Source organism: Schistocerca piceifrons, chromosome 4, assembly GCF_021461385.2.
Source record: "Schistocerca piceifrons isolate TAMUIC-IGC-003096 chromosome 4, iqSchPice1.1, whole genome shotgun sequence".
Lineage (NCBI taxonomy): Eukaryota > Metazoa > Arthropoda > Insecta > Orthoptera > Acrididae > Schistocerca > Schistocerca piceifrons.
The window spans coordinates 673,121,302-673,193,390 of record NC_060141.1 but is presented as its reverse complement, the minus strand read 5'-3'; positions in this window follow the sequence as shown (position 1 = coordinate 673,193,390).

Here is a 72,089-nt window from a genome sequence, read left to right as displayed (position 1 = left end):
TAACTTTTATCGATCGGGAAATAAAAGTTTGCATTTTCACGCAAAATAAATTAACCAAATTTTCAGACTTGAATAGCATCCTATTCCTCATTCAGGAGTTCGTTTCCTATTTTGTAGACCATTCAACTCCTTCGCCCCACTCACAGTCTTCAGTATGTTACTTGAAACAAGAAAAAGTTGATATTCACTGTGATGACAACAGACAACAAAAGTAGCGTCAATCTGTATAGGAATTTAGGTGACTGTTTTATGCCTACTGCTACACCCTGGTCGACGACATACTGAAGTTCGCATCCATGTCCTAAGGAACTTCGCTTTGTAATTAGAATAACACAGCACCGTAATATCGATTACCCTCCTAAGTCATCTCTGCAACTCGCAGTCAGGCAGGCCTGCAGGCCAGTTACTACATTCTCTGCATGTGAGTGCCGACTTGACCAAAGTCTCCGCTCTGGCACTGAAGAGGGTGCGGGTTACCTGACGACAGGCCTTGACGCCTACGGCCTACACCTCATACGTCACGCTAAGTGGCTCCTATTCATAACAAATGTAGGGAATACCGGTATAAATGTAGACCACACAGACATACGAATTCCTATTGGCGACTCGATGCCAGCCATCAAGATGATGTGAGTCACTGAGCCACAACTGCATCCTCTAGCATAGGGTCTATGGATCGTGCTCACTCTTGATGGTGCTGGGAGTTGAACTGTTTGCAGCTGGAGGTCTGCTGCCTGCTGTTTGCTGATGTCATCCGACTCCAAGGCGCCTCCAGAGGATCCTTGGTTTGCGGTCCTCATTCAGGCAAACCCCTCACCTGAATTAACGTAACGTCGAGTCGCTGCCACCCGTGCAAGCAAGCACGCACTCTGATGACTGACAGAATCTGGTTCGGGGGCACCTGTGTAGGGTCCTACACTCACGTTCTGTACTCAGTTGCCCTGCTAACACCTGCTCTGCTTGGTGAATACGTCTGACCGCAGGACGCGTCCCACACGTCCATGATTCGCGATCTTACTCGGGTTCCACCCACATGTGATTTACTGTAAAGTCGCTGGCTGTCCTGTCCACATGCGCTCTGCTGGGTGTCATCTTTCGACAGAAGGACGCCCCCTAATGGACCAATATTTGCGGTCCACACTCAGGCACCACCCGCACCTGGCCTAGCGTTGAGTCACTGCCTGCTCTACATAATTACCATACTTCATCTGTGAAGCGGTCAGTTATCAGTTCGGCTGTATCTGCAGAACAAATAGTAAAACTTTTTGTAGTAGACCATGAAAGAAATCTTGAGAACATTCCAGGAAACGGATGTTGTTTGAGCAGTGAGACATTAAACCAAGTTCCATGATCAGTGGCTTTTAAATGTAACTCTTCACGGAGTCAGTGTTGTTACGTGACAAAATTACACTCCTGGAAATGGAAAAAAGAACACATTGACACCGGTGTGTCAGACCCACCATACTTGCTCCGGACACTGCGAGAGGGCTGTACAAGCACTGATCACATGCACGGCACAGCGGACACACCAGGAACCGCGTTGTTGGCCGTCGAATGGCGCTAGCTGCGCAGCATTTGTGCGCCGCCGCCGTCAGTGTCGGCCAGTTTGCCGTGGCATACGGAGCTCCACCGCAGTCTTTAACACTGGTAGCATGCCGCGACAGCGTGGACATGAACCGTATGTGCAGTTGACGGACTTTGAGCGAGGGCGTATAGTGGGCATGCGGGAGGCTGGGTGGATGTACCGCCGAATTGCTCAACACGTGGGGCGTGAGGTCTCCACAGTACATCGATGTTGTCGCCAGTGGTCGGCGGAAGGTGCACGTGCCCGTCGACCTGGGACCGGACCGCAGCGACGCACGGATGCACGCCAAGACCGTAGGATCCTACGCAGTGCCGTAGGGGACCGCACCGCCACTTCCCAGCAAATTAGGGACACTGTTGCTCCTGGGGTATCGGCGAGGACCATTCGCAACCGTCTCCATGAAGCTGGCCTACGGTCCCGCACACCGTTAGGCCGTCTTCCGCTCACGCCCCAACATCGTGCAGCCCGCCTCCAGTGGTGTCGCGACAGGCGTGAATGGAGGGACGAATGGAGACGTGTCGTCTTCAGCAATGAGAGTCGCTTCTGCCTTGGTGCCAATGATGGTCGTATGCGTGTTTGGCGCCGTGCAGGTGAGCGCCACAATCAGGACTGCATACGACCGAGGCACACAGGGCCAACACCTGGCATCATGGTGTGGAGAGCGATCTCCTACACTGGCCGTACACCACTGGTGATCGTCGAGGGGACACTGAATAGTGCACGGTACATCCAAACCGTCATCGAACCCATAGTTCTACCATTCCTAGACCGGCAAGGGAACTTGCTGTTCCAACAGGACAATGCACGTCCGCATGTATCTCGTGTCACCCAACGTGCTCTAGAAGGTGTAAGTCAACTACCCTGGCCAGCAAGATCTCCGGATCTGTCCCCCATTGAGCATGTTTGAGACTGGATGAAGCGTCGTCTCACGCGGTCTGCACGTCCAGCACGAACGCTGGTCCAACTGAGGCGCCAGGTGGAAATGGCATGGCAAGCCGTTCCACAGGACTACATCCAGCATCTCTACGATCGTCTCCATGGGAGAATAGCAGCCTGCATTGCTGCGAAAGGTGGATATACACTGTACTAGTGCCGACATTGTGCATGCTCTGTTGCCTGTGTCTATGTGCCTGTGGTTCTGTCAGTGTGATCATGTGATGTATCTGACCCCAGGAATGTGTCAATAAAGTTTCCCCTTCCTGGGACAATGAATTCACCGTGTTCTTATTTCAATTTCCAGGAGCGTAGTAAAGGAACGTGCAAGTGAAAAATTTTCTAGGTTCTAACAACCGGCGTTGTTCTGTCACGCCCCTCTTACGGGAGACTGTAACTCAGCGTAATGTAGTTGGAACAGTGCTGTTCGATGTCGTTCATGTCGTTGGCACTCGATTCCCTGGTTACGTATGGTAACATCTTGCATGTGAGATTGTTCTAGTATTGCTCCTGCACTTGCTGCCCTGTGAGATCTTCTGCCATCTGAAGCCATGCTGCAGGAATCCAACATCCAGTGCTTACGTAACCACTGTAGCCAGCCCTGATGGGTATAAGACGGGTCTACCAACAAGCTGCCCTAAACTTCAGCGTCGCGCAGGTCCACAGGTCTACCACATCCATACTGGCGGGAGAGGTTCAGCACCCAGTATGCCTATACGACATCTGATATCCCGGTCCACCTGAGGACTACACGGGCAGTGGCCTGAAAGTTATCGAGAACTTCCCAAAACGGCGCATGAATCAAAATAACACACCTTCTGGTCATCACAATTTCCCAAATCAGAACTACTGAGATGGAGTGTCTATCTCGCCAATGGCCGATAAAATCGCCACGCCAGGGAGTTATCAACTAACATTACAAGCTCATGCCGTGCCTCTGCAGCCGTGAGTCCGCTAGTAGACTGAGCATAATCTTTTCCGTATTATATAGCCAGCAGTCGGTGCACTAGAAGGAGCAACGATTTGTATTTTCAGTAACAAGTCGTATAATTTTGAATATTGTCTTATTGCGTCTAATGATAAGTTAGTAGTGGTTTGCAGCCGGGCAGAGAATCTCCCTTACTTTTGAAGAAATTTACAGCTTACAGAAACCATTTGAAATGCTACGCTTGAAGCAAGAATGCATGCAGGAGTTATCCAACATTCCGTATTCGTGTAATGAAATTACGTATTTCAGCAACCACATTCGCTAGTCATAGTCCGAAATTTCTGATTCTGTTTCTTTCTTTATCACTCCCTTTACTTCGGTGCAGCTATACTTCTTTCTGGAAGGCATAAAACTTAATTCGTCTGCTGTAGTGCACTGTAACACTGCAATGTATCAATATACAGTTTCTTTTCTCTCCATCCGAGAAAAATAATACTGATTCTTGCGTCGATGTTACACTGTGAGGTCCCGACAACCTTACAATCGAACAGAACACATCCACCAGAAAGAGTTCTGAATGCACCGATAATCCATATTTCACTCTGATCATCAAGACAGAAAAAATGTCATCAAGTTAAATACTACGACTTTAATAGAAACACAAAAAAACTAATAATAATTTCTCTAATTACGTAGCAGATGAAAGGAATCAATCTACATAATGCAGTTTACACTCCGCAGCAAGGGAATAATAATAAACAATATAGCTCTGAGTTACATAGTTAAAACTTTGATACAGCCAGAAAATCATCAAAGATACACAAATTCTTTAAACCAGTTACACTTATTACATACTTTGTTCAAACATTTATTCATATCTGTTGTTAACACTACTTTCTTGGCATAGCAAGTGACAGTAATTTTCAACAGCAAATAATCTTTTTTCCATTGGCTATTTAGCTCTTCTAACAAAAAAGGATTATTTAGATATTAATCGTCCCTAAATATGTTTCATCATACATATTCATGTTGCAGAAATTATATTGATTTTGTTGTTATTGATTTGAATTTCGAGTGCCATTTCTTAGTAAGCAGTTCTACCGAGCACAGCTGGATGGCGTTGAGTTGTGCTGCTGCCGCTGAGTAAATCACTCAGTTGCAACCAGATGGTACGTCCTTCTCTTTTTCGTACATCCAAATTGGCAATGCGAAAAACGCAACGAAAAAGTACATACAACTAATTTTTCCTGTCGTGATTCTTATTTTATTTATGAAAGAAAGTTACCAAAACTGTACTCACGTTCCTTGTGTGTGCGAGGAGAGAAACAATGGGCATCACATGCGAAAAATGGTTGCCATTCTCCTAATTAAAAAAAATCGGAAAAAGTAGCAACTCACACGGACTACTTTTTAGCTTCCGGGTAATTCGATCTTAGCAGCCATACTACAGGATGCTGTGATATTATAACTCTGTACTTACCGTGCGATCCTGTCTTTCACGGATGTTGAACCTCCCGTCACCTACCGTCGGCGACGCTGTCTGTCAAATAGGCGCTCGCTGGCGGCTGTTTCACGTCCTGGCTCTTGCATTGGCCAGTATACCATCTTCCCTCTCGTGACCTGCATGAGCACGGAATTAACAATCAGGGTGAGTCCTGGCCGCCTCTAGCGACTGTAGTAATTACTTTTTCTCGTTGTATCACCGAGGCGTGAAGTCTTGTATCTACATGATATTGTGATATCATCTCGCGCTTTCGCCCTTATTGTCAGTACTGTGGAGCTGCGTACTGTTTAATACTCTTCTGAATAGCTAAAGTTCTTAAAGTATTTTGTCATGTTGTTCAATCACGGTTATTCATGTAGAAAAGAATGTCCCTGACTGCAGTGCCTTAGAGCGCTTCTTTTTATTCATTTTGTTCGATACTGTTCGTTGCGTTAGGTATGGGCTGACGTCTCAAGACATCCGTTCAAACTGATCTTTTTTTTTTTTTTTATTACAGAGAGAACGCAGCCCTCTGACCGAACACGCTGAGCTACGGTGCCGGCTGACCGCTCGGCTAATCCTTCGTGTAGAAAGACTCAGATGGAATTCTTACTTTTCTGCCAGCTGTAGCAACAGTTGTTTCTTGGAGGAACCCACAGGCCGACGCCTCCACCAACGGTGGAATGTGTTGGTTCCATACGAGTGGTTTTGCAGACGACACGTCATTAGTGATGAGATATGCGTGTCGTGTTGGACTGGTATGTGAGCCGCTTAAAACAATATACCAAATGACAAATAGCTTCCTTTTCAAGCAAGCAGAAAATTAGAATAACTTAATGACCAATAAATTACAATCTAAAGAAATTTAAAAGAGAGGCTCAGATAAAAATTTCTTTTGAGAAATAACAAAACCAGCACAATACGTTACACCTAATGTAATTCATGGTCAAGCAAATTAATTTTTTTAAAAATATATATGAGAGATGTGAAACGTCTATCATATGGGCAGTGACCCCAGGCTGCCCTGGGCAAAAGGTGACTTAACTTAAAATGTCGGAAGCAGCTGATCAGCATTCCTAAACAACACCTAAACGCCGTGGCCGAACCTGGAGTCACATCTCATTAAACGACACGTCACAGCTCCACACACCCAAACTCGCAGAAAACTGGAACATAAACAGACGACAGAAAACACGGCATATACCAAGCAAACATCAGTTAACATATGTTAATAGATTAATAAACAACATAAGTAAAAAACAATAAGTGCTTTCATAGAAATGACCTAAATTTGCAGCAATATCAATGCTGTAAAACATTTAAACTAAGACTTTTACACAAATGCAGTGCTGTAAAATAGTATCGGACTTTTACACTCTCATAGTTTGCCCAACAATATTTGCACATATGATTAAGGCCGACAATGTGTACAAAGACGAAATGGAAATAATTTCAAGATGATATCCCATTATTCAAATGCACAACTTCACAACAAAATTAGGTTCTCTGCACTTTAATTTCGTTGCATAGGTCTGCAATGTAACTGCCGATTGTGTACGCTTCCTAAGCAGAAAATTACAATCAGACTATGACTTAATATCTTCGATACCTTGCAGTTACTACATCTTTTGGGGACGCTGATTTCCTTAAAGGAAGTAGTGACTGCTGGTCTCCACCTGATCACACACCTTGCCAGCTGCTCTTACATCAACAACTTACAGATTAGGGCAACCAACCAACAAGTGACAGCCACTACAACGCAAATAGTTCTCCGAAACGAAGGCACCAATACCACTTATACCTTCGTCGGAGAGTGTTGTTCGAGATGGTCTCGAGGAATTGGTCTGTCAGAGAAAACAGGCACCAAAGCAATGCGACTAGCGGCTCCCGGAGTTGACATCAGGCAGGTACACCACCATCTCGTGACCGTCCTGTAAGGTGGACTGGTCGCGCCGCTGCTGGCCTAGCCAGCGTGTGTTGCTTCTGGTCCCCTCAAGCACGTCCTAGCGCCTCGTAGCGAGTCCGACGACCAACTCCCAACCACAAATACCCGCCGCCAGATCACAACAGGGGCAAAGATCGTAGTACAGCCCGGTAATCGATAGGTGTGGTACCAGAAAAGGTGCTCCACGGCTCATGTGTGCGTGTGTGTTGTTGGCAGTTTACGTATCACGTCTAGTGAAATCGTTTTGGGTCGTTTTACAGGGTATCAAGTGTGACGTTCTGTTCCTAATAGGAGATTTAAGTTTACCATGAATGTGAAGGTATGGAGGTTTAGCCCTAGAAAGTTTGTTCTTGGTGATTAGTGTTACCAGCTGTACATTGTGATCTGAGTTGTGGATTTCTACTGAAACCGTGTATTTAATTTTTGTAAATTGGGTTCAACCTTCGGTTCAATCATGTGGAACTAAACCTGCTGAGAGTTAAATGCTATGCAGTATGCCCCTGGAAGTGCTTTTATAAAATTGTTTCCTCCCTTGTCACATGGATTAGTTACTTCCTGTCTAAGGCGCTGCAGTCATGGACTGTGCGGCTAGGTCATCAGTCCCCTTAAACCTAACTAACCTAAGGACATCACACACATCCATGCCCGAGGCAGGATTCGAACCTGTGACCTTAGTGGTCGAGCGATTCCAGGCTTTATGGCCTAGAACAGCTCGGCCACTCCAGCCGGCGTGTGCGGCTGGTCCCGGCGGATGTTCGAGTCCTCCCTCTGCATGGGTGTGTGTGTTTGTCCTTAGGATAATTTAGGTTAAGTAGTGTGTAAGCTTAGGGGCTGATGACCTTAGCAGTTAAGTCCCATTAGATTTCTCACACATTTGAACCTTAGTTACTTCCTTCTGAAATGTGAAGTTACTGACTCCAACTCCGGTCATGTTTCATTAGGAACCAGTTACGTTGTATTTACTGCGGCAAACGCCGACAAGCTCTTGTTATTGTGTGTTTGTAATGAGTTTGGTTGTCGTGTGAGTTCCTAGTCTACCACGCATCATATGTTCGGCAACCGAGTTTAGCTCCACTGGGTGTGGTCTCGCTAAGACGTGTGGCCGCTGACAGACACACTCCTGTCGTGGTTGTTTGGCAGTCCAATTGCGTAAAAAATTAGTGCCTTCTATTTTGTGTATCCCGTGATTTGTATTAGCTTTTGTTTTGAGATCTCTGTGGAATCTGTTTGAAATCTGATGGATTTCACATTTCAGTGATATGATAAGAGCATTGAGTTTATTGATGAGGAAATAAGGTTTGCACGTCTTTTGAGAGGAACAAATAAAAAGTATCCTCTGTATTCTGTATTCTGTGTCAAACAGTGAGCAACTAAATGAAGACTAGAAGCACCACTGTGCGTTCACTGGTCACGCTGATCGACGATATGTAGTTTGCGAGAGCCATGACCAACAGAGCTTACATGTAACTCGTCACATTATATTAATTTATAGTGATCTTGTTGACAGTTTAGTTACTGGTCGAACGTGTGCGTGCTTAGTTGTGTCGCCACCTCGTGTTCCTGTGCATTTTTTTTTTTGAGTGTTCATGTAGTGATTTTGACATTGCTGATTAGCTTGGGCGTTCAGAATTTCCGTTCTGTGTTTTGGCTGGTTGTAAGACACGAGATATTCGTTGCTTGCTGGATGAACATTTCGATTACTTGCAGATTTTTAATATTTTATTGGCGTGTCAATATTTATTGAGCACTGGAATTACTAAGGAACAACAGGCGCGCTTTCGTTGCCGATGTATTCCTTCTCTCAGTAATGATCTTAACGTTTCATTTGCAAAGTCCTACTCCGAGCACTATTCTAATTACTTTAGTCATACACCGAAGTGACGAATGTCATGGGATAGCGATATGCACCTATACAGACCGCGGATGTCTCCCACGCGCAAGGTATAAAACGGGAACCGGACGGAGTGGCCGTGCGGTTCTAGGCGCTACAGTCTCGAGCCGCGTGACCGCTACGGTCGCAGGTTCGAATCCTGCCTCGGGCATGAATGTGTGTGTCGTCCTTAGGTTAGTTAGATTTAAGTAGTTTTAAGTTCTAGGGTTCTAGGGGTCTGATGACCTCAGATTGTATGCCCCATAGTGCTCAGAGCCATTTGAACCATTTTCGGTCGGTGAGACCTGGGATGAAGTCGGCGTTCCAAAATATCCCAAAGGTGTTCGAGAGGACTCAGGTTAGGACTCTGCCCAGGCCAGTCCATTACAGGTATGTTATTGTCGTTTGACCACTCCGTCATAGGCCGTGCGTTATGAACAGGTGCTCGATCGTATTGAAAGATCTAATCACCATCCCCGAATTGCTTTTCGACAGTGGGTAAAAAGAATTTGCTTAAAACATCACTGTAAGCCTGTGCTGTGATAGTGCCATGCAAAACAACAAGGGGTTCAAGCACCCTCCATGAGAAGCACGACCACACCATTAAGACCATCGCCTCCATATTTTACTGTTGGCACCACACACGTTGGCAGATGACGTTCACCGGGCATTCGCCATACTCACACTCTGCCATCGAATCACCACATTGTGTACCGTGATTCGTCACTCCACACAATATTTTTTACTGTTCAATCGTCAAATGTTTACGCTCCTTGCACGAACCGAGGCGTCGTTTGACTTTCACCAGCGTGATGTGTGGCATATGAGCACCCTCACGACCATGAAATCCAAGTTTTCTCACATCACGTCTGTCATAGTACTTGCAGTGGATCTTGATGCTGTTTGGAATTCCTGTGTGATGGTCTGAATAGACGTTTGCGAATTACACATTACAACCCTCTTCAACGATCGGCGGTCTCTGTCAGTCAACAGACGAAGCCGGCCTGTACGCTATTGTGCTGTACGTGTTCCTTCACGTTAACAGTTCATAATCACATCGGAAACAGTAGACCTAAGGATGTTTAGGAGTGTGGAAATCTCGCGTACAGGTGTATGACACAAGTGACACCCACGTTCGAAGTCAGTGAATTCCGCGGAGCGTTCATTTTCCTCTCTCACGATGTCTAGTGACTACTGAGGTCGCCGATCTCGAATACCTGGCAGTAAGTGGCAGCACAATGCACCTAGTATGAAAAACGTGTGGTTTTGGGGGCGTCCGGATACTTTTGATCACATAGTGCTTATACGAGAGATGTCTGAAAACGTATGTGTTTGCTGATCATTAATGTCACCTGTGGAGTTGTCTAAGTACAATAAACTCGAAGTACGGTGAATTCCACATTTTCCGCGTTTAAGCAGTCCTAACACTGGAGGGATGACATATTAATGCGGATAGTCAAAAATAAGTATCCATTTCATGGGTATCTCCCGTTTTACACACTTGCCCACATCCTTCCTGATGACATCCTTCTAGACACTGCATTAATTGACGGAAACTGCCCACTCATTTTCCCACATTACACTTATGGCAAACTGTGTTATGTATTACTTGCTTTCAGTTCACTTCCTGGAACTTACGCCAGGATATTTTCTTTCTATGTCCCAATCAGTATTTTTGCTGAACACTTTCTTATTTCCGGAAGGTCTGAACACAGTTATTATCGAATGATTCTGAGTATACTAATAAACAAATTAACGCAGTTTGTTGGCACGGTACGAGTTTGAAAACGGGAAAACTAATTGCGTCGTTTTCGCCCCCTCATCGCTATTTAACCAGTATAAATTTCAAATCCAAGCGAAGATATTAGTTCTAATTATAATTAAATAGTTCAAGCTTATGTTTTTGTTCCTTCAAAAATAGCCAAATTATGCATTCATATCCGTATAATCGCGAGTTTGCTCTATTTTGAGACTAAGCTGGTCTATTTCTTGGGTATCTCAAACATAATTATCGATGCACAATACGAGATAAACCTACTTATCCTAATTAAGTCATCCGTTAAATGCTGGAAATAATTTCAGTCCGCAGGGCGGCGGCCTGTTATCCCTAATTCGCAAGTCCCCTCAAGTGATTGAAGCCGACAAGTGCCCTCGGCGGACCGAGAAAATGGAGTGGGGGGGGGATGGGGGTGAGGCAGCCGAAGGTCTAATCAGCGGATCCGCCAGGCCCTCTCACCTTCCCCCGGCACCGAGTCCCGGCCCCGCTGGAGTGGATCTCCCATCGACTGTAATTACGTTAGCCGTAACGTGGTCGCCCCTACTGATGGAAATTGCAATGAGGACCAACTAGAATCGCATTATATGATTCTGAACTAATAAGGTGTTCTCCCGGCAGCGAATTTCTGCAGAAGTTCTGGTTCGGAATGTTTTCCATTACATTTAAGTAAAGTAGTTACCCTAGAGTTACTTTCGAAAGCCGTGACAGGTAAGCTGACGTAGAATACTGAAGCATAAAGCACAGCGATGAATAACATTTACGATTGGTACCGTATGGGCTCAGAAGTTAGTGTCCAGCCCAATATGGATACCGCACTGTTGGTAGGGAAACAATTTTAGCATTCATGCAAAGTGGGGTTGATATTACCGTGACCATCTTCAGACGCCTCAGTTTCCATCATCTACATCTATATGATTATTCTGCAGCTCAGAGTTAAGTGCCTGTCAGACGGTTCATGGAATCAACTTCAAGCTCCTTCACTACCGTTCCATCTCGCGGGGGAAAGATCACTTTAATCTTTCTGTGCGAGCTCTGAGTTTTCTTATTTTATCATGATGATGATTTCTTCCCATATAGGTGGGTACCAACAAAAGATTTTCGTAATCGGAGGAGAGAGTTTGTGACTGAAATTTCATGAGTAGAGCCTGCCACAACGAAAAACACCTTCATTTTAATGAAAGCGACCCCAAATCACGTATCACGTCCGTGGAAATCTCTTTCCTATTTCATCATAATGCAAAACGAGCTGCCCTTCTTTCAACTTTTTCGCTTTCCATCGTCCGTCCCATATGATAGGGATCCCATACCTCACACCATTACTCCAGAAGAGGTTGGACAAGCATGGTGTAAGCTGTCCCTTTAGCAGACCTGTTGTACTTTTTGTTTTGCCAATAAATCGCGGTTTTTTGCTTGCCTTAGCACAAAAGTATCTATTTGACATTTCCAGTTTACGTTACTCGTAATTATAATCCATAAGCACTTGGTTGAATTGTGTTGAATTGTGTGATTTGTCGTGTAATCCAGCTTTAATGGGTTTCTTTTAGTACTCATGTGGATGATTTTACACCTCCAGTCATTATTTAGAGTCGACTGCCACTTTGGGCACCATACAGTTAACTTGTCTAAATCATTTTGAAAACGGTTTTGTTATCTGATGACTTGACAATACGGTAAATTACATCATCATCTGCAAACAGTCTAAGAGGGCCGCTCAGATTGTCTCCTACGTCGTTTAAGTAGAGCAGCAACGGCAGAGGGCCTATAGCACATCCTTGAGGAATGCCAGGTATTACTTACTTCTGTTTTACTCCATGATTTCCCTTTAATTACCATGAGCTGTGACCTTTCTGACATGAACTACAAATCACCTATTATCCAAATTCCTACTGCAATTCGATGATAGTGTTATAGGTTTGTCTTTCACCGAATTACTCCTCTTTAGCTCCCGTTTCCTTTGTTGGATGTTGGTGTAACTCGTGCGACATTCCAGTCTTTATACACGGAGCTTTCGATGAGCGAGCAGTTGTATCTGCTTGTGTATCATATAAATTGTTGAAGCTGAATACCAGGATTATGTTTTTGAATAGAACGTGACCTACTTGTTGCCCAGTAACAATCTGGTCGTCAGTCGCTAATGACTTAGACGTCGAGATGATGCAGAATCGTAAACACCCTTCCAACATGGGCATCAAGTAGGTGGATTAATTCACCGCAGTTCCCGACAAATTTGAAGAGATATGTCTGGGTTATTAGTTGAGTGTTTGAGTTTCAGGCACTGTTAGTCTCCTTTGGTTCCTTACAGACAAGTTCTTCAGGTTTGTTTCTAGTTCACAGTGTCATCTATGACACTACTGCGGTCGGAATACAAGTGAAAATGCGTTATCGCGGATGTGTGTTTTATTATGGCTGAAAGATTACGTTTCACTCGTCGCACGAAGTTCCTTGTTGCCTCTTCGTTCTCGAGCTAGAACGCTGGTGAAAGTGAGACACTTTAATCTCTACAAGGGTGTATAAGAAGATCTACAAATGAAACTCTCGTGAAACATCCACTTTACCAGGTACTAAAGCACATGTAAAGTTCGTGATAACAGTTCAGTGTGTTTTCCAGAGCAGCCTGAGGCGGTAGGGAGCTGGTTCCGGAGTAGTGAGGTGCTGGTTAAGAAAACTGTATTTACTTAATCAATAATTTATTGTGAAAAAGCAATTGAACCGTTTGTAATTACTAAAATAAACAATTTAAGAATGAGAACCCTAATGAGTAGTAAATTAGGCAGTTAAACCCAAGGCTCACTACATCAATAAATACGAGGGCAGTTCAATAAGTAATGCAACACTTTTTTTTTCTCGGCCAATTTTGGTTGAAAAAACCGGAAATTTCTTGTGGAATATTTTCAAACATTCCCGCTTCGTCTCGTATAGTTTCATTGACTTCCGACAGGTGGGAGCGCTGTATGCAGCTGTTAAAATGGCGTCTGTAACGGATGTGCGTTGCAAACAACGGGCAGTGATCGAGTTTCTTTTGGCGGAAAACCAGGGCATCTCAGCTATTCATAGGCGCTTGCAGAATGTCTACGGTGATCCGGCAGTGGACAAAAGCACGGTGAGCCGTTGGGCAAAGCGTGTGTCATCATCGCCGCAAGGTCAAGCAAGACTGTCTGATCTCCCGCGTGCGGGCCGGCCGTGCACAGCTGTGACTCCTGCAATGGCAGAGCGTGCGAACACACTCGTTCGAGATGATCGACGGATCAGTGCTCAACTTGACATCTCTGTTGGTAGTGCTGTCACAATTGTTCACCAGTTGGGATATTCAAAGGTTTGTTCCCGCTGGGTCCCTCGTTGTCTAACCGAACACCATAAAGAGCAAAGGAGAACCATCTGTGCGGAATTGCTTGCTCGTCATGTGGCTGAGGGTGACAATTTCTTGTCAAAGATTGTTACAGGCGATGAAACATGGGTTCATCACTTCGAACCTGAAACAAAACGGCAATCAATGGAGTGGCGCCACACCCACTCCCCTACCAAGAAAAAGTTTAAAGCCATACCCTCAGCCGGTAAAGTCATGGTTACAGTCTTCTGGGACGCTGAAGGGGTTATTCTGTTCGATGTCCTTCCCCATGGTCAAACGATCAACTCTGAAGTGTATTGTGCTACTCTTCAGAAATTGAAGAAACGACTTCAGCGTGTTCGTAGGCACAAAAATCTGAACGAACTTCTCCTTCTTCATGACAACGCAAGACCTCACACAAGTCTTCGCACCCGAGAGGAGCTCACAAAACTTCAGTGGACTGATCTTCCTCATGCACCCTACAGCCCCTACCTCGCACCGTCGGATTTCCTTATGTTTGGCCCAATGAAGGACGCAATCCGTGGGAGGCACTACGCGGATGATGAAGAAGTTATTGATGCAGTACGACGTTGGCTCCGATATCGACCAGTGGAATGGTACCGTGCAGGCATACAGGTCCTCATTTCAAGGTGGCGTAAGGCCGTAGCATTGAATGGAGATTACGTTGAAAAATAGTGTTGTGTAGCTAAAAGATTGAGGAATAAGCTGGTGTATTTCAATGCTGAATAAAACAACCCCTGTTTTAGAAAAAAATGTGTAGCATTACTTATTGAACTGCCCTCGTACAATCCCTAAAATTATTGGGTGCTGGGTCATAATAAAGAAAACGACAGCCGCACATTGGCAGACCCTGAATAAAACATCTTTCCTTTTCTTATCAAAATAATTTAAACCACTATGCAGAATTTCTCGTTAACAAATAATTACAGGATAAAAACTCCAATTGAGTAACAAATAATTAGCCTTGTCAACTGCACAAAAGGGTTTAGGCCAAACGATAAATGCATTCCACGGAGAGCCGGCCGGAGTTGCCGAGCGATTCTAGGCGCTACAGTCTGGAACCGCGCGACCGCTACGATCGCAGGTTCGAATCCTGCCTCGGGCATTGTGTAAGTAGGCTGTTTAGGTTTTTATATTGGTAACGCCACGTAGCGCTCTGTATGAAAATCACAGGCTGTGCTGTGTGCAGTCTGTGGCTCGTTTGCATTGTTGTAATACTCGCCAATGTGGCGTTGGGCAGTTGGCTGTTAACAGCGCGTAGCGCTGCGCAGTTGGAGGTGAGCCGTCAGCAGTGGTGGATGTGGGGAAGTGACATGGCGGATTTTTGAGAGCGGATGATCTGGACGTGTGTCCATCAGAAACAGTACATTTGTAAGAATGGATGTCATGAACTGCTATAAATATTATGACTTTTGAACACTATTAAGGTAAATACATTGTTTGTTCTCTATCAAAATCTTTCATTTGCTAACTATGCCTATCAGTAGTCCGTGCCTTCAGTAGTTTGAATCTTATATATAGCTGGCAGTAGTGGCGCTCGCCGTATTGCAGTAGTTCGAGCAACGAAGATTTTTGTGAGGTAAGTGATTTGTGAAAGGTATAGGTTAATGTTAGTCAGAGCCATTCTTTTGTAGGGATTATTGAAAGTAAGATTGCGTTGCGCCAAAAATATTGTGTGTCAGTTTAGTTTTGATCAGAATAGGTAAAGAAAGAAATGTCTGAGAAAGTTCAGTTTTGCTCAGCTGTTTGTAAATTAAATAATGTAAGAGATTTATCAGCACAGTAATTCAATAATTTATCCAAGGGGACGTTTCATAGTTCGAATCCTGCCTCGGGCATGGATGTGTCTGATGTCCTTAGGTTAGTTAGATTTAAGTAGTTCTGAATTCTAGGGGACTGATGACCTCAGATGTTAAGTCCCATAGTGCTCAGAGCCATTTGAACCAATTTCGGTCTGTGAGGCCTGGCATGAAGTCGGCGTTCCAAAATATCCCGAAGGTGTTCTATAGGATTCAGGTCAGGACTCTGTGCAGGCCAGTCCATTACAGGTATGTTATTGTCGTGTGACCACTCCGTCACAGGTCGTGCATTATGAACAGATGCTCGATCGTATTGAAAGATCCAGTCGACATCCTCGAATTGCTTTTCGACAGTGGGCAAAAAAGAAAATTGCTTAAAACATCAGTGTAAGCCTCTGCTGTGATAGTGCCATGCAAAACAAGGGGTGCAAGCCCCCTCCATGAGAAGCACGGCCACACCATAACACCATCGCCTCCGAATTTTACTGTTGGCGCTACACACTCTGGCAGATGACGTTCACCGGGCATTCGTCATACTCACACTCTGCCATCGGATCGCCACATTGTGTACCGTGATTCGTCACACAACACAATGCTTTTCCACTGTTCAGTCGTCAAATTTTTACGCTCATTGCACCAAGGGAGGCGTCGTTTGACTTTTACCGGCGTGATGTGTGGCTTATGAGCAGACGCTTTTCTATGAAATCCAAGTTTTCTCACATCACGTCTAACTGTCATAGTACTTGCAGTGCATCTTGATGCAGTTTGGAATTCCTGAGTGATGGTCTGAATAGACGTCTGCCTATTACACATTACGACCCTCTTCAACAGTCGGCGGTCTCTGTCAGTCAACAGATTAAAGATAAATCCACCACAATACTGACAAATCTCGAGTGACCGCAATTTCACTACTCAGAAACGTTAATAAATTTACAACAGGAACACAGAACCAACGGCCGGCTGCCAAACAGAAAAATTTTACAACAGGCGAAGATGCTTCAGGATTTACACGAAATTCGGCTATGAACATAGGATGCCCATTAGCAACTATTTTGAGAGACCTTAAGCTTACAACCAAACATGCCTCCGAGAGCAGGAATGTTGTCAGGTTTATAATCACAGTAAATCTTACGGAGCAATGGCATACCAAAAACTCTGGGTATAAGACGTAAAGTTCGTAAGACCTTCCCCGAAAGTTGAATAGAAAGTACCGGGAACTAACACCAGTAGTATCCGAGCGAATAATCAGAAAGAATTAACAAAGCCCGGAATGCACAAACGTCAAACAGACAAGTCACAATATAATAACTACACAAGTAACTAGTTCGGCAAACAGTTAATAATAAACAGAAGCATCTGGTGAGTTGTCTTACAAAAAATAGAAACCTCGTCCACGTATGTACAAGGAATTTAGATTAGGAAAAATGATCTGATGAATGCAAAAAGACCAAGTGATGCAAACAGTGAGGCCCCCCACTGGGACCGCACTTGAATTCAAAAAAGAAGTTTTTATACAATGGCTACTCAGTCCTGTAACATACACGCACACACACGCAGAATTAAACACTACACTAACACAGTACAAGAAACCAGTAAATAACACAAGACTGGCAAGCACTGTATAGGTAATATTATCACGTAGAAGAAGGTGTAATTAGACGGATGACGAACACTAACTTCACTTAACGAAGGTCTATTCAGCACTTGCACATACAAGAGCGCGAAGCGAACTGCCTCCGGTCAGTACACATACATTATATATACAGCTACAGAACATTCCACTACAATGATTCTTTACATATGTGAACACTTCTAGAATGAACTCCAACCGTATAATGGAATTAGAGCTGTACAGCCCAGGTGAGTATTGAGCTGACAACCCTCTATTCAACAGTGCAGTGTCATAGCCACTACAATGTGCTACCAGCTTCTTCTGCAACATTGCTCCCCCCTTAAGAGAACAGCGTCTCGGTGTTAGGTCCTCCCAGTCCTGAAACGAGTCATCGGTTGTGCATACTCCGACTCCCGATGACTGATGCTCGCCCTGGCGGTGATATTCGTAGAACTTCTTTTGCCGCTACGCTCTTCGTCACCTTTCCGCTTGTTGCCTGTCGCTGGGGCTTAGAATTTACGCTGGGTGGCAGGATCCTTCTAGGGATTCATTCGAAGGACGTGGACAGTATCTCTGACCGTTCGCCATGTTGCGTCGGGGTCGAAATCTTCAACTTCATAACTAACATCAGACAACAGTCTTACAACCTTATAAGATCCAAAGTGCCACCTGAGGAGCTTCTGAGACAGACCAAACTTCCCAACCGGAGTGAAGATCCAGACGAGGTCACCAGGTTGGTAGACAACAGGGCGATGGTCCGCGTCATACCTTCGGCGATCGTTATCTTGAGCCTGCAGCGTGCGGAGTCGAGCTAACTGCATAGCTTCCTCAGCTCTTACTAACACGTGGACGATGTAGTCGTTGTCCATTCATCAGACTGTAACGGAAACACAGTGGCCGTAGTCACCTCACGCCCATACACCACGAAAAATGGTTCAAATGGCTCTGAGCTTTATGCGACTTAACTTCTGAGGTCATCAGTCGCCTAGAACTTAGAACTAATTAAACCTAACTAACCTAAGGACATCACACACATCCATTCCCGAGGCAGGATTCGAACCTGCGACCGTAGCGGTCACGCGGTTCCAGACTGAAGCGCCTTTAACCGCACGGCCACACCGGCCGGCCACCACGAAAAGTGGCGTAGATCGTGTGGTGTCTTGTTTGGTGGTGTTGTAGGCAAACGTCACGAAAGGTAGCACCTCATCCCAGTTGCTCTGCTCAACATTGACGAACATTGACAGCATGTCAGCCAAGGTCTTATTAAGGCAGTCAGTAAGCCCGTTAGCTTGCGGATGATAGGCAGTCATCATGTGATGAGTAATGTGGCACCGACGGTTTATCTCTGTCACAAGATTCGATCGAAAAACTTACCCTCGATCCGTAATTAACGACCTTGGGGCACCGTGTTTTAAATACAATGTCTTCCACGATGAATTTGGCTACCTCGAAAGCTTCTGCTGTTTTCGCGGCTTTTGTAATGGCATAGAGTGTCAGATAATCAGTGCAAACAGTAATCCATGTATAGCGACGAGCACAGGTTGGAAATCGTCCGATGAGGTCAATCCGAACACGCTGGAAAGGCGTTTCGGCTGGTGGAATTCGTATCAGTCGGCCAGGAGGTTTATGAGGAAATGCCTATCTTCTCTGGCACTCTCGACATTGCGACAAATAGTGACGGACACTCCTAAATAAACCTGGCCAGAAAAATCTCTTGCGGATTCTATCGTAGGTCTTAATAAAACACAAATGTCCGGCTTCAAGTGTGTTATGAGATTTCTGTAGAACATCTAGGCGCATGTGTGTAGGAATCACTGGTAGCCACCGCTTTCTAAATGGATCAAAGGTTTTCTTGCAAAGTAATCCATTAACTACCTTAAATTGTCCTTTCACATCCTCTGACCTATTTAATGCAAACATAACTTAAGATATCTTGACATCCTTCTTCAGCTCAGCAGAGAGATCCTGGAGTGCGGTGAGACAGTCACTATCTTCATCAAAGTTTCAGTGGTCTTGCACAGGGTTTCTTGGGGGACAGTAGGCATCTTGGTGTTTTCTTCTGTTTTTGTAACCTATGGTAATGTCATACTCTGGAAGACGTAGTGTCCACTTGGCGAATCATCCTGTTGGATCCTTGAGACCTGTCAACCAACAAAGTGAATGATGGTCTGCAACAACTGTGAATGGCCTTCCTTAGAGGTACTGTCGAAATTTGCACATGGCGCAGATCGCAGAAAGACATTCTCTTTCTGTAGTTGAGTAGTTTCTCTCGACTTTTGTAAGTGTCCTAGAAGCATAGGCTATAAACGTCTCTTTTCCATCCTAAATTTGCACCAGAACAGAACCGATCCCATACCCACTGGCATCTGTGTGTAGTTCCGTAGGTGCTCTCTCATCATACAGACAAAGTACAGGGTCTGTCTTCAGAGCTCTCCGCAGCACATCGAAAGAATTTTGTTGAGCACTACCCCAGATAAATTTAGCATCAGCTTTTTACAATTCTTGGAGTGGCCTGACTCTGATCCAAAAGTCTTTGTTAAAACGACGGTAATAAAAACATAATCTGAGGAAGCTTGTCACATATCTAATACTTTTAGAAATAGGTAATTCCGTTATAGATCTCACCTATTCTGGATATGGCCGTACACCTTCCTTTGACACAAGGTGCCCAAGTATTTTGATTTCTTTTGCTCCAAAGAGACACTTTCTTGGATTAAGTTTCAGTCCATCTTGTTGGAGACAAGAACATCGCTAATCCTTTTTATATGTTTATCAAATGTCTCTGAGAACACTATAATGTCATCTAAATAACGAAAAACATCGTCCACTTCAGGGGACGTAGAAGATTATTCATCATCCGTTCAAAAGCTGCTGGTGCGTTACACAAAATAAACGGATTACCTTAAGTTCATACAGGCCCTCATGGCTGATGAATGCTGTTTTCTCACGATCAGCCTCATCTACTTCGATTTGCCAGTATCCCGAGAACACGTCCATCGTTGTGAAAAACTTAGCCCTCTTCACACAATCTAGTGTATCGTCAATTCGTGCAAGATGGTGAACGTCCTTCTTAGTTATTTTATTAAGCTTCCTGTAATCAACAAAAAAGCGACAACTGCCATCCTTCTTTCTAACGAGGACCACTTGTCGTCAGATCATGGGCTCTGCCAAAGCTGAATGATGTCATTGTTCATCATTTTCCTACCTCGCCACGAATTATTCGACGTTCCATTGCGACACATGGTATGTTCTCTGGCTTATTCGTAGAAGGTCTCCAGTGCTAATCCGGTGCTTCACCGTCGATTTGCCAAATTTGCTCTTCACCCGTGGATTGAAGCATTCAGAGAACTGTTGTAGAATGGCAGATAGCATTTTCTGCTGTTCCTTAGTGAGATCAGGTGATAGCCGAGCTAGATCTTGTCTCGTACTGGTAGCGTTAATTTCGCCCACAGACTCGGCATGGGTATGACACTCAGCTGTTCTTCAATCAACGGCTCAGCGATTGCTACGCACATGCGTCTTGGAAGGATCTGCGGTTTTCGGCGACAGTTAACTATCCACAGTTCACCGAATCCGTTCTTAAACGAGACGACAAAGGCTGGCATGACCAAGTTATTCTTCAGTGGTATGCTTCTCTTACGTTCCACTACAAGATGCATGCGTTGGTGCATGGAATGACACGTGAGAGTTACCGTTCTAGCGCTGACTACAGGAATGATCACTTCATCCAGGTCACATAGTTTCCACGCACTCGGATCCGCAACTTCCTGTGCACAGTATCTCATCTCATCTAACATAATCGTCCAGCGATCACAATCTATAATTGCCTGAGATGCTTTCGGAAAGTTATATCCGAGAATGACGTCATGACTACACTCTTGAAAGACGATTAATTCTAAGGGCTGTGTATGGCCACTTATTACCACAAGGATGATACATCTTCCTGTAGATTTTACATAATTCCCATTAGCCACCGCCAGCAGTGATGTTTTGATGTCGACGAATACGGTTTTCTGCAACTGGCGACGGTACTTCTCCGAAATGACTGAATATGATGCTCCAGATTCAACAAGAGGTTGGGCTGCGCGGCCATCCATGAGGATATCGACGTAGTTTCCTATCATTTTTGTTGTGATCGACGGCGGAGAATTTTTCCCTTCGGCGGCATCACTTCCAAGGAAGGTGTCACCCTTTAGATTGCGGCGGCTAGGTGATCGGCTGGAGCTTCTAAGCGGCGATGGAGACCTTGTTCGGCGGTTGGGGAGCATCCTCTTCAGCGGAGATGGTGACCTACGTCGTCCTGCACCCACATCTTCTTGTTTATCTTCGTCGATCCGGAGTTGGCGTCAGGTAAGATCGGTCTGCTATCTTCTGGTGAGGGAGTCTTCAAATGTCCGCCGTCTTTCTCGACCATAGCGCACCACATGTCCCGGACGTCCACAGTGGAAACATACTGGTTGGTTATCCTGGGTCCTCCAGACGTCCATCTCCCTTGGTGCCCATACAGGTTCCTCATGTTGCACTGTAGGAACGTAACTTCGCCTGGGTCCCCACTTTTTCCCCGTTTTAAACGGAAATGAAGGACGAGAGATTGGGTTCAATGTCTGTTCCACTTCCTTCCTTATGACCTCTGGAAGCGTCTCAGTTTTTTACTCGCCGTGCAATCCAAGTGCCTTCTGAACTTCCTCTCTCATTATATGACGATGAACGCTTGTGAAATGAGTTCCTTCCTCCATCACAGACATTTATGAGACATTTGGATTTATTTCAAACTTCTTGTGTTTAATTCTTTTTCGATGAATTGTCTCAATATTCTGGCGCCTTTTTATGAAGTCGTCTGCTGTCGAAACCTCATTCAAGAGTAGGGCTTGATACAAGTCCTCAAAAACACCCTTCATGAGATGTGCAACCTTATGTTCCTCCATCATTCAAGGATCCACTATTTTACACAGCTCCAAGACGTCCTGAATGTAGGATACTGTAGTTTTTCGAGGACGCTGTGCCCTGCACAGCCTTGCACGTCTGTCGTTGTGTGTCGCCGAATACTTGCGCAGTTCCACCTGGAATACTTATCAGTTTGTGAACTTCTCCTCATTGTTCTCATACCATTGCTTGGCAGTGCTCTCCAATTAGAAAAATACATTAGCCAAACACACGGTGTCGTCCCATTTGTTAAACTAGGCTCATACACATTTAGCCACTTGTTTGGACCTTGGCCATCATCACCAGAAAACCCGGAAGAATGTCTCATGTGGTGGCACACAGTTGCTGTCATCGTAAAGTCCTCTTCTTCTTCTGTCTCCGGTACATTGCGATCTGCTGAATACGGCTCGAACCCGGGTTTTTTGCCACGTAAACGGCGGCTCTGTCGTAGCCTGATGGGACCAACTGTGTCGTCGATAATGTGCACTACCACAAGTTACAATATCCAGAGCCTCCACCGGAATAATGTCACGTAGAAGAAGGTGTAATTAGATGAATGACGAACAAGGACATTTACTATTAACCTTACTAGGAAATACAGGACCATCTATAGCAATAAACTTTATCTCACTACTAATTATTAGACAAATACTTCTATTAATTCTAGAATCGGCAGTGGCAATAATTCAAGCTTATGTTTTCTCAATTTTAAGAACATTATATTCCAGAGAAGTGTACTAAACCTATGTTAACAACTCACTCAAATCACCCATTCCACTTAGTAGACTATAGACCTTGACTTAAAGAAGGTTTATTCAGAGCTTGCACATACAAGAGCGCGGAGCGAACTGCCTCCAGCCAGAACACATACAGTATATATACAGCTACAGAACATTCCAGTACAATGATTCTTTACATTTGTGAACACTTCTAGAATTAACTCCTACCGAATAATGAAATTAGAGCTGTACAGCCCAGGTGAGTATTGAGCTCACAGCCCTCCGTGAAACACTTAAGTATCATAACCGCAACACGACGGTGCTAGTCAATTCTTCTGCGACAATATGCCAGATAAGTTTCTTAAAAAAGAGATAAGTACGGGTTTCTATATGAGGATACAGTCAACCATGTCACGCTATCCAGTAACGTAGTATGCACGAAGGGGATTTGATGAGTCGTAAATTTCCATGACAGAAAGATGACTTTTGTTGCACCCTCATGTTTTGTACATACTATTAATGCAAGGATAGTACTGAGAATTTCAGCAATGTTCACCCTACAGTTCATTGTTGACAGCTTTCTGAATTGGTCAGTGTGTCTACTGGATTGAAAATAGGGCAACCGATGTTCATGCGTTTGAAAGGCTGGACTGCCACAGAAATGAAAAATATTGTATGAAGTTCATTTGGACTCTCCACCCCTATTTTTCTCAGAATTTCGGAAATCTTGCATCATCTTACCCTTTCGCTCCAAAGACAGGAGTTAACAGTTATAAAGTTCGTATTTTTTTTTCAATATTGCAATTACATTTTCGGTAACTATGTGTTAGATGTGGTAAACATGGTCCAAGTAGTTTAGCTAGTCTCTGCCACATATCACTCAGGGCAACGTATCTCCTTAACCAAAATGTAATTTTGAAAAGGGAAAAAAACCATAACTGTAACAGATTCGGTATTCGACAACCATGTAATGTTGCAGTTTAATACCATTCCGTCTGGAGACTAGTTCGCCACGTTCAGATGTACCTGTACAGCTGTTCTCAGTTATGATATTCAGGATATGGCACACTCCCGTTTAGAAGATGCATCGTTGCCCTGAGAATCACTGTGACTTCGCCAGTCATTTAAACGCCATTGTGTTGCACGTAACCCAGTGTTTTGTTTGCAGTTTAAAATAATACGTCGGTCCGGTTCTGCAGAGACAGCCTGGACTTAATGATGGCATGCTACGTACATGTTTGATATCTCTGCGCCGTTGCAAGGACGTTGAAACGAGCTATTTAGGCTCATTCGGCATTTCCGAGGCATTCATCTAACCTATTTAGGTGATCCGAAATTTTATCCCTGCAAAACAAGGTAAAAGTCCCCTACCTTTAGTTCTGCTTTCTATATGTGGTAGATTTTTTTCATTCATTTTTGTGTGCTATTCATTTACAGTGCTCATGTTATAAGCTCGGATGCAATGTACCCTGGTGACACACCTGTTATAATATCCCTAGCTACTGTGCCATGGTGGGATGAATTTATTGCTGAACCCCAACGTTTCGTTTCCATCTGCGGAGGAAATCAGCAGACGTAGTACCAGTGAGTGTTGTGGTGATACCTTGATGTAAACCAGTGCGATAATTCTCTTCCAGTTTTCCACTTCTTCTTTAGTTGGTTCAAAGGGCTCTGAGCACTATGGGACTTAACATCTGTGGTCATCAGTCCCCTAGAACTTAGAACTACTTAAACCTAACTAACCTAACGGCATCACACACAACCGTGCCCGAGGCAGGATTCGAACCTGCGACCGTAGCGGTCACGCGGTTCCAGACTGAAGCGCCTAGAACCGCACGGCCACACCGGCCGGCTCTTCTTTAGTGATCCACCCGAAGGGCGGTTTGCGTCGTTACATCACTCCATTTGTTTGTCTAATTTCTTGTTCATTTCTGCGTATGTTGCGCAGCATACGTCAATCATAGCCTAATCTTTATTAAATGAGACATCCGTGGTCGTTCCTGGTGCCTTCTTCCCTCAGTAGCTCCTTCTGATATTGTTCCAATAGTGTCGTAAAGTGTGTCCTACGAGTTTATCTCTTCTTTTTTCGAAGTGGTTTCAGAGAGATCAGTTTTCCTGTGTTCTCAGCGCCTCTTCGTTGGTAACTCCATATAGGGTTTCTAACCTTCTTGTCTCCTGTTCTCCTATTGCAGAAGATTCACATCCGGATATGGGTGCATTGCAAATGCTCTCATGTTCTGTTTCCTTATTTTCAGAATGATATTCATGTTGGTGTGATCTTTCTCAAATTAAATGAAATTTAGTTCATAATTTGTTTTCTATGTCCACCATCTCTTATCATTCTGGTTTCCAAACACATAAATTTGTCAGTCATCTGTATCTTATGTCTCCCAATTCTCATTCTTTGAAGTTAATATTCTTTAGTATTGTATATCACCTCTTTAGTTCTTTCTCTAGTTCATTTTAATACAATACCCATCAGAGAAAATGATGCTCTCCTTAATCCAAATTGATGTTCTCATAGAATATCATCCAGTCTTTTCTCAACTCGCCTCAGTATTATCTTTGAGAGAATTATTAATCTATGTGATACCAGCATTATTGTTCACGTTTTGTAGCTACCGGCTTGACTGGTATGGTACCAATGATGAATTTCCGAAAGCTGGCTAGTGCTCCATCTGTGTTATGGATGGACCTAATCAGTTTCATCAACATAATTTTCTTTGTGTCACCGGCATTCTTCATTAATTCTGCAGGGATTCCATCAATATTCCTTGCTTCCCTCTCACACAGGTTTTTGAAAGCTATCTCCTTTGTCATCCACGTCTCGTTTTTCTTGTTTCCTATTACTTCTTCCATTGAAGGCTCTCCGTCATACAATTCCCCTGTGCACTATTTTCATCTCTTCACCACTTGTTCAACGAACAGAATTTTGCTGTTTCTTTTTCTGCGGTCCCGAGGTATTTGTCTATAGAATTTTTAATTAGTTTTGCTGCTCTGTAGACTATAGCAATTCTTCAGACTACATTTTCCTCTAATTATTATAAATCACTTGGTAAGATATAACCTGCATTTAGCGATGGGAAAATGCACATTGTAAGGACATATCTCCATCTTATAATCGTTGTGGCAGTGAAAGTGATGGAATCCATGCCACATAACAGCAGTATCTTAGAAATTAGCGGTTATTCGTTCATTAAAAGGGTGTAGCTGGAGGTGGTGTTGACTCCAGAGGGTTCTGCGCTGGAGACGGTTATTACGTCCTAGACTAATTATCTTGGAGTGAGTTTTCAATTTCTTCGAGCATCCAGCCGTGACGCAGTAGAAGGAAAGAATCTAGTTAAGGATTCACAGAGAGGGAGCCGGCACAAGGGGTGATATACACTTGCCATTTTTAATACAGAACTTAACGTTAGGAAGAAAGTACGTAACTGACTTTTTACAGGATGTAAATAACAAGGAAAATTGCGTAAGCTGAAGAAGAGAGTATTTACTCGATAGTTACGCTACTTTTCATGGAAATGTGGAGACAGCTGAAATATGGTGTTTATGCTGTGACGATAGAGATTTTGGTGATGCTGCAGAAGGAAAAATGTATTATATATTATAATCTCGCAATCAATAAGAATGATTGTGGAAAATCCTCCTCAGTCCTGACGCGTCACATGGCCCTTTCATGAAAAATAAAGTTGGGTGACATCAGTTGTTCACGAAATGGGAACGTTGATGAAGTACATCTTCAGATTGGTTACGATTGAATATCCTACATTGTTTGTATCGAAAACGGACGTAATATAATAATTTATTCCTAGAAACACTAATTCGTAGATTATCATGCTCTGCCCTCAAAGCCATTGTACGAGGTCGTATTTTTGACCGTTCTCAATCACAGGTTCCTGACCGAAAGTGATACATTTCCCCATCTTCGCCGTTGCTGAGGGTTTCTGTTACCATTACGGAAACGCCCTGGGAAAAAATGTCAAAACAACTATCCACAGAAAAAGAATATATTGATGTAGTTAGGTAAATCGTTATGGGACATCCCGCTGTACAGTCGCTCAGAATTGCTATGCAAATGTCGTTCCACATGTGTAGAAAAAATAATCTGATACATCACTTATAAACAGACTGTTTTTCAGGAACTGAGGCACCAGGAGTAGTGATACTGTCAGCGTTCTCTGCGTAATCAACCTGACAGATCGGAACGTGTAGTATTATTAGAGTGGTTTTACTGGTCGTTACAGACGTATAAGATGTTACGTTCATAGAAGAAACATTAACATATTGCTTTCTGCATCACATATTTCGCAAAAAATACCACGAACATAATAGCAAAGATTTAAGGTTTCACGGAGGCTTATAACGAATGTTGCTCCCACACAGCTTTCAATATTGGAATAGGAGAAGGGAAGAACACACAGTGACTAATAAAGTATGCTCTGCACACTCCATAGGGTGGATTGAATAATATAGACGTAGATGAATATGTAAAAGAAAGTCAAACATATCATAAGGTACAAAATGCAACAGAATTGCTTATAAATATAGTACCCCTCTGACGATTCGAGGAAGTACTGACAACAATGACGGAAAGTTTTAACAGTTCTGTTGTACATCCGTTTCTCTGCCTTTCGATAAGGATCAGATGTATATTCACTCGATTTTGGTGCTGTCATTTTGCCGGAGATCAGCCATAAAAGTCATTTCTGGAAACAGGAGCACACATTGCTGCTACTTCAGCTACTTACTCTCCAACTTAGTCTTCCACATGCGTCTCAGGAGCTATATCCTATCATAATGCTCCATCAAATAATTGCTACAGGACACCAAAGAAGGTTTCTACTGCTCACTCAGCCATCTCAGGAGTGCAATGTCAATTATGAAGATGCGAACGTAAGGGCAACACAACACCCTGCTTCCGAGTGGAGAAAATCTCCGTCCCGGTCCGGTGTCTCACTCCGTACCTACTCTTGGAAATCCGCCGGGCTGACCACGCAGGGACTGAGGTGGACACGGCGAGCAGTTTGTGCCATTGCGGGTCAGACGCTTCAGTGGCAGCGCCCTGCTGGCGTTTACTGTGGTGGTGCGAGACGGCTAAGGCGAGCTGGACGGAGGGAACTAGAGCTGCAACGGGAAGCCAGCCTTGAGCCACGGGCGATGACTGACATGGCTTCCGTGCGGCGTCGAGATCCATACTTGGTGTACTCGCCACTCTTGTTTTGTATCGGCAAGGCTCGCCGATGGAGTAACTGGCCACCGCTGTCTGAGGTAAATGGAGAAGGAAGACGGAGTGGAATTCCTCCAGCAAACTGCGATATTGCAGGAACCTCGATAGTGCCAATTCGAGTCGGAAAAGATATCACAGAGGCAGCAAGGCAACTGAGGTAGCAGACCGTCAACATCGGATATGGTCTGCTGTTCACGTGAAGATTTGATTGGCTGGAGCAGTAGACAAAGCTTGCCTCTTTACGTCTAGAGGATATTGCTGCTGGGAGTCAGGAAAAGTTTACAGAAAGAAAGGTTTCCATTACGACGAGCCGATGGTTGTACGGATGAAAGACTTTTTCTGACCTTTGAGTATGTGGTGGCATTAGTGTATTGCTAAGATTTTGAATTGATGGAACACATGGGGGCTGCTATCGGGCCTATAATTTGAGGTCTGAATACTGCAAGGCAGGTAATTATCGGAGTAACAGCATTTTAGTGATAAGCTTTTAGTGACTGGAGTTACGCTTCTGTGTGCCATGATAAATGATGAACGGTTTTTTATGGTGCAACTGTAGGTTGTGTGTGTTGTCAGTCCGTGTTTGTCGAAAGTGCTGGCCGTAGTGGGGTGTCCTTTTACTACCTTGTTAACCAGTACGTGTTGTTGTACGCTATAATAAGCCATCTACAGAGAAGTACCCAGTGGTTATAATTATAGTGGAGATACTTAAGGCTGCACTGTTTGTATGCCGACATAACATTTACGCCGTAAATGCAAAAGACGCCTCACTTGGCGTAAAGAGCGCAAACATTGCACGATTGAACAATGGGAAAACTTTGTGTGGAGTGACGAATCACGGTACACAATGTGGTTATCCGATGGTAGGGTGTGGATATGGCTAATGCCCGGTGAACGTCATCTGCCAGTGTGTTTAGTGCCTACAGTAAAATTCGGAGGTGGTAGTGTTATGGTGTGGTTGTGTTATGGTCGTGTTTTACATGGAGGGGGCTTGAACTACATGTTGTTTTGGGTGGCACAATCACAGCAGAGTCCTACATTGGTGTTTTAAGCACCGTCTTCCTTCCCACTGTTGTAGAGCAATTCAGGGATGGCGATTGCATCATTCAACACGATCGATCACCCGTTTATAAAGCACGGCCTGTGGCGGAGTGGTTACACGACAGTAACATCCCTGTTTTGGACTGGCGTTCACAGAGTCCTGACCTGAATCGTATAGAACACTTCTGGGATGTTTTCGAACGCCGACTTCGTGCCAGGCCTCACCCACCGACATCGATACTCTCCTCAGTGCAGCACTTCGTGAAGAATGGGCTGCCATTCCCCAAGAAACATTCCAGCACATGACTGAACGTATACCTGCTAGAGTGGAAGCTGTCATAAAGGCTAAGTGTGGGACAACACCATATTGAGTTCCAGCGTTACCGATGGAGGGCACCACGAATTTCTTAGCTATTTTCAGCCTAGTGTCCGGATACTTTTGATCACTATTTAAATGACGATTGAGCATCATCATGGGCTTTTGTTATCGTCCATAAAAGAGAAAATATTTGTGTTCTTATGGCAGTATTTACGTATTTGAAAAAACAAACAAAATTTTGTGTATGTACCTTGTTACCTCATGCCCACATACTGTGGATTTCCGAGATTCTATGTTATTTAATGCAGTGGTCTTGTTTCACAGTTCGTCATCCGCTACAGTTCAGAACTTAAGGTAATTAGTTATTACCTTTGAAAACTTACAGTTAGGCATGTTACGGTTATGCCTACCGTTAGTTAATGCTATGTGGAAGATTGTGTTTGTGTGTTTGTGTGTGTGTGTGTGTCTGTGTGTGTGTGTGTGTGTGTGTTTGTGTGTGTGTGTTTGCACTGTTTCACTTCCTGTCGCTAGTGCCCACATTATCTTCTCTGTGAAACTCAGCCTTAAATAACTTTTCGTGTCACTTTTCACAAACTCCGAGACAAGTTGGCAGACAGTTGAACATCTAAATATTTTCTGGGTGGGAGTTTTCAACCTTCATTTAGCGTATCTGTTATTTTGTGTGTATGTGTGTGTGGGGAAAAGGGTGCGAGTTTTATTTATTTAATTATAAGTATTTTATATTTTACTTTCGTTTATGTATTTTAGTTATTGTTTGCGTGTGTTTGGAGGAGTTTTGGGTTGTTCATGGGTTGGTGTGAGGTGAGGCGCCATCCCGTGCACAGTTACTGAGTTTTCAAGCTGAGGTGGCTAACTACATGAACCTGGTGAATGGTTTGATATTTTTAACTGTTAAAGGAGCAGATAACGGTGGGTTAGAAGAGCGCACAGTGTGATTGTTCAGATGGATGTAACGATAAGTGCTATGTTATCAACTACATCGTTACAGGGTTGTGTCAATAGTATAATAGACATGTGAGCCACGTATGAGAGTTAGGGAGGAAATGTTACATGTCTATCTACGTTGAACAAACGTTACACATTCTGTTATATGGTTGGTCACAGACAGCTGAAAATCAAGAATGTGATATCCGTACTTCCACTCAGACGTCTGACTACTAGCGCAAGCTCTATCACAACCAGCCTGCATTATTCATCGCTACAGCTGCCATCTCTTCGGAGTGATAAAAGATAATTTTCGACTGAAAGTTGACTCGTATTAATGGAAATCATTATCAGATTGGACCAACTTTTATTTACATTTTAATTAGTATGAATCATGTTTTCCAGACTTCGCTAAAGCAGTACTGTTAATTTAATCTCAAGAATAAAAGGTATGGACAATGAATGCAATAACCCTTAACCGGGCCGAACGGTCACGAGGTGCAAATGCGCGTGATAACCGTCGCCTGCGTCGGTGCGCTCTAGCGCGGAACATCTAGGCAACTTAGCCATTTCAAATGTCGTACTAGCAAATGGTCAGAGAGCGTTTCGCAATTAGTGCCCTTGCTGCTGCTTTCACCGGAATGCTAATGAAGTCACGCAACGTCTATGTTTCCGTATTACGGCACATACATATTCAGATGAATTGGTGTTCAGGGATTCCGTGAACTCAGAACGATCTAGGAGATCACTTTCATCACAGAGCAGCAAACCCTCACAGTCGGAATGCTTATATGTTGCTCCCAGTAGTCCATTTGTTATTTTAAATAAATCAATAATTTGAAATAGACTTGAATGTATAATGTGTTTCAAAAAGAACATAGCAACTTCAAAAATTCATATAAATTTATTGAAAGAAGATATAGAGCTGGATTTAGTGTTATCTTGTTGGGAAATACCTCACGTTTTTCATCTTAAACTAAAGATGTTGTATGTGGCTTCCGTACTTTATCCCGCACACATCGCATAGTAAGAAAATTTCTTCCCAAACTCACTGTGGCATTATAGATGTAACTTGCTCACTGACGGCGGAGATTCTTGCTCTGATTTCTGGTACATTAGCCAGCACAGGAGGTACAAACACGATATCCTTCACGAAACCTGAAGAGTGGTAAGGTGGACTAGGAATGTGATACATGCAGGGTGTCCTATTTACCCTGAACACCCTAAATAACTGTTTGTCCAGATGCAAATTACAGAATGTTTCAAGCAAATGTTCTTTAGCCGTCAGGGGACATCAATCAGCAAGATTGCCATCGTTTCAGCTTTGCTTTTTACAAAGATATGAATAGTAGTATGACTTTTTTAAATAGCACCCTGTATTTTTTATTCGCTAATTCATTTCCTCTCCTAAAAACCTATTCAAAAATGTATCACACTGTACCATTTACTGAAACACAACGTTATTGAGTACATAACACAACACTGACGTTGACGCTTCCAGCGCTTAGTGCAGGTACTCGGGGTAATGGAACACATCCATGTGCTGACGTTAACAGAGAGCAAATGTAAACATAAGTAGAATCCACACCCTTTATTCCGTCAACCATCGTCAGTTGAAGAGTTGTGTGAGTAGAATGTACATCTACAAAGAGAAGGTAGGAATGCTACTCATCTATGGGGAATGGATGTTAGCAGAACAGTAATTGCAATACTGTTTTCTTATTTACGCGTACATTTAGTACAGCAGTTTAATCCTTATAAATACTGTTGTGTAGAGTAGGCATTCAGTAAAGGCTGTCCTTCCTAAAAATAGCATCGACATAACGTTTCTTTTATTGTTGTTGTTGTTGTTGAAGATAGTCGAAATGCTACGCAGGCATCGGAACTGTACAGAGAGCGATATTCTGACAAGAACCCAATCCACGTTCCCGACGGATGTTTTCTCGTCTTGTAGCGACGCAGCAGGAAACGGTATGTTTCAACCCACGACAACGCAATCGTGGTAGCATTCGCACATACGAAGCTGCCGAAGTTATTGTTCTCGCTTCCGTTGCTATGAATCCACATGTGAGCATATGACAGCTTGAACACGGGATTGGCATTGCTAAGACCAGTGTACATGGCACTCTTACACGTCACTGGTTCCATCCTTACCATATACACCTACATCAAGAATTGGATGGGAATGATTTCCAGAATCGTGCGCAGTTCTGTCAGTGGGCACAGCAGCAAATCCTCGCCAACCCGAACTTTTTCTGCAATGTTCTGTTTACCAATGAATGTTGCTTCTCAAACAAATGACAGGTAAATGCAAGGAATATGCATTGTTTGTCCAACGACAACCAAGTCAATTGAACGCTTACCATTTTATAAACTACCTGACGGTCCGTACAAACGTTACGAAGTCTTACTGTGAAGAATTTGATGTTTTCATTACATTTTTCCAAATATTTGTAAATTTCAAGAGATGAACAGGCATTATTTGTCCAGCGAAAACCCAGTCAATTGAACGCTTACCATTTTATAAACTACCTGACTGTCCGTGCAAACGTTAAGAAGTCTTACTGTGAAGAATTTGATGCTTTCATTACATTTTTCCAAATATTTGTAAATTTCAAGAGATGAACAGGCATTATTTGTCCAGCGAAAACCCAGTCAATTGAACGCTTACCATTTGATAAACTATCTGACTGTCCGTGCAAACGTTACGAACTCTTACTGTGAAGAATTTCATGTTTTCATTACATTTTTCCTAATATTTGTAAATTTCAAGAGATGAACAGGCATTATTTGTCCAGCGAAAACCCAGTCAATTGAACGCTTACCATTTTATAAACTATCTGACTGTCCGTGCAAACGTTACGAACTCTTACTGTGAAGAATTTCATGTTTTCATTACATTTTTCCAAATATTTGTAAATTTCAAGAGATGAACAGGAAACACTTATTGTTTAATAAAGAAGGCAATACACTCTAAAGGTAACATCTTACGAGACGTAGAAGCTAATCGTTTAGTATGAGATGTAAATCCAGTGGGCAGAGAACAATGGCAGTTTTCTAGAATACTATGCGAAATATACTGCGTTAGAAGAAGACACAATGTGTGGATTCTGTTGATGCTGTTCAGCGTAACTATATAATGTCATACTGGGCGAATAATGGCTGCTGATAATTCATATTGAGGATCGCACTGACAAACTGAAATGAAACTACAGTGGAGGAATGTGCGGCGATCTAGTGGGCTTCATAGTCTACCGTCGTCTTTATTAGCCCTGCTGAATCAGAATCTAGCGGGTTTATTTGTTGCCGAAGCAAAAAAGCAGATTTATTCATGATGACTGTTGTTCCAGTGGAACTGTAACAATTTTGTTAACACGTCCAAGCTGCTCTTGAAAGCGTTTTCGTTGTTATCCAAGTGTTTTCTCATCGTGAGCATCGATGATCGGGTTAATATTAGTCAACTTTTACTACGTGTAACTAGCCTGAAGCGACAACCTTAACGAACATCCCTCAGCACGTTGAGATTTTTATACATGTTAGAAGTCTTAGAAATGTCACTGAAGACGCAAATTTTATTTTTTTTTCTTTATCGAGTTGACCCTGTATGTACTGAATGCGAACAACCAATTTCATTTTAGTGTATAGGTCTTATTCTTGTTCAAGTTTTGACTTCCTGCCAGTATCTTCTGAGCCCATCAAGAAGCCCCTGTTATGGTCTTTGGATAATGGTCCTCTCCTTCTTTTGAACGTTGATGTCATTTAAAAATCTGGGTAGTAGTTCACAAATCTTCTAAATTTGTTCCTGTCAGGAATTAATTTCTCTGAGATACCAACCTGTCTAAGATCTTTTTCACATTCTTCGAACCAGCTCTGCCTTGTTTTCTTAGATTGGATGAAACTCCACATTCATGTCGTTAGTCGATCACTTCCCATCCTCATGAGATGACCCTAAATGAACACTCGTCTCTTCTTAATGGATGCTGTGATAGGTTCTGTCCTGTTGTACAAGTCCTCATTTGCTCTCTTTCGCCATTCAAAATGGTTCAAATGGCTCTGAGCACTATGGGACTTAACATATATGGTCATCAGTCCCCTGGAACTTAGAACTACTTAAACCTAACTAACCTAAGGACACCACACACATCCATGCCCGAGGCAGGATTCGAACCTGTGACCGTAGCAGTCACGCGGTTCCGGACTGAGCGCCTAGAACCGCGAGACCACCGCGGCCGGCCATTCGCCATTGTCCATCAGTCCATCTATTACCTAGGAGTTTCCTTAATATCTTACGCTCTCGCTTTTCCAACCGCTTTTCAGACACATACAAGCCCTCAGGTGTTACAACTGTAGTATAATGTCGTAAAGTTCTGGCTGCTTATTTTCGAACTTCACGGAATACCTCGAAATCTTCAGATCTCTTGGTCGAGTTCTACTTTTTCCAGGCATTTGTTCTTTGGGCCACGCACCTCATCACAAACCTCACTCCACTATCAATGCTCTCTCATTTTAGTTGTCAAGATTGAAGTATTAGCTACTTGTTGTATCTTGGAGGCGATGTTCGTCCGTTGATGAGCTTCAAATATCAGTTGCTGGTGGTATTGTTCCAATACGTTTTTATTGATTTTGAGCTTCGCCACGTCATATTTATGAACTTTATTTCCGGTTTTCACGGCCTTATTGAGAGGGATGAAATTCATTTTGATCTTGGAGGGGTAATGATCTGAGTCAAACTTTCAAATTCATTGTTTCATTAACTGCTCTCCTAAACATTACAACATGATCAATCTGTTTCTCTCCACACTTATTGCCTGGTGATCGCCAAGTCTTCTGTTTACTTGGCTTGTGTTTGTAAAATGTTGACATAATCTGAAGATTTAAGGATTGACACACATTGACGAGTCTTACACCATTTCAGCTAGTCATATTGTGAGCAGGAAACTTTCCAGTTGTTGATCTGAATTGCGGTTCTATTCCTAGCTGAGCGGCAAAGTTACCTAGCAGGATCTTTATATTCTTAGATGGTATTTTCTCTAACTGTTCTGCACGAAGGTCCCAGAACTGTTCAACTTTCTCAGGATTATATCAGTTGTCTTCACTGATTGGTATACGTGCGTTCATCAGTGTGTATCCTTTGTTACCACAGCTGAGAGGTAGGATAGAGAGTCTCTCAGAAGGGCTGAAGAACACGATTTCAGTATCTTTTGTGCAATAAAATTTTTTTTGATCGGCAAGGAACGTAATGTTAGCACGACCGGGACCTGTAATTTTCTGCTGCCTACGTAGATGTATATCGAAGGCACTCGCCTCTCTGGGACGCGCTCTTTCCAGTGGTAATTATAAAGGGCAGCCCACGTATCAAGCACCTTGTAGAAAACGCTACCCACACTATGTGTCACCGGAAAGTGCCGCAGAGGCGGCTGCTGAGTGGGCACCTAGTGTCAGCGGTCAACTTTCCATTCAGTATGCAGTTTGCTCGTTACGACATCCCACTCTTTGGGTTAGGCGTTTGGAATCCCGAAGCTTAAAATTACTTCTACCTAGAGGCGAGATCCACTCCTTTATAAGGTTATCACTAACGGTACATACTGTAAATAATTGGCGTTTACTGTTTATTCTGCCTTGTTCTTGCCCCCACCAGGCGATACTGAAATCATTGATGAATTGATCGTTACTGATAAAGATATCTTTCAAACTGGCAAGCACAGGGGAGGGAATTTGAAACATTGAGAAACAGAGTGATATAATGGCCACCGGCACCTATATTAATGAGGTCAGTTGAGCTGCACATCTCCAATAACCGCTCACATCGTGCCCTAATCAGTGCTATTCGTCAGTATCTGATATAAATGTCAAGGTCTAGTCTTCTCACTGCAAACACTATCATATGTCTCCATGTGGTGGTGCTGCATAGCTGGGAGCTGGAGTATGACTCCACCAGCGCCTTCATTCGTCGACTCGGTTTGCAGCGAGACATCGTTCTTCTGTGGTATAAATGGGATCTGCCGACGCTTTACTCCATACATCATCGCCACAAACGAATTAAATTACCTTAATCTCTACGTAAAATTCAGTGGTTCATTACACTTAAACAAGGAACTGGAGCACATCCCTTTCCTATCATTGCAGCTCTTCCCTCAAAATTAAAGATAGCAGCATATCCCCGTTAAAGAGTTTAATCATTTCACCTTCTAGCTATAAGTGTTTTTCTTCGTTTTTCTCAAGCAGTCGCGCAATCTTTTACTCCTGTATTCATGACTCGTTCAAGCACGTGCCTCTTTGTCTCACTAGTCTTCTTCCTCATCCATTTCTGCCACAGACAATGTAATTTCTCATAATTATTCTGTTATCCACAAATAAATATATTATGTCCTGTATTTTCTACGATAGTTGTTACTATTTTTATTATTTCTGTTCTCTGTTGGTGTTATGGTCTTCATTCCAGAGACTGGTTTGATGCAGCTCTCCGTGCTACTCTATCCTGTGCAAGTTTCTTCTTCATCTCCCAATACCTACTGCATCCTACACCCATCTGAGTCTGCTTGGTGTATTCATCTCTTGGTCTCCCTCTAATTTTTGCACTCCACGCTGCCCTCCAATACTAAATTGGTGATCCCTTTATGCCTCAGAACATGTCCTACCACCCGATCTCTTCTTGTAATCAAGTTGTGCCAAAAATTTCTCTTCCCACCAATTCTATTCAATACCTCCTGTTCTCTAACTCTATGGAATACTAGTTGCAAGATGTCTTATAACAGCAGTGCCATAACGATAATAATACAAAATATCAAGAATGTCTGACGGGACGAGTACTGCCAGGACAAGTAAATAAGAATAATGAAGTAATTATTGTTCAAATCAGACAACTGTTCAACAAGAGAACTGAAGTAATCACTCTCTATAGAAACTCAGCAGTTAATGAAATCACTCACGGTAGGAAAAGAAGCTAGAAACTCTACTTTAGGATAGAACAAATTCTGCAGCCACGTCTATATCTATTGAGAAAGATGTAGCTAGATGTTTTGTGACGTCGACACACGAAGGAGGTCCAGTTATTCTAGAAAATAGACTGTGGTGAGAAAAGTCATGGGGCAGCGATAAGCACATATGTAGAGAAAGCGATGGTACCCCATACTCAATATGTAAAAGAATATTGCATTGGCAGATCTGTCATTTTACAAGAATTAATAGACTTTGAACGTAGAAAGGCATTTGCAGCTAGACGCATTGTGCATTCCATTTCAGAAATCGTTAGGGAATTCAATATTCCGATATTCACAGTGTCAAGAGTGTCCCAAGAATACCACGGCATTGCCTGCAGCGTTTCTCCTGGGCTAGTGACCGTATCGATCGGAACCTAAAAGGCTGCAAAACCGTGGCCTGGTCGAATCCCGATTTCAGCTCGTAACAGCTGATGATCGGGTTCGGTTGTGGCGCGGACCCTACGAAGCCATGGATCCCAGATGTCAACAAGGCAGTGTGCATGCTGTGCTCCATAATGGTAAGCGCAGTGTTTGCATGGTATATACTGGGTCCTTCGGTTCAGCTGAACCGATCATCTACACCTACATCTACATCCATACTCCGCAAGCCACCTGACAGTGTGTGGCGGAGGGTACTTTGAGTACCTACATCTACATCTACATCTACATTTATACTCCGCAAGCCACCCAACGGTGTGTGGCGGAGGGCACTTTACATGCCACTGTCATTACCTCTCTTTCCTGTTCCAGTCGCGTACGGTTCGCGGGAAGAACGACTGTCTGAAAGCCTCCGTGCGCGCTCTAATCTCTCTAATTTTACATTCGTGATCTCCTCGGGAGGTATAAGTAGGGGGAAGCAATATATTCGATACCTCATCCAGAAACGCACCCTCTCGAAACCTGGCGAGCAAGCTACACCGCGATGCAGTGCACCTCTCTTGCAGAGTCTGCCACTTGAGTTTATTAAACATCTCCGTAACGCTATCACGGTTACCAAATAACCCTGTGACGAAACGCGCCGCTCTTCTTTGGATCTTCTCTATCTCCTCCGTCAAACCGATCTGGTACGGATCCCACACTGATGAGCAATACTCAAGTATAGGTCGAACGAGTGTTTTGTAAGCCACCTCCTTTGTTGATGGACTACATTTTCTAAGCACTCTCCCAATGAATCTCAACCTGGTACCCGCCTTACCAACAATTAATTTTGTATGATCATTCCACTTCAAATCGTTCTGCACGCATACTCCCAGATATTTTACAGAAGTAACTGCTACCAGTGTTTGTTCCGCTATCATATAATCATACAATAAAGGATCCTTCTTTCTATGTATTCGCAATACATTACATTTGTCTATGTTAAGGGTCAGTTGCCACTCCCTGCACCAAGTGCCTATCCGCTGCAGATCTTCCTGCATTTCGCTACAATTTTCAAATGCTACAACTTCTCTGTATACTACAGCATCATCCGCGAAAAGCCGCATGGAACTTCCGACACTATCTACTAGGTCATTTATATATATTGTGAAAAGCTATGGTCCCATAACACTCCCCTGTGGCACGCCAGAGGTTACTTTAACGTCTGTAGACGTCTCTCCATTGATAACAACGTGCTGTGTTCTGTTTGCTAAAAACTCTTCAATCCAGCCACACAGCTGGTCTGATATTGCGTAGGCTCTTACTTTGTTTATCAGGCGACAGTGCGGAACCGTATCGAACGCCTTCCGGAAGTCAAGAAAAATAGCATCTACCTGGGAGCCTGTATCTAATATTTTCTGGGTCTCATGAACAAATAAAGCGAGTTGGGTCTCACACGATCGCTGTTTCCGGAATCCATGTTGATTCCTACATAGTAGATTCTGGGTTTCCAAAAACGACATGATACTCGAGCAAAAAACATGTTCTAAAATTCTACAACAGATCGACGTCAGAGATATAGGTCTACTGGTTCTCCCTTTTATTCCAGTCTCATATTGTTCGTGGAAAGAAGGATTGTCGGTATGCCTCTGTGTGGGCTGTAATCTCTCTGATTTTATCCTCATGGTCTCTTCGCGAAATATACGTAGGAGGGAGCAATATACTGCTTGACTCCTCGGTGGACGTATGTTCTCGAAACTTCAACAAAAGCCCGTACCGAGCCACTGAGCGTCTCTCTTGCAGAGTCTTCCACAGGATTCGCGATTTCCAAATGATCCTGTAACGAAGCGCGCTGCTCTCCGTTGGATATTCTCTATCTCTTCTATCAACCCTATCTGGTACGGATCCCGCAACGGTGAGCAGTATTCAAGCAGTAGGCGAACAAATGTACTGTAACCTACATCATTTGTTATCGGACTGCATTTACTTAGGATTTTTCCAACGAATCTCAGTCTGGCATCTGCTTTACCGACGATTAATTTTATATGGTAATTCCATTTTAAATCACTCCTAATGCCTACTGCCAGATAATTTCTCGAATTGACTGCTTCCAGTAACTGACCTGCTATATTGTAGCTAAATGATAAAGGACCTTTGTTTCTATATATTCGCAGCACGTTACTCTTGTCTACATTGAGACTGAATTGCCATTGTCTGCACCATGCGTCAATTCGTTGCACATCCTCCTGCATTTCAGTACAATTTTCCATTGTTACAACCTCTCGATATACTACGGCATAATCCTCAAAAAGCCTCAGTGAACTTCCGATGTTATCCACAAGGCCATTTATATATAATGCGAATAGCAACGGTCCTACGACACTCCCCTGCGGCACACCTGAAATTACTCTTACTTCGGAAGACTTCTCTCCGTTGAGAATGATATGCTGCGTTCTGTTATCTAGGAACTCATCAATCCAATTACACGATTGGTCTGATAGTCAATATGCTCTTACTTTGTTCATTAAACGACTGTGGGGAACTGTATGAAACACCTTGCGGATGTCAAGAAACACGGCATCTACCTGACAACTCGTGTCTATAGCTCTCTGAGTCTCACTGACTAGAAGTGATTACGTTCGGCTATTTGGAGACGATTTGCAACAAACAACGATGGGATAGTTAAGGATTACTATGAGCAATGTCACTCGGCCACAAATCTTTGCAACTATTTTGAATAACATATTGGAGAACTCGAGCGAATGATTTGGCCACCCAGGTCACCAGATATGAATCCTGTCAGACATTTATGGGACATAATCGGGATGTCAGTTCATGCACAAAATCCTGCACTGGCAACAATTTCACAATTATGAATAGCTGTAGAGACAGTATGGCTCGTTATTTATGCAGAGGACTTCGAACGACATGTTGAGTCCAAGCCACTTCGAACTACTGCATTTTTCCTTTATTTGAGTCATCAGTCTTCTGACTAGTTTAATGCTACCCGCCACGAAGTCCACTTCTGCGCCAACTTCTGCATATCAGAGTAGCACACGCAACCTACGTCCTCAATTATTTGCAGGATGCATTCCTACGTCTGTTTTCCTTCACAGTTTTTACCCTCTCCATATCCCTCTAGTAGCATTGAAGTTATTCCGTAACGTCTTAAATTATGTCCTACCATCCTGTCCCTTTTCTTATCTTTATATTCCTTTCCTCGACGATTCTGCGGAGAACCTCCTTTTTCTTATCTTAACAGTCCATCTCATTTACAACACTCGTCTGTAGCACAACATTTGAAATCCTTCTTTAACTATTTTCCCACAATCTGTTTTTCACTGCCGAAAAGCGCTGTTTTCTTAACGTTCATTCTCAGAGATTTCTTCCTCAAATTGGGGTGTGTGTTTTACAGCAGTAGATTTTTCTTGTCCTGGAATGCCCTTTTTGCCAGTGCTAGTCTGCTTTATATGTGCTCCTTGCTCCATCCTTCATGGATAACTTCGTTGCATAGGTATCAGAATTCTTTAACTTCATCTGCATGTTGTCCTCCAATTCTAGCGTTAAGTTTCTCGTTGTTCTCATTTCTGCTACTTCTCATTACTTTCGTCTTTTTAAGAGATACCCTCGATCCATATCCTGTACTCATTGCTGTTGATTCCATTCAGCAGATTCTCTAATCCTTCATCACTTTCATCCACGAATCTTATCTTTGACATATTTTCACCTTGAATTATAATCCCACCTTCGAATCTTCCTTTTATTTCCATCACTGCTTCTTCTTTGTATAGATTGAACAGTAACGGTAGGAGACTACATTCTTGTCTTACATCTGTTTTAATCTAAGCACCACATTCTGGGTCCTCCACTCTTATTGTTCCCTCTTGGCTCTTGTGTATTACGTCTCGTCCACTATAGATCATCCGTACTTTTTCAAAATTTATATCATCTTGCACCGTTTTACATTGTCGAACGCTTTTTCGAGACCGACAAATCCAATGAACGTGTCTTAATTTTTTTGTAGTCGTGCTTCAATTATTAACAGCAACATCAGAAATGCCTCTCTGAAGCCAAACTGATTTTTATGTGACACATCCCCAGTTTTCGTTTCCTTTCTTCTGTATTTTATTCTTGTCAGCAACTTACACCCATGAGCCGTTCAGCTGGTTGCGCCATGATTCTCCTACCTGTCACCTCTTGCAATCTTCGGAGTTGTGTGATTTTCCCGAATACCAGATGGTATATCACCAGACTTACACATTCTACACATCAACGTGAATAGTCTTTTGTTGGCACTCCCGAAAGTGATTTTAGATATTCTGATAGAATGTTATCTATTTCTTCTGCCTTATTCAATCCTATGTTTGGCAAACCTCTTTCAAATTCTGATTCTAATACTGTATCCAGTATCTCTACTATATTGACTCATGTTTACTCTCCTGCCAAGTCATCAGACAAGCCTTCCATCTCATAGAGGCCTTCAATGTATCCTTTCCACCTATCCGCTCCCTCCTCAAAAATGGCTCTGAGCACTATGGGACATAACTTCTGTGGTCATCAGTCCCCTAGAACTTCTCTAACTAACCTAAGGACATCACACTCATCCATGCCCGAGGCAGGATTCGAACCTGCTACCGTAGCGGTCTCGCGGTTCCACACAGTAGCGCCTAGAACCGCTCGGCCACCCCGACTGGCGCTCCCTCCTCTGCACGTATCAGTAGAATTCCCATTGCCCACTTAATGTTACCGCCGTCGCTTTTAAATCCACTGTTGTTCTGACTATTCTATAACCTGGGTCAGTCCTTCTGGCAATAACTTCTTCACATTTTTATGCAGACATTTTGCCCTAGCTTCCCTGCACTTCCTGCCTCTTTCCAATGTGCCCGTATTTCTGTATGCTTGAATTTTCCTATACATGTTTGTACTTCCTTCTTTCAGCGATCAACTGAAGCGTTTCTTCTGTTATCCATAACTACTTCTTAGTTCCCTTCTTCGCAGCTAGGTTTTTCTTTCGAACTTCCGTCATTGCTTTTTTAAGAGTTTTACGTTCATCTTCAGCTGAACTGTCTACTGAGCTATTTATTATCGTAGTATGTAGAGACTCAGAGAACTTCCATAGTATCTTATCATTCGTTAGCACTTCCGTGTGCTGCTTCCTTGCGTATTGCTCCCTGACTAGTCTCTTAAACTTCAGGCTACTCTTCATCACTAATAAACTGTGATTTGATTTCATATCTGCTCCTCCTTATGCTTTAGAATCCGTTATGAGATTTCGGAGCTGGCCTGGCCGTGGTGTAATCTAACTGTAATCTTCCCATATCTCCTGGTCTTTTACAGTATACTTTCTCCTCTCGTGATTTTTGAACAGAGTATTCACTATTACTAGCTGAAATTTATTCTATTGGTCTTCCTCCTCTCACAATCTCTGTACGCCGGGCAGATGGTGGCCCAAGACGATATTTTTGTTATCTCACTGTAATTCGCCTTATAAGCATTTTAATCCATGCCTTCATTCACATCTCATAAACGGTCCCTTATCAGAGGTTAATTTTAATGTCATGTCACAATGAGAAACAATAATAATCGATAACAATGCACAATAGAGCAATCTAAAATCCACTGGTAATGTACTGTTTACAAAGCAAGAAAACAGCAGTGACTCTCTCATCAGTGTGTGTTGTAGGCTCTTTTAACGCCACTTATTTTCACAATGAATGGCAGCTACGATGCATATTGGATTAAAGATGATGTTTTACCATGGATACAATTTTAAATTTAAAATTGTAAATCTAATTGTGTCAGGAAGAAGAAACATTCCACTACCTCACTGACTTTTCCACTTAATTGCCGATGCTTGCCCAATATCGTCATGGAGTCTAACGCAAGTTCTAACAATGATGAATTTGTTCTTCATAACAGATGTGGAAGCTACACCTTTTTTCTCTTATTGGATATTAGAGAAAATTTTGCTGTAATCGAGGTACATTTGTTTCATGAATCCCATTATCATTGATCTGCTCTGTAATTTATTTTGTAATTGATCTGTTACACTATCTTCACTTATATAGCCATTTCGTTCCATCACATGAATAAAATCCAATTAATTCAATGTTCTTTCTATGTGTTTGGAGCAAAATGTGGTGAATATCTTATAAATTATGATGAGGAGGTTGATACGTATTACGTTTTTGTGTCAGTTTCTCCCCTGTACTGATGTGTAAATACATTTTACTACTTTCGTTATGGTGCCATGCTTATAACATTTTCTTAATATTGTTAATTCCTGTGCAGGCATCAGTGTTAAATGGTTACATCTGAGGCAGGTTCTGAATAAGTGTTCGTCTTCCACACATCCATAACGTCCCACTCGTTTTCTAATCGATTTTCACTATATGTGCTGATTGAACTTGAAAGAGATTTTCGATATGTTTTCTTCACATTTTTATATTTAAAGTAATTTGTGATCATGAAATGTTTCGAAACATGGGTAGAAAATACGTGTTGTGATCTGCTGTGGATCATCGAGGACAAAAACTGTGTTTCATTTAGTTTTGATAATTTTCATCATCGTTCAGTAAAGCACCATCGCTCTTCCACCAATAGAATTCTATGAGTGAAGATTCTGACGCTATATGTATGTTAGAGAATTCAGTTCGATTCCTGCGGAAGGGCGCATGAAAATGACGCATCTGTAAGAGGCTTAAGTATGCGACGTAATTTCGCTGAAACATCTGCTTTTGAAATGGGATTACATACATCTCGAGCAAATCCTCCTATTACTTATGACTATCTGTGCTGGAATGAACGTGAAAGACCATTCGTCAGGATTAACAATTACTGTAACTGAAAGCAGTATTACCACATATTTATAGACTATACGTACTCTCCTGTCTTTAATCTCATTTTAGTAACACACACACTTCAGGTGCTTCGTGTAGACAGAGATACTATTACTAGACGTGACAATGTATTTACGACGTCGTATGGACGATCGTGAGGGATTGCGTTGTACTTACAAACTGATTCCATTAGTGAGGTGCTCCCCTATATCCAACCATCGTTATAAAGCCTTTTCATAGCTTGCCTTGCAGTTTGCATAGTGCACAAGTTATAAATAGTAAAAATCAATGAATCCAAAGCAATCTACCTGACTTCATTTTACTTAATAGAACCTAGAATATCACCATCTTCATTGACACACATAATTTGGAAACCTCGTCTTACAAGAACATGACCAAATACAATATTCGCGCAGATGTAGTAACATCATTTGCATAATAGAAATTTGTGAAGATCGTTCCAGTGCTAATAACTGTCACCACCGTTATCTCATAGCGCACTGGTTACATTGTACAGGAACTAAGACTGTAACCATCTCCTTTTCCGTTGTTGCAGGGTGGTTCTCTGCTGAACACCTACTGATTATCCTGTTTAGTCCTCAGAAAACATAGTTAATATACTGAAAACTTGTTGCTCCTTCTCATACTATTTCAATAAAAATGAATCAACAAATGATAGTCAAACAGTAATGGCAATTATATAAATAATAATAATAATAATAGGGAATATGGGAAGTAGGCAGATAGTTTGGAGTAGTTAGGTGAATCAACATAATTCTAGCACAAATAATTTTTTTTGTTTGGCATTGTGTAGAATAACAGAATTTTTCAAGACAGATTTTCTTGAAAACTAGACCTCAACATCTAATAAGAATACATTTCAGTGCATTTGTTATACCATATTTGTGAAATTAATAAGCACTAAAAGCGTTGGAATGATTAGTAAAAGTAAAAAAAATAACTTCAACTTTAGCACAATTAAAAAAAATCGGAAATAATTAGGTTCACAGGCGTTGGTATAACAAGCCCTCTATAGTCTTTGAATAGTAATACATCATTGCGAAACCAATTTAATAACTAATAAAATTTGGCTATATAAACTCTTGGTATCCGTCAACTATAGTTAATTAGCAACCCAAAGCTAAATATATACCAGATATGCTCTGAAGACATCTTAAAAATGTTACAGTAGAGTATTAATAAGTGATTGTTGTGTTCAAGTTCTGCTGAAACTATGTTCTGACTAAGCATTCCCTGAATTGTCACAAGAATATAATAAATCGATAGTTATATAAGGGTCCCAGTAGAGGTAAAAAATAGAAAAAAATACATTAAACACGATAATTAACAGTTAACAACTGACGCTCAGGAAGATAAGGGGTATACTGCAGATGTCAGCAGCTGTCATCATTGACACTAAAATTTAGGTGATACTGATAAACACACAAATTAAATATTAACAACAGAAAGCAAAAAAGGTAAATTTCCAGTGCGAAGTTTCACATGAGATTCAAAGCAACGACAGCAACAAATTTAACATGAAGTTCACACCGAATATTTCCTCCGTGATCGCTCTGCAGCAGCTGGTTCATAGCCACCGACGTCGTATGTCGAACACAATCCTCTCAGGCTAACTTCCTCCCCCAGGTGCTTCACCGAGTTCATGATCAGGTCTGTATTCGAGGAGCACACCAATATGAAATGGAGAAAACAAAGGAGAAAAATCTAGTATTATGCGTTTGTCTACCCAAGAAGTTGGACGTATCAGATCTTGAAATGCTGTTGTTGAATGACTCTGTCTAAAGTAAAAAGGAATCTATAACACGGGAGTCAGTCTTTCCCATAGCCAGAATGTCATTCTGTTACTGATAAATATCTTACTGGAGTGTTAATAGATCCAGTAGCCTGGTGCTTTCTCACTTTTTCCGTGTTTATCTATTTACGTAATATGATCTCTTACATCGGACACACGTTTCACCTATAGAGTACTTTATGTTCCTCATAGTTACTTAGGAAACAACAATTTTAAGTGACAAATAGTTTTAAAATGAGCTGAATGTCTACATTGACAACGTGGGTAAATAATTCTGAATACGAGCAAATAAAATTAATACTGATAGTACTTGTAATACTGCTGCTGCTGCCGTTAACAGTGATAATAGTGTTGATGAACATGACAGTAACTTAGAATAACCGAATATTATAGCTTCGTTTCGTCTTTAGTGAAATAATGTCAAATGTTTTAATTAAATACAGGCATAACAGTGAACTCTTTTATGCTCAGGCAGTTTGTACTTCTTGGTTAAGTTGCTCATTCTGGATTACGACAAGATATCGTTTTCTTGGTATGGTAACAGAGTTCCATCAGGGAGGATTGGAGGAACTGTTCCACGGTGATATTAAGTGATCTTCCGATGCGAGATGAGGATCACTTGTGGCGTATTAAAATTTGGATTAAGACACAGGTTTTGTACCCACCGTGATTTTCAAGAGAAGTAATTGTTCATACCAGATATGGCGGGAGAGCTGTTTCTAATGCTGACACATTTACATAGTCACTGGTCAGCATAATACACAATGTGAAATTATTGCTTCCCCTTTTGAAACACGTATTCAGCAGCTACCTGAACACTCTTCATTGTGGGACGGAATATCAGAAAACACCAAAGAAATTTATGATATCATTGCTCAATGAGCGATATTAACATGGATCTCTCTCCTGTTGATTGCTTTCGAAGTATCATGTGTGAAACGAACAACAAAACGTATCTGTTTTTCGTTGTCCAGAGTCATATGTTTATTGGTAAATGTTGAATTCCCACTTGATTAGTCGCAAAAGAGCATTCAATTATGGTGCGGTAATCATTACTCCACGTTGCCGTTGTCGCTATAGCAGCCTTCACCCAGAAGATTGGTTGATCAACCTCTTCATGCCACATTTGAAAGGTCCTTCGCATCTGCATAACTACTGATCCTATTGCATCACTACTTCAACGTGCATCAATTTGAAATGTCATAATGAATTGAGGTCTTCGTCTCCCTGTACAGTTTTTACCCCCATGGTGTCCTACGGAAATGTCATCCACCTGCAGTAATCAGCCAGATCAAATAGTATGGCAACGGAAGCTGGAAGCATATTCGGCGAAGGCCTAATTTGATAAGTAATAGAAATAAATTTCAGGTTTTTAGTTGCAAAGCATTCCAATTGTCGTATGTTTTAAGCTGTAGGAGGGACAGTGCAGTCAACAAAAACCACGCCATTGAGTTGTGAGTTATCGGCATGTGTGCAAGTGGAAAAAGCAGATTTCAATTTATAGCTGTGTCATCGCCATATCGACTCCAAGAACGCTGGGTGTTAAATAAACGACCAATCTGCAACACATAGACACCTGCTTACAAACACAAGAAACAGCAAATCAAAGCTGCCACGAACACTGATTTTCTACTTTCCATGCGTGATTTAAAACTGATCTTCAATCATGTTGTTCTTGTCGTCTTCAGTCCACAGCCTGGTTTGATGCAGTTCTCCATTCTACTCTATCCTGTGCGAGCCTCTTCATCTCCGAATAACCACTGCAACCTACATCCTTCGGAATCTGCTTAGTGTATTCATCTATTGTTCTCCCTGTACTGCTTTTTCCCTCCATGCTTCCCTCCAATACTAAACTGGTGATCCCTTGATGTCTCAGAGAGTGTCTTACTAACCGATCCCTTCTTCTAGATAAGTAGTGCCTTTTCTCCCCAATTCTATTCAGTACCTCCTACATCTACATATACATCTGCGTGGTTACTTTGATATTCACAATAAAATGACTGGCAGACGATTCAATGAACCACCTTCAAGCTGTCTCTCTACCGATCCACTCTCGAACGGCGCGCGGAGAAAACGAGCACTTAAATTTTTCTGTGCGTGCACTGATTTCTTTTATTTCATCGTGGTGTTCGTTTCTCCCTATGTAGCTGGTGCTAAAGGAAATTTGTCGCAATCAGAGAAGAAAACTGATGATTGAAATTTCATGAGATCCCGTCGCAACGAAAGACGCCTTTATTTTAATGATTGCCGCTCAAATTTACGTATCACATCTGTGGCACTGTCTCCCCTATTACGCCATAATACAAAACGATCTGCTCTTCTTTGAACTTTTTCAGTGTCATCAGTCAGTCCCACCTGATGCGGATCCCACACCGCACAGCAGTGCTGCAGAATAGGGCGGACAAGCGTGGTGTAAGCAGTCTATTTAGTAGACCTATTACACCTTCTAAGAGTTCTGCCAATGAATAGCAGTCTTTGGTTTGCTCTACCCACAACATTATGTATGTGATCGTTCGAATTTAGGTTATTTGTGATTGTAATTCCTAAGAATTTAACTGAATTTACAGACTTCAGATTTGTGTGACTTACGACGTAATTGAAATTTGGCGGATTATTTATAGTAATAATGTGGATAGCTTCAAACTTCTCTTTATTCAGGGTCAATTGCCAATTTTCGCACAATACAGATATCTTATCTAAATCATTTTGAAATGTCTTTTGGTCATCTTATGACTCAACAAGACGGTAAATGACAGCATCATCTGCAAACAATCCAAGACGGCTACTGAGATTGTCTCCTATGTCATTAACATAGATCAGGAACAATAGAGGGCCTATAACACTTTCTTTGGGAACGGCGGATATAACTTTCGTTTTACTCAGTGACTTTCCGTCTATTACTACGAACTGTGGCCTTTCTGACAGGAAATCACGAATCCAGTCGCACAACTGAGGCGATATTCCATAGGAACACCGTTTGGTTAGAAGACGCTTGTGAGGAACGGTGTGGAAATCCTTCCGGAAATCAGTTTATGGAATCAATTTGACGTCCCCTGTCGATAGCACTCATTACTTCATGAGTATAAAGAGCTAGTTGTGATTCGCTAGAACGTTATTTTCTGAATACGTGGTTACTATGTGACAATAAATCGTTTTTACTTTGAGGTTATTCATAGTATTCCAGAACCCTACCGCAAATCGATTTTAGTGATGTGGGCCTGTAATTAAGCGGATTACTCCTGCTTCCCTTTTTGGGTATTAGTGTGATTTTAGCCACATTCCACTCTGTAGGTAAGGATCTTTCTGTGAGCGAGCGGTTCTATTTTTTATTAAAATTGCAAAATATGGAGTTACTGTGTCAGCATACGCTGAAAGGAATCTGATTGGTATACAATCTGGACGGGAGACCTTGCCTTTACTAAGTGAGTAAGCTGCTTTGCTACACCGAGGATATCTTTTTCTATGTATCTCATCTTGGCAGTTGTTCTTGAATGGAATTCAGGAATATTTACATCGTCTTGCTTGGTAAAGGAGTTTCGCAAAACCGTGTTACTACCGCTGTTCTAGTGGCACTGTCATCAGTGACTTCGCCATTGTCATCGCGCAGTTAAGGTATTGATTGCGTCTTTCCACTGTTGTGCTTTATGTATGACCAGAATCTCTTTGGGTTTTCTGCCAGGTTCGGAGACAAAGTTTCGATGTGGAAATTAATAAAAGCATCTCCCATTGAATTACGCACTGTATTTCGGACTTCTGCAAACGTCCGCCAGTCTTGAGATTAGCGTTCTTTTAAATTGCCTATTTCGTTGCTTCTGCAACAGTGATTGGACATATTTTGTGTGCCATAGGAGATCAGTACCATCACTTATTAATTTATATGGTATATATCTCTCAATGGCCGTACGTACTATCTCTTTGGAATTATTCCACATTTTTCCTACGCTTACATGATCATATCGGCAGGAGTGAAGACTGCCTCTTGAAAAAGCGTTAAGACCATTTTATCTGCTTTTTTAATTAGATTTACTCATTAGTTACGTGATCTACCAATTTAATCTTCAGCGTTCTTCTGTAGCATCACATTTCGAAAGCTTCTATTCACGTCTTGTCTACTCTGTTTTTCGCCCATGTTTAATTTATATACATGACTACTTTCGGAAAAGACTTCCTGACACTTAAATCTAAGCCTGAAGTTAACAAATTTCTCTTCTTAAGAAACGCTTTCCTTGCCATAGCCAGTCTGTATTTTATATCCTCTCCAGTTCGACCATCATCAGTTATTTTGCTCCCCAAATAGTCTCATTGCCTAATCTAATTTCCTCAGTATCACCTCATTTAATTCGACTACATTCCACTATCTTTCGTTTCGTTCAACTGGTTTCCAGGTTCTTTTCTGTCTCTGACAGAATTACAACGCATTCTGCAGAATTCAAAGTTTTTAATTCTTCTCCATGGATTTTAATTCCAGCTCCAAACTTATGTTTTGTTTCCTTTACTGCTTGCTCAATATACAGGTTGAATAACATTGGAGGTAGGGTACAATGCTTCCTCATTCCACTCTTAAGCACCGCTTCTCTTTCATGCCCCTCGACTCTTGTAACTTCCAACTGGTTTCCGTACAGATTGTCAATTGTTTTCCGATCACTGTATTTTACACTTGTCCTCTTCAGGATTTGAAAGAGAGTATTCCAGTCAACATTGTCAAAAGCTTTCTGTAAGTCTACAAATTCTAGATAAGTACGTTTGCCTTTCCTTAACCTATCTTCTAAGATAAGTCGTAGATTATGTATTGCCTCGCGTGGTCCAATATCTCTACGGAATCCTAACTGATGCTCTCCTGACAGTAAAGCTACATCTGCACCAAGGCGATTGAAGCACATGAAGCTTCTTTATTCGTTAGGACAGCTAAGCAAGTACAAAAATTTTCAGGGAAATTCTGGAATAAAGATATACTAGTTACTTAGGAAAGATATATATTGGGAGCGCATGGAAGGTAAGGCGATATGGCTACATGAAAAGTGTGAAGATGCCGAAAAATAAATGATCGTTGGAAGGACAGGCTCGGCCTACAGAAAACTTAATCTTTGGTGAATTGAAAGCAAGGGCAGTAGTAGAACTTCACTGTTAAATGCAGAGGAGAGAGCGGATAGGTGAAAATCCTACACTGACGGCACCTATGGTAGGTAGCGCATGTATGAACACCATAGGTATACATTTATAAACGAAAAAGAACAGGAAAACACAAACAGTACATATGTACAAAGACAAAACCACTACTTAACTTAATGGTGTACGCTCCACCTCACACTGGCCTATGTTCGATGGGCCATGACCCGCCATAAACTGCAGCTGCAGTTTTCTTTTTCGTTTGTAAGTGTATAGCTATGGTGCTCTTTTAATCATTGACATAAGTCTTCTTAGGCACTTGTGGCTTTTATTGTTGTTCTGAAGAAGGTGTAGTTATCTACGTCGAAATCTTGGTTAACACTTAAAACTAGGTGCTTTTTTCGCAATCGAGGCGGGTTTTTTGTTTTCTAATATATTAACCAACGATTTGCTGACGCACTGCGATGTTGAAGGTTCTACAGACGAATGTTGAAAATTAGGTGGACTGATAAGGTAATACGATAGGGGATTCTCCGGAGAATCGACGATGAAATGGTACTAGAGGCAGCTGTAGAGGGTAGTACGAGTAGATGATGACAAAGGTTGGAATAAATGCAAAAAATAATTGAGGAATTAGGTTGCAAGAGCTACCTGGGGATGAAAAGTTGGCACACCAGAGGGATTCGTGGTGGGCAGCATCAAACCAGTCAAACACATCACTAAAAAAAGCTGTATGATTCACACGGCTGGTTTCCATTCAATTATCATTCAGTTATTACCTGAAGTTTAGGGAATGATGACTTTCAGCTCGGCTCCTGATTACGCTCCTGCAAACCCTTGCTATCTTACCTGAGTCATATTACATACCTTACCATTACTATCTACGATGAAACCGAACTACATCAACAGAATTTATTTCTGAACATGTTCAAGAACATTTTATTGATATTTTGAGATAAGGTTCCCACGGTCTTTCGTGACTCGTTATGGCGAAATAAACCAACAATCTTTTATTCGAACTATACCTCAGGAGAAGACAGGGAAAAAGACTGTACTATGCTATTATCGAAAAGTACAATGCAAAAAAACGGAGTAAAGGAAGAACCCTCATACGAAACAGTCCGAACACAGCAGTATTTAATGCAAGCCTGAGGGTGAACAATTCACATTTGCACTGTTATACAGGTATTTTTAATTGTAGTTCGGATACAAAGGGAAAATAAGTAATAAATCAAATGGAATGCAACTATTCTATAATGAATCGCTTGAGACCATAGTTCCTCATACGACAATATTGCGAAAATAATACGGAATAATATTTAAAATAGCTTTGTATTTATTTGAGTCGTATTTTGAGAGATAACCAGTATGCTGTTGGCGTTAGAGCTTACGAATAAGCGTTCACACTTGCTGTGTGTTTTTACATAAATATTGCAAGATTTGTACCTGTAACATTAAGCTTATTTAGACAAGCTAATCGGCCGCCCCATACTGATACGAGGTAAGATGAATTTTTTGTGTGGTTGAACGCTAATGCGCCCAAGTTTCAGGGCACGGCGCGGCAGTTCCGGTTTCCGGCTGGGTGATAGGCACGAGTGAGACCAAGACAAAGACTAGTTGCGTCGCTGGAATAGAGAAAACCGCGGAACGAGAATTTGGACGGCCGTTAGTCCCATGGCCTTTGTGCAAGAGATGCTCCAAGAAATGGCTCAGTATCTGAGAACCTTAAAGTTGGCTAAGTCACAGTTCTTTGAGATTCGACAATAACTCACAGTTAAATATTAGTGCAGATCTGAATATATCTACAATCTCAGAAAACTGGGGCACTTCCAGTGACACAACAATATCTGAATATCTTTAACAGTACAGAAATTATTATTTCTCATTTAATCAACGTTTTCGCACTTAACCTCTGAACTAACAAGTTTTAATGGCTTCATGCGACTTCCGCAAACAATATCTCTGATTATAGCATTGCACTACAGATATTATCACTGAAAGCTACGAATCTGTATCTGTTTCATTTCTTGGTTTATTACGCCTTTTATATCTTTTTTATTATGCAAATATTTGTCAGAACATCATATTCTCCACATGTGCACAACTAATAACCAACCAAACTTGTGTAGTTATATAATGAACAGTTTACTGTTTTGCCAGTACGTGTCTTTAAATGTCTATTGCAAGTGCTATTAAATAACAGTGCTAATTTGAAAGTGGTCTGTCGCATGTGTTAGTGGACACTGAAATTGAAAAGAGCTGCAAAAGACACCTCCGTCAAGAAGGCTTAAACATTTGTTTAAATATTATATATTGACATTCTCGTCTCATCTGATCTGTTTTATTTATGACGAACTTTTATTTATAATTAATGTAAATTATGTGAATATGACAGTATGTTTACAACATTTCTTGATTTAAATGTTGTGGTGATATATTAGTTTAGTGCAGGAAAGTAGTCTAGATGAATCAAACCGTGTCTATAGAACTTAAGGGAAATGTATTGTTGGTAGGGACGGCCTTCAGCCAATGGAGAAGCAGACAGTAGTGAAACATTACAGGAGTCAACTAGAGCGAGGGATTTTTCGAATGGAGAGCTCGATGGACCGATTCTCGACACTTTGCGTCAAACGCTGGACGAGTGCAGCTTTCCTGTGGTAATGTGCATGTTTGAGCCATATAGGTGATTGACTCCTGATGGCGAACGCCTGCTACAATACTCTATAAATTATCAAATCACCACCCTAGCTAGAAAAGAGGCATGTTTCACAACCGGAGCAAGAATAATATGTGAATCGCAGCACCTCAGACGCGAAATACAACTCTTGGAAATGTTCAGTAGAGCAGTGGGTACTCCAGAAGTAATATTAGAAGTATAACAGAGACAAACCCTAGCCGAACTGACGTATTAGAGAAAAATGTCGGGTAAGCCCTTTCTGCCATACATTCCCAGAGTGACGGACAGAATCGGCCGTACATTGTGCCTACACGGCGTAAAGAATATTTACAAACCGACAAAGACGATCAAAGAGTGTCTCAGGTCGTCAAAGGAGAAAAGGGCCGACTTACAATGTCGAGAATATACCGCATACCACGCACATGCGGAAAAGTTTATGTTGGAATGACTGTTCCATCAGTCAACACCATTATCACAGAACATCAGTGACATTGCAGGTTGGGACAGAAGGATAAATCGCCTGCGGCAGAGCACGCGCTATGTGAGACCGACCACGTAGTAAAATTCGCCGACAGTGATGTTCTGGTTGTAGAGAAGAACTATCGCACGGGCTTGTTCAGGGGATTTATTCAAATACACAAACACGGAAACAGCTTCAACAAGAAACGAGAAAGACTCAAAGTAAAGGGACTCTTGCTTTCCGTGCTGCAGTGAAAGACCGTCGCAGGTAGCAAGAGAACCATACCGGAAATGACCACGGAGAAGCCCTCGGACGTTGGCGCGCCAGGCACATATAGTCTGCGGCCGCGAGCTTGGTTCCAGTCAACCACCAGCAATAGAGGGTGAAGCTTTGACAATGCCAGTCATTCGTACTGACGAAACGTGAGAAAAATCATCAGAACAACGTCGGCCGAAGAACCCGAGACAGAAGCCAACAGGCCGTTTGTGAACGTGGTATTAACTACAAATTATCGCCTTTGTGTGATGAATCCTTCCCAGATTGTTTTGGTGACGTCTCAGCACTCTGTATACTGAAATTCTGCTATTTTCAATATTTTTGTATTCAATGGCGACTCTTGATATTCGTCAAAGTGATTCCATCATTATTTGTGAGGAAATTCAGATTACAGGTGAACAGCGAATTTGCCGTGGTGAATCCCATTTGTCTAAATGGCGTTGCACTTTATCGATTAATAACTAATTGTTATGTACCAGTTAAAGTAGATACTTCAGATAAAATTTTTAATGTTCTTTCGATATTAGTTTCTACATGAAGGAACTGGTGGGTGAGAATTACAATAAAGTTATATCTGACTTACCCGCTACATCAAATGATTAAATGGTTTCTTATCTCCACTAATCTGTAATAAAGGCTACGTTTTAAATAACATTGTAATCTTAGAAATTGAGTCAATTTCTGTTTATATATTTTGTTGATAATGTGTATTTGTATAGCGAGAATAAACATTAGTGGTCACTCACACAATAATTATTGACAATTCTGTAAGGGGTTCATAACCCTGCTGGAGCAAATATAATTTCGATGTATTGTTCACTTGATAGAACGACAATTCACTGCCGCTGCCTGAGACAAAATATCTTTCCCCTATTAAAAGAGAGATGCAATAGACTCGCAGGTCAGAGCAGTCTCTAACGCAGTTCCAGTCGCTCGCTGCTACAGTGTAGTTGTAGTCTGTTGCTGGTACAGCGCAGTTTATAGTTAGTAGTTGTTAAAGTCACAGTGCAGAACAAATTGTAAAATTTTATGACATGGAACTGAATAATAACTGTGATCAGTCTCAGAGCTAAATGATACCATGGAATGAGATAATGATGAACAAATGAATAATTGTTAACATAATGAAAAATCAACGGTGTAATTAAGTCAACCAGCTATTGTAAGGTAAATTTTATTATTTTTATTGGCATGTGCGTAGTTATATCACTTGTCTGAGATGTTAATATGAATTTGTTTCAGTCTTCTTTTGTGATTCATCAGCACCAGTTGACCCAGATTTCTAATGTATTCAATTTTCCGGTGTAATGGATTGTAGATCTTTATCAATAACGTAAAAAAATTCACAATATACTTGTTTTTACCAGTCAACTATAAAAGTATAATTTCCCCTTCAGTCATTGCCAGTCCCGATCCAGCCATTTATCTGAATTAAAATATTCCAGAATTTTTTTCAGATCATAGCCATGTGCTCTTTAGTAATCAGACAACCAGGTGAGCAGCTGTGTCACTAAATAAAGTCAGTTTTTCTAGTAATTCAGATCTCAGACAAATTTTATATAGTATTAGTAGATAGGCCAGCATTGCACTAAGCTGTGCCATTTAGGAGCATTTATATATATATAGACAGCGTTATCCGGCGACACCATCACGACCTAAGAACTTTTCAGTTTATTTCTCACAGATGGATTCAGATTGATTTCACAGGGCCATGGTGTAGCGATACTTACGTCAAAATTTATCAGTTTTTCATGAGTTAAGATTTATCAGTTTTCATGCGTCAGAATGTAATTATACAAATTTCATTATTTTATATTTTTTTAATTTATACAGGAAGGTTACAACATGTAATAATCTAACAGCCCGAGCTTACTGTGAAACTTATAGATTTCAACAAGAGGTCATGGGTATATACTGAATCAACAAAATCGTTCATTGGAATACTGCATATATTTAACCAATCCGTTAGTCATTCTTCTTCTCAACGATACGCTCAGAGAATGAATCGGACTGTGGTACCAAGTAGTAGATAGCATCTTATCTCTACAGACAATGCTCACTTTGGTAGACTTATTTGTTTGATAGTAATTGTCTTGCGCCATTAATATAATATAATAATGATAAAATATAACAGAAATATAACTACAAATTAGACCTTCATAAGTACAGTACTTTGTTCAAGAGAAATATAATAGGCGAACAAACGTGCGTCACTAGCTTATGTAAGGCAGATAAATAGGAATATCGTAAAATATAAAGGAGGACATATAATACAGCATGTAGTCTGTAGTAGTTTCTTGAGGGCGAAAATCTAGAGTTACTGACAATTTCAAGAACAGAGGGAAAGTAATTTACACAATGTTTACGAATATAATCGCAGCCATTGTGGCGAAATGAAATGGCTTGGCAATCCAATTTACTTCTTCCCCTGTTCAACTGCTTCCTGCTGTTGATTTATGTGCTCCGTTGTAAGTAAGTAAATGTGCCTTAGCTTTGCGTCGAACGTTATATTTGTGTTTACGTATTGTGGAGGACGTGTGGGGTAACCCAGAGGAAAAAATTCCTGTTTTCTCAAACAATGCAATCCACCCACACAGTGGTTTAAAATATTAATCTTCACGGTCGAAAGTGATGAAAAGTTTATCGTCGTACATGTGACTAATCGTGTTTCTCCGTTACCCAAATAGATAGCAGTGCCCGTAAACGAAGCAAATCCAATAGAAACGTCCAATGAGCTGTTAAATCCGCTTTTAAATTTTTCTGTGAAACTGGTATAAGTGGGGCGGTACAAAAAAAGAGGAAATGAAAGTTTTATTCCGAGCGACACTCACAATAACAACGTACTGTATTTTCCTACTGACAGAATCTCCTAAGGCAATCAACGTACCACGTACAAAAATTTATCTTTCTTGTAAAATACTACGCACACGTGTAAGGAACGTAACGTACCATTTCCTTACAGAGTTTTATTTAGACTTTTATCATCAAAACGTTTGATGAAGTCCAATATAGTAAATTATAGGCTGATAATATTCAACAAATAGTATTTAAGTATAATATATTGTCTTGAAGTATTTCAATGGACAAATATTGTCTTGCTAGAAAAAACATAATTCGATTATGTTTCACAAACCATGTGCAAACAATCTACCCCTTTAGGAGTCTATTTTACTGTTTCTCTATTGCGTAATGTGTCATAACCTTATTTTAGCGCCGCTGCATTAAGAGAAAATTTGTAGATCTTAACAACCAGGACACATTTGCTAGTGTGCTGTATATAAGAGATTTCCATTTTTTTCCATCTACGACTATGAACCAGTTATGACTACGTGGCTTTGTTGTCAACACCATGGATAGTTCGTTACGTTCTTACCCACCTGAGTGTAAAACATAAGAGAGGACTATATCCCTATCATCCTGGTTCCATAGCATAGCATAGCTAAGCATCGTATCACACCTCGTCAGATAAGCCCCTATAGTCGATGGCAAGACGACTGCAGGGCAGATTATGACACTATAAACAGACTTGAAACTTGACCACGAGGAACAGTTTCAGGGAGCATGATCAAAGAGCAGGTAACCATTCGCCTAGTTCCCTATCGCACCTCTACACCATGCAGGCAACTTCTATGGTGCAGCGATAGGCGCAACAGGAGGGCTGAAACGCCAAAAGAAGTGATGAATGTCGAAATCAAGTTCTTCATTGACAGCTGAAAATGTGGTCTCGAAGAAGAGAGTGTCATCTACACTATAGCTGTATGTGAGACAGCAACGTACAAGTTTAAATGTAGGCAACAGTTATGTGTAGCTATAACTTAAGAGGATGAAGTTCCTGCGATATTCGTTAGGCTCTGACGTGGGCTGGTTAGAACATGCAGCCGATATTGACTCCCCTAGATCTTTGGTATATGTTCCCTTCCTAAATCGCGACGTGATCAGTTTGCTATTGGGCAAGGTAAGGATACAAGCACACTGCACATGTCATTAAGGTTACTTCTGATCTCGTCTAAAAGCATAGGTGTACGACAGCTTATGTGAACAAACAGAACCAACGATAGGAGCAGCACGGCTCATGTGTGTGTGTGTGTGTGTGTGTGTGTGTGTGTGTGTGTGTGTGTGTGTGTGTGCGCCTCTATGTCACAGATCTAGCTTTTGCCTAACAGCCAAGGAAAATCAGACGAAAGCCTTGGTGAGGAATATAAGTTGGCGGTGAGGGGGCGGGGGGAGATAGCAACTACTCCCATTTTTAATTCTGCCACAATGCATGATTACTGTATACGATTCATCCTTTTTCAAGAGTTCCATATTTTCCAAAGTATCACATGCAAATGCATGGACAGAACTGCAGTACCACCGAGTGTGCACTGTATCCACGGGTTGGCGTTGTTACTGCGACCTCTTAACAAAAGGGCAATAAATCAAGAACAGAATTTTCATGAGTCGGAATATCCGGGACCTCATGCATCCAGAAGAAATTATGGAAGAGAACCACCAGGCAAAAAGCGTCCTGTGACATGGCATCGGCAATTTGGAGACACTAAGCAGAGAAGCGCCAGTTGACCGAGTGTGCCGTATTCAACCACGGAGAGGGTGAGGGGGAGTGTCGTAGGCGATGCAAAAACATCAATGGTTCTGCCCAAGCCACGGTGTTCGAATACTGCAGCATGCTATGTTGAAGATTTCGCGACTGTAGTTACGTTTCAGACCGTATCATCTGCAGCTTGCGCAGCAGTTGCAGCCGGAAGATTATGGCCTGTGCCTTGATTTTGCATCACAATGCAGGAAGCACTTGGGGATGAACACTCCGCCTCCAAGCTGCTATTCAGCGACGAGGCAACCTTCCGTTTACTGGAAACGTCAATCGCCAGAATAAGAGGGCGTGGGTCTCATGTGGGGTGTCGGCTGTGCTGTTTTCCGTACCCCTTTAATGGTAAAGTCTCATCTCTGGTGACCTACATTCGCTCGTGACCTACAGAGAAGTGAAACGCCGCATATGATGTAAGTTAATTAAAGGAAATAATAATATCAGACTACGGAAACGTCTAACTAAATGGAAATTAGTAGGGGTGGCTCAGTGAAACATCACATGTTAATGAGAAAAGGCATCATCTTACCCAAAACAGCAGGAAGTGGACACTTTAAAAATCGAATTTATTGCCATTAAGTAAACCACATGAGACACCCGCTGATATAAACTACTGAACATTAAATACTTGAACAAAGGGGGGCTTATAGTGAATTGTAACCTTTGAACAGGAGGGTGGTCACATTAAATGCAAAGTTATGCAGATAATACACGAATACAATAAGTGACTGTAAGCATATGAGCGGTCTTTGAAGTAATAAAATGGAACAACTGGCACCTGATGAAAGTCTACTAATATCGTGTCCGTACTGGAATGCCAGTTGCAACGATAGCGTATCTTGCCGTATTCGGTAAGTACTGCGGTGGGCAGCGATAATAATAGCTGGCCGTTCAGGTCTCTTTCTGCCCTTACTACTGGAGTAGAATCATCGTTGTGGACGACCCTAAGTTTCGGATCATCAGTCGCCCAGTAACCACCATCATTATTCTTCTGCAGACCAGCTTGAAGTCATTAATCTTCCAAACCATAACGAGAAGTGTTCTCTCTTACGACTCTCCATAACGTGGCTGCTTTATCACCATTCAGGAACTCTCTGGCTGAAAATGGCAATGTTTCACAGCTCCGTCCAATAAAATTTCGGTACAAATGTTTACACTACCTTTTCGCCTTGCAAGTACTTGCTGTATTGAAGCAGAAGTGCCCTAAGGTGTGTTTGATAGGATGAAAATATTTCCAATTAAATGCACAGTATAGACCTATAGGAAGCCGGATACGTGAGTACAGGTCGACCTGCACCCAATCCCTTGGCAGGTTCTACCAAGCCTAAGCAGAAGAGAAAAGGACCATTGCAGAGCCTCCACCAGCTTGAGCAGTCCCCTACCGACATGTGGGGTCCATGGATTCGTGAGGTTGTCTCCATACCCTTACATGTCCATCCGCACGATACAATTTGAGACGAGACACGTCCTACCAGGCAACATGTTTCCAGTCATCAACAGTGCAATGTCGGTGTTGACTGGCCCAGGCAAGGATTAAAGCTTTGTGTCGTGCGGTCATCAAGGGTACACGAGTGGGCCTTCGGTTCCCAAATCCCATATCTATGATATTTCGTTGAATGGCTCGCACGCTGACACTAGCTGATGCTGCAGCAATCTGTGGAAGGGTGGCACTTCTGTCACGTTGAACGAATTTCTTCAGTCGTCGCTGTTTACGTTCTTGCAGTATCTTTATCCGGCTGCAGCGATGTCGGAGATTTCATGTTTTACCGGATTCCTGATATTCATGGTACACTCGTGAAATGGTCATACGGGAAAATCCGCACTTCATCGCTACCTCGGAGATGCTGTGTCCCATCTCTCGTGCGTCGACTATAGCACCACGTTGAAACTCACTTAAATCTTGAGAAACTTCCATCGTAGCCGTCAGTAACCGAGCTAACATCTGCGCTGGACATTTTTTGTCTTATATAGGCGTTGCCGACTGTAGTGCCGTAGTCATTTCCCTGTATTTGAATCGCACGCCTATACCAGACTATTTGGCGCTTCAGTGTATAACATATTTTTTTGTTGAGAAACGCTATGACAGTCGTCTGGGAAGCGACACCTGGCTAGAGGGCTCTTATCTTGTTAAAATACATCTGCGAAGAATTCTTTTTTCTCGACCGAAGGCCACCGTCTGAGATACTGCCTGGTGAGCTTGAAGTGAAGGAACGGAATGCTTGTCCGTCTATCTGAGACTATCACCTCGCCACGCCTCTGGAACATTTTTCCGTGGTAACGAACTTACCTTAAAAGGAATCCTATCTATTAATAGGCTGCCCGTAGGCTACCAAACGTGCAGTCACTCCACAGTACTAAAAAAGAGAAGTTATGAAAAAAGCCATAAAAAACAAGAGTCACTGGTAGACTGATTCTGGTTTGCAGTTGCTGTATGCACAGTAAGTAGTCGACTATTTGATCAGTTGTAATGAGCATAAGAAATTCTAAGGTACCCGTTTGTTAGGGGCAGTTTCAAAGAATATTGCCCACGTAACAGACTGAACATCTTCATGGAATTATGACACATGGCCATCATTCACCGGAAGGTTAATGTTCTTAGTGATGTTTCCCAAACTAATTTACACGGGCCGTTTCCCACATGTGAGAAGACTGTGATGGACTCCTCTTACCTCGATGTGTTGCAGCTTTGGTTGTTTCCTGATACAGCTCCTAGTTATGAGAAATTAATCCTTCAGCAAGAAGGGGCAACCCAACATTGGAGCATCGGTGTTCATCGCTGCCTAACTACGAACTTCCGCATCGCTGGATTGGGCGTTGTGTTGAAGAACTCTGTCCTTAGGTCCCTCAGGTCACTCGTGTTAAGGTCTCGTGAATTTTACTGTTTTTTTTTGTTTTTTTTGTTTGGGAGGAGGGGAATGGGGAGTACCTTAAAACCTTTTTTACGCACCCCTAATAGCAAGTACACTGGAACAGCTCTTAGAACTCATCACGCCTGCTGTGGTGGCCGTTGACAGAACGTGGCTACCTAAGGTATGGAATGAACTTCTGTACCTCGTAGATGTGTGGCGTGTGACGAGAGCAGTAATGATAAAACATTTGTAGAGTGCAAAATCCAAACTCAAAGAGTTTGCGGCTATATTAATTCATTACTCAAATTTGTACATGTATTTACTTCGGAAAATTATAGGGAGCTTGGGAAACGAACGAATCATTCGCAATAGCGCAGTTTACTGTCTTAGTGGAAAATACTACTATTTTCATCGTTATTTATTTAGTTGTTGTTGTTGTGGTCTTCAGTCCTGAGACTGGTTTGATGCAGCTCTCCATGCTACTCTATCCTGTGCAAGCTTCTTCATCTCCCAGTACCTACTGCAACCTACATCCTTCTGAATCTGCTTAGTGTATTAATCTCTTGGTCTCCCCCTACGATTTTTACCCTCCATGCTGCCCTCCAATACTAAATTGGTGATCCCTTGATGCCTCAGAACATGTCTTACCAACCGATCCCTTCTTCTGGTCAAGTTGTGCCACAAACTCCTCTTCTCCCCAATCCTATTCAGTACCTCCTCATTAGTTATGTGATCTACCCATCTAATCTTCAGCATTCTTCTGTAGCACCACATTTCGAAAGCTTCTATTCTCTTCTTGTCCAAACTATTTACCGTCCATATTTCACTTCCATACATGGCTACACTCCATACAAATACTTTCAGAAATGACTTCCTGACACTTAAATCTATACTCGATGTTAACAAATTTCTCTTCTTCAGAAACGCTTTCCTTGCCATTGCCAGTCTACATTTTATATCCTCTCTACTTCGACCATCATCAGTTATTTTGCTCCCCAAATAGCAAAACTTATCTACTACTTTAAGTGTCTCATTTCCTAATCTAATACCCTCAACATCACCCGACTTAATTCGACTACATTCCATTATCCTCGTTTTGCTTTTGTTGATGTTCATCTTATATCCTCCCTTCAAGACACCATCCATTCCGTTCAACTGCTCTTCCAAGTCCTTTGCTGTCTCTGACAGAATTACAATGTCAATTTATTTAGTTAGTTACTGTATATTTGAAGGAGAAATTTTTATTGTTATGACCACCAGATGTTTTTGCAAGTGGTGTACTTTATAAACAGGCAACAGCTTTGCCGGAGTGGTAACTCCGGTACCAGTCAGATCACCGAAGTTAAGCGCTGTCGGCCTGGGCTAGCACTTGGATGGGTGACCATCCCGTCTGCTGAGCGTTGTTGGCAAGCGGGGTGCACTCAGTCCTTGTGAGGCAAACTGAGGAGCTACTTGATTGAGAAGTAGCGGCTCCGGTCCCGGAAACTGACACAAGGCCTGGAGAGCGGTTTTCTGACCACATGCCGCTCCATACCCAGTGACGGCTGTGGTCTGAGGATGACACGGCGACCGGTCGGTTCCTTTGTGCCTTCATAGCCTGTTCGGGAGAATTTTAGTTTAGTTTTAGTACTTCATAAATGTTTAAATGTTGTACACTCATCATAAAGTTCAATATTTCATCTATAAACGAGAAAGTAATTGCGTGGTTTCTAGTTAGTACACATTTGCACACAGGCCACAGAAATAATATCTATTCATCTTTCTACTCAGGAATTCATATGCTGAAAGTAACTGAAGTTTAAGTCTTTAGAAGTATTCCGGCACCAGTGAAAATAATTGAATCTGTCTATGCAAGAAAAGCAATCTCGTGACGTTAAACGTCTGTTTCTACGCGCGCATAACGTATTAATTAGACACCACATAAACACAGTTTCAATACTGTAAAATATCCTCCATAAATCGTTATTGTTGTTAAGGTTCAATGTCTTTCACTTGTACACCAGCATAAACTGAGAATGAATTATTTTACCTTAGGATTCAAGCCCTTATCGATTGTGGTCTTTTCACTTACATTAGTTCTATACAATTTGTAGAGTAATATTCGCTATAGTGAGATATCAGAGCTCCTCTGGAATGATAATATAACTGCCTGTGCATTTAAGTTGTGCTGTTTCATAAATAATCGCCGAAAATGAAAATTTTCGCGTAGTGGCGGACAACAAACAGCCCAGCGTTGTTACGTTTGTTTCCGCAGCAACCTTTGCTAAAAATACTGAAAAGTCATGAATGTGACAAATTCTATAAATGTAAACATATAATCACATTTACGCTAGGTCTGTGTTTCAGAATATCTCAAATTTAACAGGATAACTGACTTGATTACAGCAATTTGCTATTACTCACATCCAGTACGTCAGACCAATAGCAAGCGAACAAATAGACTAGACAACAGCAAAAGAGAGCAGGACCAGCAGAACCCCGCCGTAATCTTATCGCACGATTGTGTATCATAAATGATAGCAGTCTGGAATGAAATGTTGGTTTCTCTGGTACATATCCTTGTCATAGTGTTTACTAACCATAAACGAAATATTTACTAAATGTTCATAAATACAGATTTCATCACTGTTTCTAGTATCAGGATAATGTTTCACTTTTAACAAAAATCCATATAGTTTGTATATTTTAGAATTAGTTGTCAAAAATATCCATGGGAGCGCTATACCTGTACATCCCAGACAAAGCAAGTGGATGGCAAAATGTGCTTGGGAAACTGTATTTGTCCATGTATATTCTGAATGGAGTCCGTGAAGTTGTCGATAGGAGAAACGTACCTCCACTACGATGAGCAGCGACGTGGTAATAAATTGTTAACTAAGGACAGCAGATAGATTGTAGATGCGAGGATAAACAGCCGATGAAGTTTATTATTGTGCACAAGAACAAGTAGTAAATTGTTTCAGACAAGGCGCGCCATGCGACTGATACCCATAATTTACGACAGGCGAGGTAGCAGGCGTTAACGCAGGCACGTGGGAGTATCCCCGGCACGACTGTGGCACGTTATGCACCCTCCCACCGTAATTACAGATATCGGCCCAATTGTGCCATCGGGGACAGCAGTAATTGCCTGATGCGGGCCCAATTGAAACGTCTGTGCGCCACTCCATGAATTATGGCGCCGTCGCTTGGAACGCACTGCAATAAGTATCTCTGCCCCCGCACACCTCCAGCAGGTACTGGATAACGAGAGGCTTCACGACCCACAGAGTGGCGTCGATTTTCGGCAATTACCACGCGAACGGCATTCACGAAGCGGTCGCTTTGTTATCCGCTTCTCCCCCCTAGCAACGTCCTAATGAAGTAACGGTACTGTCAGATACAACAGAGCGCCGATTGTCTGGCGTAATTGACCACCCACTGTTCGTTCAGATAATAAACTTTAACCGCTTCCCTTACAGATCATTCAAACAGAAAAAGAAATTCAATTTAGGTCGGGTAAGAGCACTCATCTTATAAGAGTTCTCCGTGGCATTTTCTCTACTTTGACAACACTGACAGACAAAGAGAAACTACATGCAGCTGTTGCTTCAATAGCAACGCTGTCACATGTAATCTTGAAGAGCTCCACCAGGCTTATTGGTTATAGCAGGTCAATATAAGTTTTTGTTTCGATCTTTAAGTTGTACGGAATAACGTAAGAAATAATCACTATCTAGATATGCACCAGAAAATAAATTTACTAGAACTCTGCTTCAGCCGGTTTTTTCTCGAAGTTCGGGGCTTTATTGTGAAAAACTTCAAAAAAAAAATATGATTCATAGCACTGCCCATCGCTGGCCACTACATTCTCCCATCTTCCGGATAGCATACGAATCCTGTGGCGGAAGAACTGGGCGTCTTTTGTGGGGATCCACGAATCGATTCGATTTTGGTAAACGATCATTATAAACGCTGTCTACAGGCCCTGGTGGGCCAATCGCTACCGACCGACCACCGAGTCAGACTCCGTCAATGGCGTAGCCGGATTCGGTGACGTACGATCATTGAAGCACCGCAAGCGCGCTAGCCCGATCCGTATTGCGTTCAGGCCGCTATGGAGTGCGATAGAGAGCGCGAAGGTACTTCCCGTATTTTGACGGAAGTGGCCGAAGATTTCCGATGCTGCCTCCCCTGACGACTGCTACGTGAACGCTGGTACACGGCTATGCGAACAGCACAGCCTGCTTGAGCGCCTGTTCGCTGCCACGTGGATGTAACGCTTTTGCATTCACTTGCAAAGAGGCATTACGATGTTCTTCACTTACCATCATAATTGGGAAAAATTTATGTGATGAAAACATTATCATTCGTTATTTGTGAATAATAAATATTATTCGAAGCTTCATTCAGTTACATAAATATAGACATTTATCAGCCATCTGCAAGTAAAATATGCCGCCAATGATAAATAAAGGTGAAATTCAGTGACATTCCTGGAAATCTTTGTCATTTATTAAGCGAATATACTACTTGTTTCTTTCAAATTAGTTTCCAGAATTATTCTTGTATTCTGAAACACATTGTTACTAATTTCATTTCATTCTCAAAGAGCTACCGTTGTGGCAGTGTTTAAAATACATTCCAGACAGGCAAGGAGAATAACTGAGTTTTGTCTCCTGAAATCGCCTTCACTTCATTATAATATTATATAACTTTTATTTCACACTTGGCTTCTTCAGCAAAAAGTGAGGGATCATCAATTCCGCTATATGATAATTAAATGAAACCCTCGGTTGCCGACAGGTGTTGTTGATATACCTCAATGGGGACAGCTGAAAATTTGTGCCCCGGCCGGGACTCGAACCCGGGATCTCCTGCTTACATGGCAGACGCTCTATCCATCTTTTTTTGTTGATCTTATTTTGTTCTATATTGTTCCTTGAATTTGTTCGTGGCGGACGTCAAGTTGTTCGTTGATCCGTTCACTCAGTTTTTTTTTTTTTTTTTATTACAGAGGGTAACTAAACCCCCTGACCGAACACGCTGAGCTACCGTGCCGGCACCCATTTGAGCCACCAACGACACAGATCAATAGCACGACTGTAGGGACTTATCCCTTGTACCCTTCCCGTCAGACCCACATTCCCAACTGTACACAATCTACATACGTAATGTTCGTAATACACTCCTGGAAATGGAAAAAAGAACACATTGACACCGGTGTGTCAGACCCACCATACTTGCTCCGGACACTGCGAGAGGGCTGTACAAGCAATGATCACACGCACGGCACAGCGGACACACCAGGAACCGCGGTGTTGGCCGTCGAATGGCGCTAGCTGCGCAGCATTTGTGCACCGCCGCCGTCAGTGTCAGCCAGTTTTCCGTGGCATACGGAGCTCCATCGCAGTCTTTAACACTGGTAGCATGCCACGACAGCGTGGACATGAACCGTATGTGCAGTTGACGGACTTTGAGCGAGGGCGTATAGTGGGCATGCGGGAGGCCGTGTGGACGTACCGCCGAATTGCTCAACACGTGGGGTGTGAGGTCTCCACAGTACATCGATGTTGTCGCCAGTGGTCGGCGGAAGGTGCACGTGCCCGTCGACCTGGGACCGGACCGCAGCGACGCACGGATGCACGCCAAGACCGTAGGATCCTAAGCAGTGCCGTAGGGGACCGCACCGCCACTTCCCAGCAAATTAGGGACACTGTTGCTCCTGGGGTATCGGCGAGGACCATTCGCAACCGTCTCCATGAAGCTGGGCTACGGTCCCGCACACCGTTAGGCCGTCTTCCCTCACGCCCCAACATCGTGCAGCCCGCCTCCAGTGGTGTCGCGACAGGCGTGAATGGAGGGACGAATGGAGACGTGTCGTCTTCAGCGATGAGAGTCGCTTCTGCCTTGGTGCCAATGATGGTCGTATGCGTGTTTGGCGCCGTGCAGGTGAGCGCCACAATCAGGACTGCATACGACCGAGGCACACAGGGCCAACACCCGGCATCATGGTGTGGGGAGCGATCTCCTACACTGGCCGTACACCACTGGTGATCGTCGAGGGGACACTGAATAGTGCACGGTACATCCAAACCGTCATCGAACCCATCGTTCTACCATTCCTAGACCGGCAAGGGAACTTGCTGTTCCAACAGGACAATGCACGTCCGCATGTATCCCGTGCCACCCAACGTACTCTAGAAGGTGTAAGTCAACTACCCTGGCCAGCAAGATCTCCGGATCTGTCCCCCATTGAGCATGTTTGGGACTGGATGAAGCGTCGTCTCACGCGGTCTGCACGTCCAGCACGAACGCTGGTCCAACTGAGGCGCCAGGTGGAAATGGCATGGCAAGCCGTTCCACAGGACTACATCCAGCATCTCCACGATCGTCTCCATGGAAGAATAGCAGCCTGCATTGCTGCGAAAGGTGGATATACACTGTACTAGTGCCGACATTGTGCATGCTCTGTTGCCTGTATCTATGTGCCTGTGGTTCTGTCAGTGTGATCATGTGATGTATCTGACCCCAGGAATGTGTCAATAAAGTTTCCCCTTCCTGGGACAATGAATTCACGGTGTTCTTATTTCAATTTCCAGGAGTGTAGATATTTGCTCATCCACTCATTACTCGCTCACACTAAGGTCACGATTCCGCTGAGAGTTAGGTCAATGGCCGGGTAGCCATTTAACTATACACGAAGACGGTAACTGTTCTCTAAAGAACAGGTACCATTGATGACCATGCAGCTTCTCTTGAATAAATGATAATTAAGCTGCACGATCATCAATGGTATCTGTTCTTTCGAGAACAGGTAATGTCTTCACATATAATTCCGCTTTAGTTTGTGACAAATAATTGGTAGTAATCCCACGTTAACTTCACAGATTACATTCAAAATAAAGTTCCTATCATTCGACACGCGTGACCAGATTTCGTCAACATTTCTTTCTGTATTATAAGTGTGTAGCTTGTTACAAACCTCCCTTGTATATCTTAAAAATATGTGACCGTGAGTGTCTTATATGAAGCTTCTCTGTGTTACCACAGAGGACGTATCACTGATCCCATTTATTCTAAGAATGCAGTATATGAGAGATGCCTTGTTGCTTTCACCGCTTTTAGCAAAATGCGTCGAGCTTTTGTAACCTCCACTTAGCTGCAGTCTTGTAATGGTGTTCTTTGTAGCTCGGTGCTTCTACCACATAATTCTACTCATTTGTGTCAGCCACTTGGTGTGGCCTTATTTAGACCTTTAAAACTTCCTTGGGGGAAATGTCCTAGATGATTGCAAAAGGACGAATAGAGGAGTGGTGCCAAAATCCAAATTTCCTCGGTTGCTGAAATAAAACTTTGAAAATGTTGCTATCACGTCTACATCAAATGTAACACATGGTTTCATAAAAGCAGGAGTTTATCCTTTCCGTCCCGTCAAAGTCATTTTACTTATTCGAGAGGCAACCCATAACAATGTACATGGCACCGGCTAATGAGAAGTTTCTTGGACAGCACCCATAGAAATGTAATTGAAACAGGCTCTCTCTGATGAAACAAACGGAAAGCAGCAGAGAGTATATCGTTTAGCACTAACTCCAGGAAAAGCAATTGCTTTCAGCGACTTCAATGAAAATGATAGTGACGGGGCGGCGAGCAAGTTGTCCCTATACGGAGCATCTAACAGTGATCTAGAAGAGCACGAGTTAAATGAAAATGAGGAAGTGGACAATGAGAAGGATAAAGATTTGCGTGAATTAAAAGAAAATGACTTCACCATAGTAAAATTACCTGTGGAAGAAGAGGTTAAGGTTTTTTATTGGTAAAACTGACAGCATTTCGAACGACACCTGCAAAATAACATTTATGAGAAAGAAAGTTCTTGATGGTAATGTTTATTTTTGTCTTTCCAGAAACCAATGATGCAACTGAGGTAGAAAGAGCCCAAATTATGAAAGAAAGTTGTTCTAGCACGTCGAAGGCGAGATAAATTTATTTTTGAACGGACAGATGATTATGATATTGAGTAAATTCTTTTCACATTGATTACGGCATACAGTAACTAAAAACTAATATTTGTTTGCCGAATTTCGTGAATGTTTTCGTAGCAAAAATCTCACCTTTAATGCGCTTGTAAAATCTTGTTTAGTTTAAAAATTGTAAAATTTGGTTACGGATACAGCAAAATAGTCATCGGATTCACTCCACAGGAAGTCTGATTCCGTTACTGCATACAAAATACAACGGTGATCGGATTCGGCCCAACTGAGGAGGTGAAACTGATCAGCATGAACTAAATTCCTAACTGCAATTATACACTAAAAATATCATAATACATGATAATATCATTATAAAATTTATTACAATAACATGTTGGATTTTTATTACAAAATCACAACAGTACATTGACGAAATTTAAAATATAACTGCCGTTTTTGGTCGGATTCGCTTCATTATATGGAACACTAGAGTAAGTTACAAATTTTATCCACTGTATATTCAGAAAGTCACACTACATTGATAAATTCATAAGCTTCCTGTCTCATCGTAAGTAACTGATGTATACTGATTCTTGAACCGATCTAGATTTAACATTTCTAGTGAAACTGAGATATGACCGACCAAGCCATACATTGTGTCGGTGCCCCATGACCGCCAATTCGCCGTTTAGGCGAGCTCCAAAGATACCCGAAGATCTTCATCTGCCTTTTCCTTTAGATCTTGTTTTTTGCTTTCGTCACCAATTTCGAAATATGTGGGCTAGATCTTATTATTTACACTGTCAAGGAGTTTTAATGAGTTGTTAATAAACTGTTAATGATAGAAATATTTATCGTTTTTGTGATCAGCCTCCTAGCACAGCAACAAATCACAGATTCTAGCGGTGTTTCCCATGGAAAGGGTATCATTTACTCCTGGTACCTCACCATCTGCTACCGGAACCTCGCATCACTTATTCTAAGATATGCATAACGCTGCAACTCTACTGCATTGAGAAAACAATCTTGAAACTAGATATCATGGCTGCTAAGGACAGTAATATCACACCTGTGACTAGAAATCAATACAGGTGAGCTATTTGTTCTTGTAACTTGGATAAGACATTGCTGAAATATTTACAGTTGGTGTAGAAAGGGAAAACACTGTCTTCCAATCGTCTCTTGACACTTTTCCGACAAAAATGTAGCTAGTGTGCGACAATATTATGAACTACTTCTAGTACTCAGCTCCAAACTTCCGGAAGTTTTGAATGTCACAGCTCTATGTAACTGCATAAACGGATGTCAGATAGAAAAACTGTTCCAAATTACTTCCTCAGAGTTAATCTAAATACTTTCGAATGTCTTTAGTCTTCCAGCAGCAATTCAAAGACTTTTCAGTCTTGTGATTTTAAGCCTCCTGATGTCAGCGCCGAGTTATTTCACTGACTGATTTTCTAGCACTACGAACTCGAGTGAATTGCGTAATTATATCGAGACACACATATCAGACAGAGTTAGCTATTTTGGTCACCGGTGTTGCAGATTAAGATTTTCTGTTGCCCACATACTTTGACTGCTTGCGTAGATTACCTCGGCTTGCAAGTAGCGGCAGTTGCAAGTACTGGCAGCTGCAGTCAGATGAGGTGGGCCACGACGGTAATGCAACTGCTAATACCGTCCGCTTACTAAGTATCTTTGTGTCTTATTAGTTACACTGTAATGAAAGTAACGCTGTGCTCA